The sequence below is a fragment of the Siphateles boraxobius genome, unplaced genomic scaffold (genome assembly GCF_051911475.1).
Source record: "Siphateles boraxobius isolate OS27281-9 unplaced genomic scaffold, OSU_SipBor_1 130, whole genome shotgun sequence".
In the NCBI taxonomy this organism is placed as follows: Eukaryota; Metazoa; Chordata; class Actinopteri; order Cypriniformes; family Leuciscidae; genus Siphateles; species Siphateles boraxobius.
Window position 1 is genome coordinate 27365908 of NW_027508734.1, and position 67328 is coordinate 27433235.

General features: G+C 40.2%; 2 protein-coding genes across 3 annotated transcripts; both read right to left on the reverse strand.

Annotated features, from left to right (window-relative positions):
- Positions 1-814: 814 nt before the first annotated feature.
- On the reverse strand, positions 815-31918 carry cyld (cylindromatosis (turban tumor syndrome)). 2 transcript variants are annotated; one of them, XM_077228959.1, is made up of 17 exons: positions 31565-31898; positions 18812-19448; positions 18206-18511; positions 16401-16506; positions 14659-14751; positions 12173-12289; positions 8444-8835; positions 7767-7932; positions 6157-6298; positions 5174-5296; positions 4916-5007; positions 3755-3821; positions 3511-3643; positions 2288-2396; positions 2017-2135; positions 1296-1512; positions 815-1139 (listed from the first exon to the last, which is right to left on the reverse strand). In XM_077228959.1, the coding sequence occupies exons 2-17, from the start codon at positions 19301-19303 to the stop codon at positions 955-957; spliced, it is 2859 nt and encodes a 952-aa protein (XP_077085074.1). In that variant the 5' UTR covers positions 19304-19448; positions 31565-31898; the 3' UTR covers positions 815-954. The 2 variants fall into 2 exon arrangements, with proteins under 2 accessions (XP_077085074.1, XP_077085075.1); XM_077228960.1 differs by lacking the exon at positions 12173-12289 and having other exon boundaries at positions 31565-31918.
- A 148-nt stretch (positions 31919-32066) lies between these two features.
- nod2 (nucleotide-binding oligomerization domain containing 2) lies at positions 32067-39694 on the reverse strand. Its single transcript, XM_077228943.1, has 12 exons — positions 39632-39694; positions 38654-38693; positions 37816-38341; positions 37035-37161; positions 34950-36714; positions 34547-34630; positions 34355-34438; positions 34176-34259; positions 33999-34082; positions 33714-33797; positions 33544-33627; positions 32067-32891 (listed from the first exon to the last, which is right to left on the reverse strand). The coding sequence occupies exons 3-12, from the start codon at positions 38290-38292 to the stop codon at positions 32819-32821; spliced, it is 2946 nt and encodes a 981-aa protein (XP_077085058.1). The 5' UTR covers positions 38293-38341; positions 38654-38693; positions 39632-39694; the 3' UTR covers positions 32067-32818.
- Positions 39695-67328: the final 27634 nt, after the last annotated feature.

Sequence of the window (67328 nt, forward strand, 5' to 3'; positions counted from 1 at the left end):
TCATGTTATCATAATACTTGCAAAAATTGACAAGTAAGTTACTGATACTTTTTACCACCTCGAGAGCATGGCCTGGGGAGCTGCTATTATTTTTTGATATTTAAAAAAACAAACATAATATCTATATTTATATAAAAAAATAATTATAATAAAATGAAATAACTCCTAATTCAACAAGAAAAAGCTCAATTATATTATTCTTCATATCAACAAAAATTGTGTGCTTAATCACCTCATTCGTCGGACCAGTGCATGGCAGTCGAGGGCTTTATGTATGTGAACACACCTGACAAAGACTTCACAGCAAAATATAAAGGCAAAAAACAGGGACTACACACAGTCCGTCTGAACTATGATTAATGCTGGATGCTGCAGTGCATTAAAATGGGTCGTTGATGAGTGGAAGCATTCAGACGGAAGGGAAACATCTCGTTTTGGTCCTTCATCCCAGGCTTCATTTACAGTGGTAGAGTATGTCGCCGTTTGGAGGGGTCAGTTCTGGCGGAAGGTGGAGAATGTTAAGCCATCAGGTGAGTGAGTGTCTGCATTTTGCTGGAAATTCTCTCCATGTAGCAAAAACGCCACTCCGAACTCTCAAGAGTTGAGCTCAGTCAAAGACGGCACAAATCAGAGAAAACAACAACACTTCAACAAACACACAAACACATATACTCCCACACAGTGCAAATAGGCTTTTTCCTTCATTGTCTTGATCTCGCCTTCGCTCATATGGCCGTATTTACCCTGCGGTATGTACAGAGATGCAGAAGAGAGGATGAGGCAACTGGACATGGGATAATCAATCTTGAGTGCGTCTTCTTGGGCACTTTTCTTCTTTTTTTTTTCTTCCTCATTCTCTCTTCACCACAGCCCCTTTGTTCCCTCGTTCCATAATCTCTCTCCTTCTCGGCCATTTTCTTTCCTACCTTTCCGTCCGTCTTTATTTCTCCCTCTCTATTTATAGAGGCTCATGGTAGGACTCTGGTACATGCACATATAGGCGTCACAGAGAAGTCTGCGTGCATAGCCCTGGATGTTCTTGGGGTCCAGCGCGTGGAGTTCCTCTGGGGTCATCTTCAGGTAGGCCCCTACTTCTGGGCACGGAGACACCTGTGGGATGTTAAACCCGTTCTGACCACCTGCCACCACAAACAGAGAAAATTAGTTAGAAAAAAAGCAGAAGAAAAAACAGTTAGCCACAGTAAATTCAATAAAAGGTAAGAATGGTGCGTCATTCAAAGTTCAAATGAAATCAAAAAACAATAACACAAAAAAGGTTTATAAGTCCTCTGTACCGTCGCGGTCAGCCATACTATCGAAGAAGAGCCAGGCCGAGTCTGCGGATCCGTATTTGACAAAGGCGACATAGTGGCTTGTCTCAATGCAGAGCACGGCAAACAGCTCCATCTGCTGGTGAGGGTAAGATCCCTGCCTCCACACTGACTCCTGCAGCTCTTTAGGGACAGATAACTTAACATACCGATGAGACTTACGCCGTGGGTGCAGATGTACCTAAAAGTCCAGGAAGTGAACACATATTCAGTGTCAAATATTTGGGAAAATCAGATACACACAAATATGCACACTAATCTATGTTCAATCACTGTAAGGAACTGTTATTGTCGTCTGAACTGTGTGTGTGTGTGTGTGTAAAACTTGAGAATCCCTACTTTCCGAGGACTTTTTGCTGGTCCTCACAAGGAAAACTGATTAATAAACATAATAAAATGTGTGTGTGTGTGTGTAAGGGGACAGAATATAAAGTGTGTACAGTATAAAAACCATTACGTCTATGGAGGTCTTCACAGGTATAGCTAAATTAATGCATTTGAACAATGATTTATTTGGAAAAGCCTCCATCTAGTGGATATCAAAGGTATTGCAGACACGATGAGAGCCAGAAGAGCACCTTTTTGCTTAAATGTGCATGTGTGTGCATGTGTGTGTGTGTGTGTGTGTGTGTGTGTGTGTGTGTGTGTGTGTGTGTGTGTGTGTGTGTGTGTGTGTGTGTCCTACCTGTGTATTGCACTTTTCACAGAACTGCTTTATCTTTCCTGGTGTGATGTCACAATCTTCGTAGCACTCTCTGCACTCGTAAAGAGCCAAACAACCACAGATTCGACATTCTCTAGGGGCTGACAGAAACATTTGTTATACCATTTTCCTTTAAATACTGAAAACGCATTACTATAAAATGAGTTCTTTATCTCAAACACAGATTCATTACTTTGGTATGTGGAATTTTATTCAAATAACTGCAATCCATTCAGTTATGGAACTGACTCACTGTCATCTAATAGATCTGTGATGTCAAGCTCCAAAGAAGGGAAGATCTTATTAAACATCTTAAAGTCCTTCCCAAAGCGAGGCATCTGAATTATAAGGCAAGAAGGGGCCTGGACAGAAACAAACAGAGAATAACATGACAGTCCCCTTCATTTGTCCTAAGCAACAATATTTAGATGTGTAAATTCTCCTCTGAATGCATCTTTCTCTTTTGATTTTGTGATTGTTTTATGTACTTATTTGGAGAACTTCAACATCTAATTTATAAAATAATAATAATAATAATAATAATAATAATAGTAGTAGTAGTAGTCATATAATGTGCAGTATTAATGTAAAAGTTCAGAAATAGTACCTCAAATTGATTTAACAATTACTCTTACACTTTAAAAAGTACACTTTAAAATATACTCAAATAGAAAACTTTCAAAATATTGTTTTTACTGTATTTTTGATCCAATAAATGCATCCTTTGTGAGCATAAGAAAGTTCTTTCAAAAACATTTTATACATTTTACTGACCTCAAATCTTTTAAGTGAGTTTATATATTAAAAAATGTAAATGATTTTTATTAAGATATTATAAAGAACAATAAAATATGGAAGTAAAAGTGTCCTCTCCACTAACTACAGTCAAACCAAAATTTATTCAGACCCCTTCAACAGTTCTCAGATTATCACATTTTATTCGCTATAGTTTCGAAAATGGTAATAAAATCTGACAAGAACTCAGAGTTATCAAATCAGTTGATATTTCACTGGTTTTGGCCATCCTTCTGTTAGACTGTCTCACAAATGAATTAGATTGAATAGCTGTCAACTGTCATGTGTTAAATTTGAGTACACAATTAGAAAATACCAATTTAGTTCCACCAATTCCCAAGCAATGCTTAATTTTGTTCAGTCTGTGGTATCAAAAGGTCGCATTAGCAATTAAAGAAAAAAACTTGCAAAACATGGTCAGGTCAAAGTGTCTGAATAATGTTTGGTCCCAAATGTCTTTAAATTTTACTGGTAGTCCACTGTAGGAAGAAATGTTGGGTATACTATGTCACAGTTTACTTTATTTTGCTATCCTCACTTACAGTACATACTGTAAATGAACTATAGTATCCTGCACCCACTAGTAAAAAAATATCAGAAATGATATCTGGTGTCTGAATAATTTTTGATTTGACTGTATATGGTTATCAATGATACAGAGCATCCCTTGTGTACATATACCTCTGCAAATTTGAGATCACTGTTGATGAAGGACCACTCCAGAAGTTGCTGGCTGGTTGGCACCATAACTTTATCTTTCTTGTCCATAAAGATTTGATAGAAGTAACAGTCCTGAACCTTCTGCCCTGCAGACCTGCAAAAGATAAGATAAAAGATAAAAAACACAAATTTTAAATAGTAGCTTTGTTGAGTTCCCAAATATGCTGATTCTAGCATGGAGATGAAGGGTGTGTGAGAGGCGCACCGAAGTTTGAGAAGAGGGTCGACTCTCAGGATGTGATGAAACAGGATGTTGAGGAACTCCTCGGGATCTGAACAGGGATAATAACTTATTTCAATTCACACCATACAAATCAAAATGCAAAATAACTTGAAACAATTCTTCTATTAATTTGTTTATTAATTAATTTGTAGTTAATACACAGACCTTAATAAAAGAAATGTATTTTTTTTTCTAGGTGTTTAATATATATCCCATTGGGGTCCCACATAATTTAAACATACAGTAAAATGAATATTTACCATTTAATACATATTTGGTGGTATAGATCATGTGTGTTTTGATGAACTAGGTTTTGAAAACCCCAAAAAAAGTAGTATCCTTATAATTAATTACTTTATCTGTAACAGTTTTTTTTTTTTTTTTGCTCTGGTTGTACAAAGAATGTAATGTTCTGTGTGTCATAACAGGGCTGTGTGTGATAGCTTTATAAAAGCACAAAGTGGACACATGTGTTTCAGTGTGGCAGCACAATGTTCCCAAAAACAGCAGGATGTACTCAAAATAAAAGTAAATGGGAAAAATACATTCCCAAACCACTTGGTATAATAATAACAGTTTTTGAGGGGCTACTATAGTATGTTTAACGTCTAAAGGTGATGATACACAGGGCAACTTTTTGAGCAATGTTGCTGGGCAATGTTGCCGTCAACGGGCAACCAAATGAGACACAGGGTCCACGACCGATCTAAATTATCCAGATAGAATGTATTGCCCATTTTCAATGGGAAAGTGCCCAAGCAACTATCACTCTGCAAGATTGCCCGGCAAGATTGCTCAAAATGTTGCCCTGTGTATCATCACCTTAAGAACAAGATCTCACATAACAATATTATGACAGGTCTGATATAGTTTTGCAGTCGTATTGTGTAACTGACTAAATTTGTTCTTCATATTTCATAGTATAGAGTACTGTTTTCCAAACAATACAATGTAGAATCAACATTTCCTGTAAAAAATCATGTGGATAAAACTAATAATGAATTCTCTATTTGTGCTGTTCCTCAATATTGCAGATGCTCAAAATGAAATTTTTATAGTGAAAATCATTTTCTGTTTGCACCTGCAGAGGGCAGTATCGATACATTTCTAATACAGTGACATGAAACATGAGACTTTTCTCACCCTTCTCTTCTGAAGTGAATCCTGATGCCGCCTCCACTTTCTCCAATATCCTCCTAAGTTTCATGATTTTAGTGGCGCATACGTAGCCATGTCTAAAAAATACAGATGAACATAGATTAATAAAAGATTATAACCAGGCCCATCAAAGAGAATAAGGTAAAAGAGAATTTGGATGAATATTTAGATGCACAATATTATATTGGCTAAGAGAGATAAAGCAGCCAAATAATGTGTGGTAATAAACTGTGTTTCACTCACATTCGTAGTGGATTGACTATCTCTGTGCGCAGTAACTCTTGAGTCTCTTTGTAATATTCTACATCAGTCTTGGATCTTGGCCTTAAGAGTACTGTATCCAACACAGAACTAAAAGAGAATAAACTGACATACAGAGATAGACAGAAAAATACATATTTACAAATGTAACATTAAATATTAGTTTATAATCTGTTAAGCATCTTCTATGCATTGCATGTCAAATGTAATATGTAATGTGTAAGGTATATACTTTTAAGTCTCTGTGTAGATATCATGGAGATACAAAGATATTAAACACTTGTGTGTAAGTCAGTGTGTGTGTGTGTGTGTGTGTGTGTGTGTGTGTGTGTGTGTGTGTGTGTGTGTGTGTGTGTGTGTGTGTGTGTGTGTGTGTGTGTGTGTGTGTGTGTGTAGTGTAATGATTTGACCTACATTATGAGGACCATCCTTATATTGTAGTGTGTATTCAGGTTTCAGGCCACAGCCCCAACATTATAAGGACATGTCGATGTCCTCGTAATTCAAAAAGCTAAATAAACATTCTAAATAATTATTTATTAAAAACGTAAAAATGCAGAAAGTTTTTTAGGGTAGGTCTAGGGTTAGGGGCTAGGAAATGTCATTAGCTCAGTATAAAAACCATTACACCGTAAATGTTATGAATGCACTCATTGGACTACGTGTGTGTGTGTGTGTGTGTGTGTGTGTGTGTGTGTGTGTGTGTGTGTGTGTGTGTGTGTGTGTGTGTGTGTGTGTGTGTGTGTGTGTGTAAAACTTGAGAATCCCTACTTTCCGAGGACTTTTTGCTGGTCCTCACAAGGAAAACTGATTAATAAACATAATAAAATGTGTGTGTGTGTGTGTGTGTGTGTGTAAGGGGACAGAATATAAAGTGTGTACAGTATAAAAACCATTACGTCTATGGAGGTCTTCACAGGTATAGCTAAATTAATGTGTGTGTGTGTGTGTGTGTGTGTGTTCACCAGAACAGCGTAGAGTCCAGATAGCAGGAGTTATAATGTCCTTGAATTCCTTTCTTCTTCCCCACCATAACCTCCAAACCGTCATTCTCCGTCCGAGGAGGAGTGTTCTCATTAACCACTTCACTCAGATAACCCCCAAAAGCTGCAGCAAAACATACTGATGAGTCAAATCAATCAAGTACTTTAAAAAAATGGTTTGACATCAATACATGTTAAGCTCTACTGACAGCATTTGTGGCATAAAGTTAATTACTACATATACCACAAATGTCAACTTCAACTTTCAGTTAACAAATTTAACAAAACAAAATATAAAAACATGCTATTTTCAGAGAATAGTAGTCACAAAACAGTTTTATTGTACATGTTAACATAAAAAAGTGACAGAATCACTACTCTTATCTGTGCAAAGTTTTATTCAAATTGTTTTTGTCATGGAGAAGTAAGCTTATGCATGATTCACAAAAGATACCAGAAAAGGATGTGGTATACACCTATCAGTGAACCACTTTAATCTTCAATGCAAACTTCACCCACACACAACCGGTAAGTAAAAATATTCGCACAAAAGAACTGTACGCATAACAAAAATAAACATTCCTTTAATAAAAATACTGCTTTTAAACCCTCTGGAATGCTGGTTCATTCACTGTTAAGTCAAAAGTATTTGTTACTTGTCTGCATTCGGCTCCAGCCCGCAAAGTCTTCGTAATGTAATTCTCATCATCAGCAAATAGTTTTAGCGCTCAAACACAAAGGTCCACTCGGTAGTGTGCAAGTGCCAAATACGTCTAACCATGCTCAGGGTCAATAGAGTATACTTTTAAGGGCTTGTGCTCTCAATAATGTGCTAGATGTGCAATATCTGCTCTAGATCAGGCCCTTCTTATCGGAGCACGCGACAACTCCTTGTCCAAGCTCTTGTTCGATCCAGACGGCGGGACTAATGTAATGCTCTCTTAGCAGGCCTTCCAGCATGCACTGTCAAATCTCTGCACCTGATCCAGAATGCTGCAGCAAGAGTGATCTTTAACAAGCCGAAGAGAGTGTACTGTACGTCACACCTCTCCTCATCAATTTGCACAGGTTACCTATAGCCGCTAACATCAAATTCAAGGCACTGTCATTTGCCTATAAAACGACCACTGGCTCTGCACCCCTGTACCTAATCTCAGCACTTCAGACGTATGTGCCCCCCGGAAGCTTGCGTTCTGTAAGTAAACGGTGTCTTGTGGTGCCATCCCAAAGAGGCACAAAATCACTTTCACTGATCTTTACCTGGAGTGTTCCCTGCTGGTGGAATGACCTCAATGGCTAAAGATGTGTCCGTCATCTAAGGAAGACCATCATCTATTTCGTCAATACTTGACCAATAACTACTAACACTTACTATACTATTCTGTACATCTATTTTTTATTTGTTAAAAAAAAAAAAACTGTGCTAGACTAACTGGGATTAGTCACAGCACTTACATATAGTTGCCCTATTGTTGGATATTCCTTTGGATAAAAGCGTCTGCTAAATGATTCATGTAAAAGTAAACAATACTGTAGGCTTATCATAACCGTGTGCACTGACACATCTATGACACTTGAAGTGTGTTTATTACCTATGGAGTTGCATCGTTCTATGGGGTTGGGTGAATGATGTAAGGATGGGAATCGTGAGTCTGGCCTGCAACACTTCAGTTTGACAAACAGAGCTTTCTTTGGTGGACACGTGAAATAACGAATCCCTTTAAATGTGCCATCAGTGCAGCCCACACACTCCTCCTCCTAAACACACACATTAGAAACAAACAGTTTATAATATAGCAAATGTAAATACACTAATATACACTACCTTTCAACAATTTGGGATTGGTAAGAATTTTTTATCTTTTGGGAAATAAATCTTTTGGGAAATATGCTCAGCAAGAATGCATTCATTTGATCAAAAATACAATTAAAACGATAATATTGTGAAACATTATTACAATTTAAAATAACTGTTTTATATTTTAATATATTTAAAATTATAATTTATTGTTATTGATTCCTGTGAGCCATATCTCCAGTTTTCAGTGTCACATGATCACTCAGAAATCATTCTAACATGCTGAATTGCTGCTGAACAAAAATGTCTTATTATTATCAATGTTGAACAGAGATTTAATGCATCCTTGCAACGTATTAATCTCTTCAGAAAAAAAAAAATCAAATTGACCCAAAACGTTTGAATGCTAGTGTTTTTATATTCACTTCATAATAATGTTACAGTACACCAAACATGCATGAATCTACTGACCAGCTCTAGACCAGCTAGTGGCTCTTGTAGTCCTGGAGGTAGACCAACCCAACGGATGACCCCACACAGCGGTGGGTTCTCTTTGACCTCCACCATTGACCCGACCTCTAACCCTGGCTGGCTTTGTGGTGGTGATGGAGGCCTCTGGACAGGCGTGGTAGCAGGTGGCAGGACCTCCTGCTGCTCTCCCATCACTGAGCCAGCAGACAGGGAGAGGGGGCCGTGGCTCATGCTCCCATTGGGGCCAACTTTGCGGCTCAAGCTGAAGGGCAGGGAGTGGAACTTGTTATCAATGGACACCGAAGGGGTTGTGGGTGGAGCTCGAGAGGGGGACGAGCTTGGGTTGAAGTCTGGGGGCATGTCCGTCAGGGATTTGGCCGGGTCCTCACCGACTATCAAGAAACAAAGCCAAAGAAATGAGAGTCTGTACCAAGAGGTCATAATAACCAGAAAATGCATCAGTGTGAAGGACCAGGAACTGATCAATCAATATAAACCATCAGATGACATCACAGCTAATGTTATGAAATTACAATAAATGGTTCAAATGGCTTAAATGAAACAGTTATCTGTCATTACGGAGATTTACATTTATACACTGCCGTTCAAAAGTTTAAATGGGTCATATTCTAAATCAACTAATCAAGGCTTCGTAAAAGGGCATAATACGTTTTCATGCTTGATTGTTCAAAAAAAACATTATTTTTCACATATTTTAAATTATTACAGCCTCTCTCCCCAGTCTGGCTCGAACACGCTGATTTCGATAAAACCCCTCCTTTCGAAATATGAAATGTGCGGTGATTGGTTAGCTGGCCCAGTGTGTTGTGATTGGCAGCACTTAGCGTGTGTTAGCGTCTCTCCATAACTGCGATTTCTTCTCTATTGTAAATATGAATGTAATTTTAAAGTTTAAAATTTAAACCAATCCGAGACTGATTCAGATCCTGGCAATGTTAACGAACAAGAGGATCGTGCAGAACGGATTTCATGCACAGACTTTACAAGCACGGATTTCACAGGTGTCAGAGTGGTATTTTTTATTATCATTTTTTATTATAAATTATAGATAGGATGTTATTCACCATTTAATTGTGATATTTGTCGGAAAACTAATACAAACAGTAATCGATCACAAAACCATGGTTAATTTTCCTAAGGAAAGACGGTGAACCGTCTTACAAAAGCAAGAGCTTAAAAAAAGAAACAAGCTGTTCTCCATTAAATGTGCAGCGCCCTGATAAACGCTGGGACTATAATTTTTAGGAACAGTGTTTAAAGTAAATTAAGCACTCTAAGTTCGTCAGCCTTAAGCTGGTGCGATTTTTGCTGTTGTGCGAGCTCACAGGCGATTTTTTTTCACTCATTTTTTTCTGTCTACAGGCTGTCCCCTATTGCCAAATCATACACAACCACGCCATATAGGCTACATTGATTAATTTTGTTAGGCTATAGCTCACTGGCTGCAACCATACAGCGTGTGCACACACACACACACACACACACACACACACACACTCTTTATCTCTCCCTAGTTGTTTCTGTTGAAAGGAATGGCTGCTGTACTCTGCTTTTCAACAAATCATTTGCAATCAAATCCTTTTTTTTTTCTTTTTTCTATCTGAAGCTATAGCAGCAACATTGAAAGCTCCAGTCTCTGTGTTTAGCGCGAAAGTTCATTCGATTGCCGCCGGCTCACCGTGCAGCACAGACGTGTGGTGTACCAGCTGCTTTGATGCGATTATCAGGTTAACTGACTCGTAACGTGTGCAATATCTCAAGACCTCCCAAAGGTCCGAACTTGCACAGTGTACGACCGCCTTTAGGAACGTTGTGGAAAAAACTGTGTCTCTTTGACATAGCGACAACACTGTCTTCTCTAATGCAGCTCAACCAGGACCTTTTTTTGCATATTCCGTGGGCGCTGATTATTTAAATGAATAACGTTGTGACTTCACAAGATCCGGAAAAATCATGTTGTAGTCCAAACAAGTCGTTGGTTGTAGTTCTTGAAAAGGGATTCTGTAAAATAAAATATCTCTTTGGAGTGGACTTTGAGCTTTGTAAACTTGCTCAAACAGCAACATTACACAGTAACTAAAAGCATAATAGGACCCCTTTAAGGTTGGAAAGATTAATAAATAAGTTTGGTAATATTTTTGTAAGAAGTCTGTTATGCTCACTTAAATGCTTTTATTTGATAAAATACAGTAAATAGTAACAGTAATAGTAACTAGTAATATTGATAAATATTAATAATAATATAATTCAATTGTTTACTAATTTAATTTTTTTTTTAAATCTGTGATGGCAAAGCTGAATTTTCAGCATCATAACTCAAGTCTTCAGTTACATGATCCCCCAGAAATCATTCTAATATGATGATTTGGTGCTCAATAGATATTTCTTATTATTATTAATGTTGAAAGCATGATTAAAAAAATCTGTATTCTTTGATGAATAGAATGTAAAAATAAGCTGTTCATTTTTACTTTCAATTCATCAAACACTGGAAAAATGTATTATGTTTTCAACGGTTTTCAACATTTATAACAAGAAATGTTTCTTTGAAATAGAAAACATTTGTCACATTATAAACGCCATTACTGTCTTTTGATCATTTAAAGTATACTTTAAAATTATGAATAAAAGGATGAAGAATAAAAGGGTGAATTTCATTTAATAAAAATCTTACTGACCCAAACTATTGAACAGTAATATAGTGTATACTAAACCACATTTTAGCCAAAATATGATGTCCTCTCACAGCTGATCAGTGCTGGTTATTTTCTCCTCACTGAAGCACATACCAACACATAAAATATGAAGATATTGGTCAACATTGTTATGCGTTGCAGGAAGAAGTCACTATAGGAATCAAGCATAAGAATTGTGGTGAACAGACAGCCTGGTGAAGGAGAACAAAAGCAGCACAGGCCACAAACACAACATAAAACCCATAACCAATAACAAGCCACCCCTGCAACACCCTCCAATAGTGCATGTTATTATAGTGTGATATGAAATATGAAATAGTTACACAGATGAAAGCAATGTTATAAGGAATACAATGTCCCAATATGGTCAACGCCAAATACACATACACACATACAAATCACAAACATTTACACAATGGCTTGATTGTACCAGCAATACCAAATATAAAAGGCTTTGACAAACCATACAAACATAAAACTAGTCACAAATAATAATGTGCTGCAACTAACAAATTAATGCAGTTTACAAAAAAAATTATATATAAATAAATTAAAATACTAATAATAAATACTAATAATATTTTTTTAAAAAATACTTAATTTAAATTTAACTTTTTTTAATTAATTAATTTTGTATTGCCTTATAGCTAAATTTAGTTGAAAACTGAATATGAATGCAAGCACAAATGTCTGTAGTACAGAACATTCAGAAAAACTGAGATGTTAATTTGCTGATCAATGATGTCATGCTATGAGGTCGCATGCCACTCACGTCACAGTGAACCAGACTCCCAATAAAAGATCTCAGCAGCAAGTTGCTTTTAAAATTATAACTGATGTATTCAAAGGCATTGATTAACATGTGATGACTTATTCATGACAAGATTATTAAAGGAACCTAAAGTGAAGAGAGCTCTAATTTTAGGGGAGATATCTGAAGGACGGCACCTTGCTGTTAAGATGTTTATCATTAGAGCTCAGCAGTCTTCCATTTGTACTGATTATTGATTACCTTCATCTATGTACCATGTGCTTTTGGCTTTGGACTGGGCAGGGTGATCGACCGAGCTGCCATTTAGTGTATAATAAAACTCAGACTTGCTCCTGCTGCCAGGCTGCAGGCCTAACCCTGAATAAGAGTCACGATAGGAAGATAGACAGTAAATAGTGTGTGTGTGTGTGTGTGTGTGTGTGTGTGTGTGTGTGTGTGTGTGTGTGTGTGTGTGTGTGTGTGTGTGTGTGTGTGTGTGTGTGTGTGTGTGTGAGTGTGAGTGAGTGAATGTGAGTGAGTGAGTGAGTGAGTGAGTGAGTGAGTGAGTGAGTGAGAGAGAGAGAAAGAGAGAGAGAGAGAGAGAGAGACTCCAAAGCGAGTCATACAGTGTTCAGCAAAGCTTATGTCATATCCAGTTCATGTTAAGATAATAGAATATGGTTCTAGAGAGGGATAAAAAAACTCAAAAACACCATTTCCTTAAAGAGGTCATGACATGGATTTTTTAAAATTAATTTTTTTAAAATTATTTTTTAAAATTTAATGTTTCTTTAGGTTTACTTATAATGTTTACAATGTTTAATTTTTGCTCACAAAACAAACAAATATATATGCAGAGAAATTATTTTCAACCTTCATTCTGACCCGCTGTCTGAAATTATCCCGTTTTATAGAGGCGACTCCTTTAAGGCTTGTCAGTAAACGGCCACTATTATGATTTTTGGGGACCGATGCCGATACCGATATTAGGGAGTAAAAAAAGCCTGATATCGATATATCGGCCGATATTATTTATGAGTATATTATAATACAGTAGCAGTATTATTTATATGTATATTATAGAACAGAACCAGTCAAAACTTTGGACACACTTTCCCATTCGTGTGTACAAACTTTTGACTGCTACTGTATATAGAATACAGTATACACAAACAGAATATATAAAAACATTTTTTGCAATGACCACTCAAATGTGGTGATCAAACACTTGTGTGACAAAGATATGTAATGGAGGCAGGGTGAATGATAGAATGAGAATGATACATCTGAGCTGTAACCAAACTAGTTTGCATTGCATGTTCTATTCTATATTATATTATAAATACTGTTGCAGAATCTTCACTAATGACTTTGTCTTTTTATTAAGTCACGTTATATTAAAAATAACTTACATCAATACATATATAAAAAATGTCATTTTTCAATCATCTCCTATTATTAGTCTTAATTCCTCTAGTCTCTACCAGTGGAGGAAGTACTCAGATCTTTTACTAAAGTAAAAGTAATAATACCAGTACTTTACAGTACTTTTAATTAAATACTATTTTAAATAAGTCAGAAAAATGTACTAAACGTGGAACTACTCAGTATGCAAAATGGCCCTATATGAAATGTTATGATTATATAAATGATTGAAATTTTATTGCTTGATGTTGTAACGTAGCGTTATATGCTTTAACACTGTGTCTACACCAGATGTGGCTGTTGTTGCTCGCTTCGCAACAGCTGTTTACCCTGGACGTGGCAAAGCGCCCGTTACAAAGCATTTGTCCTTCGCGTCAGTAAGTCATAAACAGAATGAGGCGTAAGTTTACTGTCGGAGGTTTGTCGCTCACGTCACGCCGCATCAAGTGTAGACAACATCACTGATTATAATGGTTTCAACTGTCTTTTGACGCATTGCGTGTCTTAACGGTAAGTTGCTAACTAGTTACCAGTGTGAGTCTGTTGAATGGTGATTTAACGCTACGTTGTCACGTGTTGAGACGCAACGCTATAAAGTAAATAAACAATGTTCCCGTCTACTATCACAACGAGCTTATCATACTCTTTTGCTACCTTAGCTAGCTAGCCATGTTTCATACCTTGTAAGTTGAGTGGAAGCTAATGTGTGCGCATCTTACACCTTATCTGTAGAAAAGACCTACTTTTACTGAAGTGAAAGGGTTGTCTGGTGTCACTACAGTAATCTGGGGTTGCCAGTAACAATGGAGCCGCTCCGCTGGACAAACTATGTAGTTAAACAATTTACAAGCATTTTATCCACGTTCTAAGTTCTGTAAAAAAAAAGTTCATATCGGCGGGACATCTGCATCATATACGCCGATAATGATATATCTGCGACAGGCTCATATTGCCCGGTAAAATCGGCAGACCAAAGTGAAAATTATCTCATTCTTACATTTCTACTGTTGGCGACAGACTCAAGTGCGTGGAGTTTGTCAGAAACTGAATGCGCATCTGCATACTGTATCCAGTGTAGACAGCGTCAGTGATTATAATGGGTTCTATTTGCTTTTGATGTGAGAAAAAGAGAAAATCACTCACAGCTCTTGACTGAATAACTGTTTACTTATATTTAATAATTACTTAAGATCTTTTTATTTACTTTGGCTATGCTAGTATTAGTCTTTGATGTGTTCTCAAATTGAAAAAATTCATTAGCATCTAAAAATGTTATGTTGTAAAAGCATACAGACTACATTCAGATATAACAGGACAATTACCTTTGCTCTTTGGTTTGCTCTGGCTGCCAGGTTTGTCGCTACCGCCCCTGCAGGCAAAGACTTTGGTCAGCCTCTGATCCTGCATGGAGTATTCTGTAAGCAAATAAAGACACACAAACTGCTCACAATATTCTATCAACATTTAATCATGTCATTCAAAATCCATAAGATTATCTTCCTTACATGGGACAAAGGAGATATTTTTCTCACTTAAATATATATATTTTTTAAAGTTATTGGATTTATCCAATAACATTAATAATGTAATAATCTGAACTTTCGGTTTGATTCCAAAAATGTCCACATACAGCGCAACTTGATATTGTTGATATTGCGTTGATATTGTTGATAAATTATTATGCCATATCTGATATTATGATCATATTTTTTGATGCACACTGATGCCAAGCACATTTTACCAATTCCAAACCACCAATAACTACTATTCATTTTGTATTTAATCATTTATAAGTGATATATAACTGTTAAGGACAGCTGGAAGTGAAAAACGCGTTAAATTCGGGTGTTAAGCAGGTTTTCTTTTACATTTAAAATGTGCCAAAAGAGATTTAACTCCCCCGAAAAGTCAAAAAAAAATATTTCACATCACTTCAGCCTGTGATTCTTATTAAGTGTGGGTCATATTTCAGGATTCTTTACCATAGCAATGTCTCTGAGATCCTGACACATTGTACTTCTGGAGACTCCAGATAGGTTGCCGTTGGCAACTGGAGACTAAAGGGTTCCTGATAGTTTCACATCTAATTCTTCACCTTAATTCCTTTTTTTTTTTCTTTTTTTTCAGTTAAGGTGTATTTTCTTTGTGGTCTGTTATGACCCTGCTGAACCAATGAGCTTTTTGCGGTCCATTGGTTACACCTTAATTTAGTAATTTCTACTATTGCATTGGGATTGCATTCTTCTCATGAGCATTTCATTTTTTTTTTTTACTTTTTACCGCAAGATAAATCTCTTTTTTGGCCCATTTTTACTGAAAAGGAAAACCTGCTTAATAATTATGCACACCTGAATATAAGGTGAACATTTATAGTAGTTATTAAGATTAATGTGGTTTTGAATTGGTAAAATGTGCATGAAAAAAATATGATCAGAATATCAACTTGCATAATAATTATATTACAGTATAACAGTAATACATCATACAGTATCACACATAGAGCAGCAGGCTATACCCTGGTAACTGCGTTAAATATCCCTTTAGTTTCACAGATTGAATAAGGAAGAGTGGTAGCTTTAACACATTAACAACCAAGACATCTTGCCCACACACATACACATGCACACAAACAAACAAATCATTAAATAGAGAGAACAAAGAGGGCTCCACAGACTCCACTCACAAAAACAAGACCTTTAGACAAAAGAGCTTCTGTTTCCTGCGAGTTAACATGACTCACACACACACACACACACACACACTTTCTGACAACAAATATTTAGCCTACACCCTGACTTGAAGTCTAAAACACACAATGAAATATCTATATCTATAAACAATAACTCAATAGAAAAGCAATTTAATAAACTATAGGCTACATTTTTAAATAAATGTAATGAATGTTTTTTTTCCGTTTTAAATTAATTTGATATTTCATAAAAACGTTCTTGTCCTATGATTTTTAAATTCTTTTGTACAATTAAAACCAGGTTTCTGGCAGTAAGTAACCACGCTAAAAGCCAGAATAAAATCCAATACAGAAGTATGAAGTGAGAACCCTTACCTGGCATCACATCACAGATCGGGACGAGACGGGTGTGTTCAAGACTAGCAAAATTACACAGCTGTTTACCGTCGATAATCCCATCCCAGTCTCCAATGGGATTGTCCTGAGGGCGAGAGGTACAGCACCCTATTACTGCACCTGACCTAGATCATCTCATAAGCATTCACATCTACAACACTGTAATTTCGGCCTCAAAGTAAACACATTCCAAACAAAAGTTGGCCAGTCTCTATCTTCAACTGCGTTCCTTTTCTGACCCAGACAGGACCCATTTCACTAACTGAGAGCTGTAATTCTCCAATGACTGCACTACACAACCTACACTATCATCAGAATGACTGATGTATCTGGACTCTAAACCCACACCCTTCACATGCCAATCTTCACTGTTTTCTTTTTTAATTTATATTTCTAATGTATAGCCCTTTCCTTGATACTATTTTATGTATCTACTCAACCAAATAAAGACAAACTTTTCATCGAATCTTATTCAAATACAGCACTTAACTTACAAAATAGACACAAACATATCAAATCTAATCTATGCAATCTATTATTAAAGACCAATAGCAAACTAAAAGTAATAAAACTCCTCAAAATCTAAATGCTATTCACATTATTTAGATCTCAGTGATAGCAAGTCCAGCTGAGCTCTGCTGAAAGAGCAGTAAGAGCTTAACAGAAGAGAGAGAAACAAAGGGTGAAAAGAGGAGAACAGTGGAATGGCGTGTGTTGGTTGTGTCTTGTGTGAGCATTTGGCATTACGCCATCATGGTGGTCACACAGAGCAAACTGAGCTGTCTCTACATTTCTCCTTCAATCCATTCAATCCGTTTTTTATGTTATAAAGTCTCTAATACTCTGCATTTTGTTTATCAAAATTATAATAACACAGTTATATGGTGAAATATTATTAGATTTTTAAATAACTTTTTCATTGTAAATTATTTTAAAATGTTGATTTATTCTTGTTATGAAAAAGCTGAGATCTCAGCCGTCTTTACTTCAGTCTTCAGTATCACATGATCCTTCAGAATCATTCTAATTAGCTGATTTTGTGCTCAGGAAACATTTGTTTTCCAAGATTCTTTAAAAAAAACAGCATTATTTTGAAATAGAAATCTTTTGTAACATTAAAAATGTGTTTACAGTCGCTTTTCATCAATTTAATGTGTCCTTGCTGAATAAAAGTATTATTGCTTCCGGAATTTCTTTTATTACGAACACTAAACTTTTGCGTACGGTACAGTATGGCATACGGTGGCGTATTTTATCATGTATTTTATATTTTTATAGGCTGACATTACAGTTTGTTTGTTTGTTTGTTTGTTTTTTGGGGGGGCGGTCTGCATCAGTTGACAGTGGATATTTATTTGTTCATAATAATTTCTCAAATTTTTAGGTTAATCTTTAAAACACACAAATACATTAATAAAACTGTTAAATGTAATCTTTATCAAAATGAATATCCATTTTCTGTACATCATAATGTGATGCCTGTAGCATGTAACATTTAAAATTACTGAGTTTAGCTTTCAGGGATTGATTGATTGATTTATTTATTTATTTAGACAAAATATAATATAATTTATCGGTTATCAGACAAAATGTATTGCATAAGCCAGAATTTGTTTTCCTTGTATTTTCATAATAATAACAATAATAATAATAAACTTCACATAAAAAGCACCTTCTAAAATATCTGATCTACCTGAAAAAATTCATATCTTAATGCAAACGCTTATATTAAACTTTGCTGCTAAGAACAGTTATTCACCATCTGAACAGTCTAATTAATTTACCATATCAACACCAACGTAGTATCCAAGACTCTCGTTGCCAGGCAGTAAGTCACAGAAGATAACAGTGCCCCGTTCCGGGCCGTCCCGTGTCTGCACCAACACTCGAGAGTTGATCTCCAGTGGTGGTACTTCGCCTTCCACTTCCGGGTCATTATCCTCTAGCGTCACACGATCCACCTCCAGCTCCTCATCTTCCCAGAGCTCAAGTTTATCCAGTGCAACGAAGACACCGCATTCATCTTCACAACGAAACAGCTGCTGACCCTGATAAGAGCCCTCAGTGAAACCTTGACCCCGGCCCTCCTCCTGAAAGACAGAAAGGTTTTCAGAGGATAAAAAGACATTGCATACACCAATCCAGTCATAAGAACTCACATAAATAACGTCACAAATGTGCCATATGAACAAAGGTTATTGTAGATGTGTGATGTTTCAGTCTGGCCTTCACCCACACAACAGCCTACAGGCTATAGTTATGTTCCTTCAAATCTTCCAGCTGAGCCCTGGAGACAAATGCAGCTTTGTCCTGTAATGAACACACACTCGAGGGCTGGGTGAACCCAAAACCAGACAAACAACGCAAACAAGACAAACAGCATTGCTCACCAGTAATTCAACACCAAACCAGATACCGCTCAGTGCCCGGTCAGGCAGCAGAGCTCCTTTAAAGCGGACCACGCCTGGAAGGGGCTCGTCCCCGGACCTCAGCTGCACTCGGACTTTTGATCCACAGTTGATGTCATGGGCCCTGTCCAGGCGTGCTCTGTTGCACAGCAGACTGTAACGCTCTTCACAGTTGGTGATGGGGAACAGCAGCTCAGCCAGCTTCTCCTCCAGCTCCATCACATCCCGTTCATCCACGCTCACCACCACATTGGTCTGGTCCAGGATGCGTAGGCTGCGCTTACCCTTGCTAGGAGGGATCGTGCGACCCAGGCTGTTACGTTCCTGGCAGGCCTGACCAAGGCTGCCGCGTGGGATGCGCTGAGTCTTTTGACCCGGCTTTTCCACGGTGCACTCCTTCACCACAATGTAGAAACGCCAGTCGTCCCGGAAACTACCAGCAGGCTTCTCCTGGCTCCATAGCGCAGAGCTCATGGCTGCATAGCAGGAGTGGGTTGAAGATGACAGGAACACACGTCGAAGGTCAGAGGGTCGTGAGGGGTCAGTGGGACCAGGAAGAGGGAGCTTTCATGACCTTTTCAATGGGAAAGGGATAGATGGATTGAACGGACATAAAGAGCTGTAAAAAGAGAGAAAGTATAGAGGTTTAAGAATGAGGTTGGTCTTGTTTTTGTTTTTTTTGCCTGTTTCAGTTTTGAGTAAGTTTTAGGATGCTCCCGACGGAATATTTTCTAGTCGACTAGTAAAGCTGCACGATACAAACACACACACAATCTTTTTCCTAAATGACAAAATGACAGTTGTATTGCTATGTCTAACATTTGACAAGTACGATCACAGTGAAACAGTGTTGCCGTTGCTGCTGACTCAGAGAGAGCAGTTGTCATGTACAGGTATGAAACAGCTTCAGAAACAGTCTTTTCAACCACACAGTATAATTATTTCTCTGTTACAAATAGTTCAAATTATCACAAAAGTCCTGGAATAAAAGTTTATACTAGTTCAGATACAAACAATGATGTCTACAGTAGTGATCAAAATAGAGTAAATCACCTTTTGAAAGTAACTTGATGCTTCAAATAAAGATTGTATCGTTTCCATCGTTACACCCGTAGTTGGTGACAAGTGACTGTTAATAAAATATATTTGTCACTGAATCATTAATTCAAGAGATTCCTTCAAAAACACTGATTCATCCAGTAATGAATGAAACAAGTGAAGTCTTTCTGAGTGAGTCAATGAATCATTAATTTAAAAAAAAATTAACTCAATACGTTTTTTAAATAGACTGCAGCAAATAACATTTCGTCAGAACCTCTAGAAAATTATGTTATTTTGTTCAGTTGTCTATTCAGAATTGTGGGAGTTGTGATCTCTATTTATCCTGAATTATGCAGCTCTGTCGACTAGTAGTAGTTCATCTAAACAGCAAAGAAGAAAGAATAGTATATCCCTCTGGGGTCCTATGTGTTTTTGGGGTCCTGGAGCATTCTGACATGCTCTAACATTTGTGCTTTTTTCAGTTATTTATAAACATGTTAATGGCAAAGGTGTAAATTCACTCTATATAGCACAAACAGGGCTACCATAATATGTTAGCAAGATGTATGTACATGTTTGTATTTTTGAGAGAATATTGTTTATGCATGGTTATTGAAAAAACTAAAACTTAAAGTCTCTGAAATAAGGCCACAAAACACATACTAAATATGTGTCCACAAGACCTTTGACTAATGGATGTTCTCGCCTAGGATTTTTGCTTCAAAATGATCTGAAAATCATCCTTCCAAATCATTCACATAAAACAATACATTGATTTAAATTTAGTAAAACACTTTTTGTTTGGAAAGGCAATATGCGAAATGGGCGTGACTCATGTATAATGGTCTGATTCACACCTGTGAAGACAAAAGACCTGCTTAATGAGCCTGCATAATGAGCTTTTCACAGGTGTGTCACTGAGCCACAAGAAAGAATACAAGGACACAAGAAAAGAAATGTGTATATATACTACAAAATTGGTTCACAGTTGGAAACATCTATAAAAAAATTGTATTTTTCCACTTGTATTTTTGCTTGCAAATTGTATAATATCCAAGGTGAACATTTCTAGTAATTGTGTAGTTAATTCTCATACTGTATTTTCAGAAAGTTTTGGATATGTATCCTCTCCCCAAATTTGTCACTAATAAAACACAATACAAATAATTTGAAGAGAAGGCTTCTATTGACCTTTTAAGATTTTGTTTACATCTACCTTCTAAATATATTATTTGCTATTTTATTAAAAAGGTTACAATTACAGCAACAATTAAAATAACAATATTTCAAGTGTAATATTTCTTTGTAAAAACTAAAGTATACATTTTATCATACATATTTCAAAGTTAAGGATTCATTAGTTTGAATAAAGCCTACATTGGAACAAACACTATAATAGCATCCTAGTTGATGACTTTATTTTTGACAAAACAAACATAGCCTAATATATTTAACATTTGAGCAGAAATTGGTGAACAAAAGCTTATTCAATGTGGCAGTAGTCTATAGTTTAGGCTACAGTAAACAGTTAATAATCTATCCAAAAACTAGTCAACGAAATGTTGTCTTTCATATTTCTTCTGTAACATAGGCATATCGTTTGTTGTTTTTATGATAGCCTATATTAGGGCATATAAATATTAATATGCAGTTTAATACGTTGCTAATACAAAGACATTTTAACGTTATTTCAACATATTTCAGTCGATTTTCACTCATCTCAGTATAGCAATAGGGTTTGGTAAAAACTGTTCAGTTCATTCATTCACACACAGACGCGATTCATATTTAAACAGTCTTTTTGCGGTTTACATACACTATGATATCGCAATTAGAACACTAATAAAAAAACTTACTTCTCAGATGGATATTTCATATTTCTTTGTAAAAACTAAAGTATACATTTTATCATAGCCTACATATTTCAAAGTTAAGGATTCATTAGTTTGAATAAAGCCTACATTGGAACAAACACTATAATAGCATCCTACTTGATGACTCTATTTTTGACAAAACAAACATAGCCTAATATATAACATTTGAGCAGAAATTGGTGAACAAAAGCTTATTCGATGTGGCAGTAGCATATTTTACATTAAACAGTTAATAATCTATCCAAAACTAGTCACCAAAATGTTGTCTTTCATATTTCGTCTGTAACATAGGCATATCGTTTGTTGTTTTTATGAGCCTATATTAGGGCATACATATTAATTTGCAGTTTAATACGTTGCTAATACAAAGACATTTTAACGTTATTTCAACATATTTCAGTCGATTTTCACTCATCTCAGTATAGTAATAGGGTTTGGTAAAAACTGTTCAGTTCATTCATTCACACACAGACGCGATTCATATTTAAACAGTCTTTTTGCGGTTTACATACACTATGATATCGCGATTAGAACAATAATAATAAAGAACTTACTTATCAGATGGATCCGTTGCTCCTCGAAATGAAAAAAAACAGCACATGTTCTGAGGTAAATGTCCCAGGATTACTCCTCACACAGCCTCGCAAGAAGAAATAGTAGGCTACATTAATATGATGATTACATTTGTTGTGTTTATGTTGCGTTTATGAGGGGCGTTGACACTTTGCATGTGTTGCTTCAGATCATTTGCGTTTGAATAGCGCGCGCTCTCCGTGGGCGTGTCACATTAGCAGAATAATGAGCTGAGAGAACGATAATGAGATCGGCTGACACCTCTCTCTTTTTTTATAGATTACATAAACAGAGAATATATTCATTTAGTTTTGAATTAGATATTTTAAAAGTACAAACTTAAATGATAATAAAGATATATTGCTCGTGCTTGTGTGAATAGTATTCGCTGAGCTTTGTTTAAGTTTAGAGACGTGCACCAGAAAAAAATTTAACGGAGACAGAGAGTCAGAAAGCACACCCTGTTTATTTTCTTCATTTTACAAAAGCACACGGTTTTGATGTTAATGTGAGTGTACACAAAAAAGAAGACCCTCTATAGTTTATAATCATGTATTGATTTTATTTATATGACCAAAAATGACGGAGTATTTTAAGTCTATGTTGCTGCTATGTGGAAAAAAAACAGCAAAACGCGCCGGCGCGTTTCTCGACCCCAGAGAGATATATAACATTGCTAACCTGTTGTACATTACAGATAAATACTAAACCATAATAATTAGCCTTTAAAATATATAAATTAAGGGCTTAAGCGCACATAAATCTTGCCACAAAAGTAATGAGTATGAGTGTTTTGGGAAAAAACAGAAAGGAGACTGTCTAAACATTTTAATAATACATTAATGAACTAGTGTTTCCTGAATCAGTGTCAACTGCAATTTAAAGTTGACGATGCTGACTCGTCATCTCCACAGTATAGTGGATAAAGAACTGAAAATCTTCAGTTTTTGCACGATTGAGCTAAAGAAGTCAATTTATGATACCATTGTTATACGATTGTATTCCTGATTTCAAATATGTTTTTGAGATACAATGTTCAAATACAAATAGTATAACAAATAGTTATGTCGATTTTGTCTTTCTCAAACTTGGGATAAATAGGAACGTAATTGCATGCTGGAAATAGCTGTCTGGCGATGTTACAATTATGGCCACCGTGTAAACTCTCTTGCCTTAAAGCGGCTTTGTGTTGCCACCTAAAATTACCAGCTCTGACCAATCCTTCCTGCTACCCTCTAAGGAACTTGCAGTGGCCCACTAGCATTTGCCATATTATTAACATAATTAGCATGGCTGGGGACATTCGTCTACTGCCATATTCGTCTACTGCAGATATGACTAAACAAGGTTCAAATTCAGTCGTTTAACATGAGGTTAAAGAATATGTGAATTGCTTAATATCAAATGTTGTCGACATCTTTTAGGAAAATGATGCTAAACAATGTCATCGGTTTCACTTATTAATGTTCCCATGTTTTAAATAAGAAAATAAAAGCAGATAATACACAGATGACTTATGAAAACTATTTTCAATTTAATTTATGCAAATGAAATGAATTTTGTAAAATGTAATACACATTTAGCATACCCATTCAGAGTACTTTGACCATGGTTCTGTTTTTAACTAAGCTAAAAAGCTCAAAGCTAAATCAGTCTCTCATACACTACATCATAGGCTACAACCAGCTACAGATACTGATGATTGTTCAGTAACTTACAATCATGCACTAAGTCATGTATTGCATTAAATTGTATTCACATGCAGCTGAACATCCCCATAAAACCGCTAATCAGTATCACTGATTATAATGGATTCAATGTGCTTTTGTTGCGATGTATCGCGCCTTTCGCATCCAGTGTAGACAGAGTGTAACCTGCCAGTTTACACCAATGAGACTAGAATCAACAGTGTATCATTTCCATATCAATGGGTGCTTCTCCTTTCTAATTTTCATCTAATTGCATCTCAGCTCCATCCCCCCATAGGATGCGAGGAATCGAAGGAAATTCTGAGTTGTACATTTGAATATTCTTGATCACTCAGTCACTTCACACCGTCATCAGCTGCGCTCAGAGGATCTGCTGTTATGTTGTTGAAGTTTAGTTATTTAAATAATAATAATAAAGCATAAATTAAAATAATTTTGACAAACGTGAAGGAGGAGGAGAATTTACATGTGCTTCAGGTTTTTTCACTTCCACATAATACAGCTGTGCATCCTCGCTCATAGCTCCTCTGGAAGCTTCCTCAATCCTCGCTCCTCGATTCCTCACGGTGCAATTAGAGAATTGAGATGTCCTTTAAGATGGCTAACTTTGATCAGTTTCCGGGTCACAGGCTGGAGGAGGGAGGAGGGAGGAAATGACAAAGCATCAATTTGAGTATTGAGAATCACACAATGACTTTTTACTTCAGTGTTTCTGTAGTGCAGCTGCCGGACTACCAGTGAAAACAATTTCTGCGTTTAGCATTCCGACACAATATAACACAATATGGTTTTTTTCTTGTTCTTGTTTTCTATTGGAAAAATTAATATAAATGCTAGCTTCTTGTTTCCTGATTGGCTACAGTTTGATAATCTACATAATTAAAGTTTCCATGGCAAATTTCTAAAGCGTTTATTTAACACTCATAAGTACAGTTGCAAAAGATTGTGATCTCGATTCAAACACCCAAGCGATCTCATTCCTAGATGACAACGATTCGCTTGTGTCTGTTAAACCTTTAACAAAATCACACTGGAACATTCAAATCTGCGTTGGCGCTGCCGCTGAGCCAGAGAGAGCAGTTATCATGTACAGTAGCCTATGAAACAGCTTCAGAAACCACACAGTTTCGTTATTTCTGTGATACTGGCCTGGGAGACATTTCAGATGTCTACGGTAGCGATCAAAATAGAGCAAATCACTTTTTGAAAGTAACTTGGCACTTCATATAAATACTGCAGATTCCTGCAAAACCGGAGGCTGCAGTTTCAGGGCATTTCTATGACCCTAGTTGTTTGTGACAGCGCCACCTAGCCAATGCTACTTCAAAAAGAGGATCTTTCCACCTTTCTATTTTTAACTTAGGAGCGGGCCGGGCGCAGCCATTTTATACTTGAAAGTGCGATGCTTTCGGTGCCAGCAGTCTCTAGTTATTATTTAGCTGGGCAAAAACAGTTCATTGTATTGCTGGAGGTATTTGTTTTCAAATTATTTTAAATTATTTTTTTAATGTACAGATTACATCGTTATGCCACCAGGTGGCGACAAGTGACTGTAAAAAATGTATTTGTAATTGAATCATTCACTCAAGAGATTCATTCAAAAACGCTAATTCATCCAGTAATGCCTGCTACAGACTGTAAAATTTCAACAATCCTATAAGATCATACAAATCGCACTATACGAAATGCATCCAATAAACTTGGGTACGACATGAATGTAGAATGTATGATGATGACACCAATTGAAGCATGAGGTAAGTCATTTTAAGTTTTAGCGCCATGCCCTGTTGATCATTACACCATTTCATGTTGCATTTTTATTGGCTAGTCAGTAGACGTTCAGTAGTACCAGTAAACACACTGAGATGATCATGCTAAATTTCCGATACTGTCAGAAAATGATCGCAGGATTTCTTTGGTCGCGAGAGAGTGACAACAGCCGTCTTTGAACCTCTCTAACTGTACAACGCAGGACAACTGTTTAGGAGCCACAACCACAGAAATTGCCACAAATGGTCATCTTTCGTCTGGGACACACATATAATGAAACAAGCGAAGACTTTATGAGTGAGTCATTGAATCATTCATTCAAACTGTTTTCTAAAATAATTCATTCCGATTAATTAAAGATTTTAAATAGGCTAGACTGCAGCAATTAACATTTTGTCAGTAAATTACAGGACTTTTTTTTCCTGTTACTCCAGTCTTCTTTAGTGTCACAAGATAATGCAGTGCTCATGCTAATATGCAGGCGCTCAAGAAATATTTCTGATTATTATTATTAGCTGAAAATGATTGTGCTACTTATAAAAATGTGGAATGTGAGGTGTTTTTTAATCAGAATTGTTTAATGAACTGAAAGATTGAAATAGAAATATGAAATGATAAATAGAAATGTGATTTACTTTAAATTATTTAAAACGGAATTTATTAACATTATAAATTTCTTTATTAACAAAAAAATTTACTGCACATTTTGCACATTTAAAAAGCAAGACAGAGAGCAAAAGACACACCCCACTTACAAACATCCATAAAAAAAGTAAGATTTAAAAAGGAATGGACACATGACACTGACAATAAGGAATAAGGCAGCACTAAACTGGGGATTCAATCTATTTTTCCAAAACAGTATATCTTCTAATGGAGGGATAAATATGATTATTTTTCACTAGAATTCAATTAAAATTCAATTAAAAACATTCCTAGATAATGGGTAGGGCGCTCTGGCCCAAACAACGCTGAGAACCACGGATCTAGGCCTCCACGGGTTTAGTCTAGTTAACTTTTTAGGAAGAAATTGTGCTGAAAAATGGCACAACATATTTAGAATCATATTTTAAATTAGTGTATCTCAACTGGTGGGTCGCAGCCCAAAAATAGGTCACACGTCTGTTTTGACAGGGTTTCGGAGAACAGGGGCAAATGGCACAATGCGAAATGTAAATAAAATGCATCAACTTGTGCATAGTTATAGTCTTAGTAGAAAGTAATACGTCTATTACCTTTTCGAAGGAAGGAGAAAAATCTTTCCCATATTTTTGTTCCTGACAAAAAAAATGCAGTGCATCCAAACAAAAGGTATTTTGGTGAAAATGAATCTGTCATTTATAGAAGCTTGCCAAAATGGACCGGCCCTTAATGCCCTTAACCTCAAAAACCATGACCAAAACATGTCAGGGTAAAGAAAATTGGTCAATGACCCAGACTATGGGCTCACTTAGAACGAGAATAAACATGGGTCCAAAACATCCGACAGTTGACAGTTTCATGTGATTAATTATCGGCTGTCAAGAGCACAAAACTATCAAAATTCATTTGTATAAAAAATATAGATCACACTTCTGTTTGTGTATTATTATTTTTTTGATTTTCAATCAAATTATATTGTAATAACTTTTTTGGTCCTGTGTGTGCAGTACAATTGATTTTGTTTTTGTTTAACCCTTTCAAGCAAGAATTATGACAAACTGAGTCAGGATTTTCCCTGAGTTTTTAAAGCTCTTATGGGGCATGAAAAACAAGATTTTACTTATTTTGCAAATACATTTTCAAAGAGATTTTCAGATGTCGATGCAATTTTGGTTGTAACTGAAGAGATACTTTATTAAACAATACAGTAGTAACACAGCAATATTGTGTGAATTAAACAAACCAATGAATAAAATTATATCAAATCATGTGAAAACTATGAAATATATACAAAAAATATAAACGCGAAATATTGCAAACGCAATTGAGTTTGTTCCCTTTCGTCCAGCAGACAGAGTTGTTCTGTTTTGAACAAGTTGAAATTCTCATGTCTTTGATCTCAGAACATGAGGACGTGATTCAATCTTAGATCTCTACAACCGGTGAAGGTACAACTCTTTGGAAAGTGGAACCCAACTTAGATTATGTAGGCTAGATAACGATGACGCTCCATCCAGTCTATTTACTGGTTTGTCGATTTACTATTATTAGCTAATAATTCTGATGATGTTCAAGATGGACACATTTCTAGCTCTCCTCTATGTGAAAACCTCAGACTGAAATCTACATTGATCTATTGATGTTTTCCTTTGTGTTTTTTAGGGCTGCAACTAACGATTATTTTGATAATCGATTAATCGGACGATTATTTTTTCGATTAATCGATTAATCGGATAGAAATTAAATTAGATATTTTTTTTTATTATAACTAAATAAAACCGTAAATCAGGGTATTTATGTGTAAAAGTGTACTTTAAAAAGTGCAAAAGCCACACATTGAGTTTTACTAATATCAATATTTGCATTGTTTTTAATGATAATTGCTGATGGCAAGTTGACAAACATGATTATTGTTAAAAAAATGATATCCAACATATTATGTTTTAACACAATTTTTGTTAAAACAAATTTACACAGACATGTTGTTCAGATGTGAATATCTGAACTAAAAACAAACTAAAAACATCTAAAATATATAATTCATTTAATTTTTATTTAAAATTAATTATATATAAGGAATATAAGGATAAAGAATATAATATATATTATATATAATATATAAAAGAATAATATAAGGATAAATTGATTAAATAAATATAGAAAGACTGAAAACAATTGTGTGAACGTAGAGCCGCAGTAGATCGCGTTTGAAAAACAATTAAAACTTAGTAGACAAATGCTATAAAAAGAGAACGGAATGGAGGTAACGTTACCCAGCAAGCTAACAGGCTTGAGTAAAGGACAGGAGAAATTATGCATTAGTGCACAAGCATTCACTGAAAACCACTGAGTACAGTGACTAAAAAACAATATTTTACTGCTGCTGTTATTAACTGCCTTTGTATTTAATGCTTCACTTTGTAAACACCGTTTTAATTTAACCTATTTCTGCGGTAGCGCTATTTTAATCCATCACTTACGTTGCGAGCGAACTGATTGCACAACCTGATGCTCGAGACAAAATACAGACATCCCGGAAGTCCCGGGAGTCTCCCGCATATTGATTGCGGCTCCCTGATGCCCGCGAATTAGTTCAAACTCCCGAAATCTAGAGCGCGCAAGCAAGAGCGCGCATGCGAGACAGAAGAGACTGCTCCAAACCGTGTAGCGCGCGCGCTCGGCAGAGCGCCTGAGGGAGAGAGACCTTGCGTGTGTGTGCGTACCAGTAAACGCTCCCCGTGACGTAAGCAGACCAACTAATCGATAATGACATTCGTTGACAACGATTTTCATAATCGATTATAATCGATTTTATCGATTAGTTGTTGCAGCCCTAGTGTTTTTCAATCTAATCTGAAATGAACAGTGTCAGGGGTACTGGTAACGGATTACAAGTAACATGCATAATGTAATCAGATTACTTTTTGGTGTAATTAGTAAAGTAACGCACAACAAGTAACATGCACGACGTAATCAGATTAATTTTCTGATGTAACGAGTGCATTACAAGTAATGCTCATTATGTAATCACATTACTTTTTTGTTGTAAATGTAAATAAAATTATAATAACACAAATACATTTATTTACACTAACAAAGTTACTGCAGATGAAGTATTTTCAAGAACATCAGTCACAGTAATAGCATGAATTGTAGTTCAAATATAGTTAATGATGCATGATGTCCAATTTACTGGACAGATGAATAATCAGAATTTCCTCCCAATCTAAAATGAATAACTGCAAAATGTAACAATGATATGACTCCTTAGATGTTGTTGCTTGATGCTACAACAATTTCTTTGCAAGAGTCTCCTAGGACAGAAGTAATGGATGGACATTCCGGAGCAACTTGGCATTTCTGACTTGCCTTTGGTGATCTTGGTTTGGAGAAAAAAATGTGACATACAGTACAACGGCTTGCCATTTGGTCGCAGTGTATAGGATGATGCATATGGGTCCACTGTAGAGGCTGATGTGCAACTATGCCATCAATACCCATGCATATGCAATAAAATGCTTTTTGAATAGCTCTCCTCTATGTGTGAAAGAGTTAACAACCATTTTGCTTACTTATACTTGTGTATGAAAAATTCTGCTACTCTGTTGGGTTACCAATTGGTGTTCAATTTAAAATGTGGGTCATTAAAGGGATAGTACTTGTTCATCCAAATTCTGTCATCATTTACTCACCATCATTCTTCTGTGGAAGTTGGAACAGAACATATTTTGATAAAGTCTGTCTTTTGTTCATACAATGAAAGATATGGAAAAAAGACAATTTTTCGAATATCCTCTTTTGTGATCTACAGAAGAAAGGGTGTGTAATATGAGGGTGAGTAAATGATGACAGAATCATAATTTATGGGTGAAATTTTCCTTTAAGCAACATCACATGACAACCACTGACTTGGCTAACTGGCATACCTCATCAATGACCACGAAATTAGAATAACCAGCCGAACACACTTGCATCAACAGAGTCTGTGTGACTGGTTGGTTTTTCCCCCAGCAGCAGGGGAATTCACACAGCGAATTAAATCTCACTCTGAGCTTCCTGTATGCACAATAATAGTGCACACTTACCACTACTGCATAATGACTAATAGCAAGAATAAAAGACGAGACAGGGAATGCTCTACTGCATGACATTTTACTGATATTGCACGTGTCATCTACTTCTGTCTGAAATGTAAGATGTGGCAGCGAAGAAAGATCCTGCAGTTTAGGTGGTTCGGCAGTGATTTGGCCCATCCTAAAAATGACAGTACGGTTTTCATTAACGTCTACAGCCTAGCCTGTCCACACAGAGATCAGTGTTCTGGTAAATATTAGTGATCTCTAGGCAAACACGTCAAAAGGTGCCAATTCTTAGGGGTCGTCAAGCTAGCTTAATTCCATGTGAATGGATCAAGGAGGGCTAATAATGCCAAAGCATAGTGTTAGCATTCCCATTCATCTCAATGCCACTTGTTTGGCTTTTGTTGTTGTTCTTGTTGTTTATATCTGTGAAGTACATGACATGTAAAACAGGGCAAACCTAAGAAAAAAAGTTGAGAACCAGATCTCTAAACAATAATCATGATCACTTGGAGGGACTCTCAAGCTTTGAGTGACAATATTCATGCTGACTGTCTGTCCCTCCACAGCCATTGATATTCAACAGACAGTGATCTGTGAAGTTGATGCTTTGTCAACATAGGAGGCATGCAGAGCCAGGAACACCCACCTGTAATGCCAATGTATTAGCAATATGTACAGGCTTTTGTAAGTCTTATCACTGTATCAATGATGTACTGTAATGCACCCAATGTAAATATCACATCACCGTTATGCACTTTCTCTAGACTGTGACTGCCGGATGAAAACGATGCAGTAGAGATGGGCAGGCCCTACACTAAATGACAATGACCAGGTACAGAAGGCAAACTATCAGCTTCTCTGTTAACGGTTATTCCCACTCATAGAGCTCGGTTTGGAGATAATGTCAGCGCTGGATAACCCTTTGTTGTCATGTATAATCAGCGGGTCTGGTTACAGTTACGGATCTAAAGCTAGTCATGTGTCAGAGTCAGTCTGTAGCGGTAAACAGGTGACATCAGCATGAGCGGATCAGACTCCTCTTACCTGACGTTTAAATATCCCGGTATTCATCCGTCCGCCTTCAATGGCATTTGAGATTATTCCAGTGAAACTCTCGTGGCGCTGTTAGTAATGATGATGGTGTTTATTTGACATTGTCGCATGGGCTCAGCTGAAGCCAGCGCTGACTCCAATCCGTAATACTAGCTACCGGTTAATGGAGGGACAGTCGCCTCCTCCGTGCACTTTAAACCCGCTGGTAATAATCCCGGGTGAAACGATGAGGGAAACTCGAATAAAATCCGGTAATATTGGTAAAGCCGAGGCCGTTGTTTCATTTGAAATCAGTGCGAGTATTATTTACAGTGTGGTTGTGTATGTGACGGTTAAACCAAACATGCTGCGTTATTGGAGAGAAACTTGATCTCCTATTGGACAGTGAGTGACAGCTAAAATCTGATTGGTCATTTCGGTTGTACTTTACTTAGCCCCGCCTTTTGGGGTTTTCCAGTAGTTTGGCTGAAGAGTTTTTAAGGAACTGGCTGGGTGACAGGTTGTACACTGCAGTTTATTTCCTTTCTGTTCTTCCAAGCATATAAATCAAATGCTTACTTTTACAGCATGTTTCACATAAATCCTAGATCAAGCTCTTGTAAACTTTTATCAGTGAACAACTGTTTCATGAATTTTGTGTGAGAAAGAATAAACAAATAAATCTATGGTTTTCATGAAATACAAGTCATAGAAGATGTAATTAAAGGGATTTAAAACATCATAACAAACCCTGACAATCTGTGTTGCAAGTAACAGACATATAGACCATGAATATACAATACAAAAATGTAACTCCCATATAAAAAAAGACTATGTACAATAAATGCAAACTAAGGATGTGTTCAATGGATAAAGTCAGACAAATGTTGTGTATGCTCCTGATGTTCTGTGTAGAAGTTCAGTTTGTTTACTGGTTTGGCCGTTTACATCTTATTATTAAGGTTTTCCTCTACAAATAGTGACAGTCTCCATGGAGCAAGCTGGGGCACATTCACGTCACAAAACAATGGTAACAGAGGATCCAGTCATTCTCTGGCCACATCTGACACTCTGATTGGACCCTGGATATTTAGCTTTTAAGCTATATAGGCCTACCTCTACTCCAGTCCAGATCAGCCATTTACAAGACAGGCACTTTGACTAGCTATGGCTTCCTGCTTGTGTGCAAGTTTTGTATTTTTTCAAGAAAATGATGACCATTGGATTTGGGAGTTTGGTGGCAGGCTTTACAGAGCCTTCTTGCCCTCAGAAGGTCAATCTGGTTTCTTGCTTGCTCAGCTCCTCTTCTTCCTCTGGGCTCAGATTATTTCGTCTCAGCCTTTAAGAGTACAAAGCAAAGAGCCTTTGTATTAAGGACATACATTTTATTCACAGTACAAACATTCACCGGACATGGGTATTAATGTAATAAAGTATAGTACAATTGATATTCTGTTTGCACTAAGATTAATCAAGTCTCAAAGTAGTTGCATGATAACTGCTAATCATTACATAGTGGGGCACGTTGTCACATTAAATGAGGAAAGTTTTCACCATGGAACCTGCCAGTAAACACAGGCCTTTGAGGAAAATTTAAACAGTTGAACAACTATGAACAATTCATTACACAGCAAAAATCTAACAATTGTTTTGGCAAAAACAAAACAAAATTTGCAATTAATAAATAGTATGCAAATTTATAACTTTAAAAAAAACATGCCCCACATTTGTCCTGAGTACACAGTTTAACCCTTCTGTTAACACTTCTGTTGATTCTTGACTGCATGTATGCTATGGTTTTATTGGTTTCACTTCTTGACAGTTATGAGAAATTTTAAATTAGCCAGACAGAATTCATATAAAAAAATATTCTAAAGGGTATTTAGGTATTTACAAACAACATACAAAACCACTGCTAAAGAAAACACATGAACATTTATTGAGTAAAACTAGCACACACAGTCAGCTAAAATACTGGAAAATTACCTTACCAGACTTCCTTAACACTATAGTTCACTTTCAGTGCCTCTATCAGACACTCAACTCCATCCCTGCCGATGCAGTTTTTGCTCAGCCTGAGTGAGAGAAATAGAGAGAAAGCATGTAATTCTGACATTAAAAAAAATAATTAAACAAAGTGGTTTAAATAAGTCACACTCACCACAGTTCCCCCAAAGTTTTGCTCTGACTGACGAGTTTAGCCAGAGCGCATGCACCTGCACTGCCCACACCATTATCCACCAGACTGAAACAAACCAATGCAAACATTATTATTACACACAAAAAGAAACACATGCTGCATAGAGTAGCTCAGTGCTCTGTAAATTTAGTTTGATCTGACTGGGCAACCTTTCCATTTCCACTGTTTAGCATTAGCCAGCTGCAAGGTTGTTGTTTTTTTTATAGTCATAGAATGCAGAATTAATACTGGATTTTAAAGGATTACCTTAACCATATTAGCGATGTGCTATTCTTCAGCGCAGTTGCCAATGCCTCAGCTCCCCTGTCCCCAATTTTATTACCCCATAATCTGAAAATAAGAAGTCAGAATGGAAATATAATTTAATAAAGGCACAGTATTGGAACATTAAAGCACAGTATTCTTTCTCATCATTGACCTCACCCCAAATACTGCAAAGACTGGTTGTAGCTTAGGCCTTCTGCAAGCTGCTCTGCTCCAAGGCATGTGATGTTATTATTTCCAAGCCTACAAAGCAATTATATATTTTGAATGATTAGAATGATCAGCATCCCATAGGCCAGAACTAGAACAAAATAACCTTAGATAAAGTAAGCGCTGACCTCAAAGATAGGAAATTCTGCTTTGCTTTTAGCAGCCAAGCAAAGTGTTGGGTGCAAACATCTGTGAGCTTGTTGTTGAAAAGCCTGAGGAAATTATGAGGTAGTAATAAAACTTGGTTGTATGAGTAAAACAATGAAATATACAATATCATTATTCACAAAATTCAGAATTTAGGTTTTTGCTATTCTCACCCTATTTTTTGGAAGCTTTCGCACGTCATTCCTTTTTCCAGAAGTTTCCGGATTCCTTCATCTGATATGTTATTGTTCCTTAAACTGCAAAATTCAGAAGTTTTAGAAAATCATGTATTTATCCTCACATCTTCCAAAATTGCATTACCCTGTTTCTCCTGCAGAACAAAAAGGAAAATATTGTGGGGTTCAAACAACACTTGGCCTCATTTTTTTTAATTTTTATATATCTTATTTTGTGTTCCACAATGCATACAGGTTTGGAAAGGGGAAAACATGTTAAATGATGGAACAAGTAGATTTTTGAATTTTCATTTTTGGGTGAACTATCCCTTTAAATTAAGAAAAAAAGAAAGCTTAAACAACAATTCAAACACAACCATCAATTAATCTCTCATCTTACTAAAGGGAGTGACAAATATGTAGACACGGTAGAAGCTGCTCCACGCCCACATCTCCTACTGAATTGTTGTCCAACTGAAGCCCAACAGGATTCCGCAGGTACTTCAGCACGTATGCCAGCGCAGTACATTCCACCGGCCCAATGTTACAATAGGTGAGCTTCAGGTGTTCAACGTCCAACTTAGCCATGGCATCTTGAGCAATACTGTTGTCTTGCATTTCATATATGCACTTGATTAGCCAAACAAAACTTGGCATGGCATGCATGCTCTTCTTTTCCCCTTCTACAGGACGAGGAATGGACTTGAAATGCCTCTGCATCCCTTTAGACAATGACTTCACTACCTGCTTGAACTTGCGTTCACGCAAGGCAGTAGGACAGCAGTCCAGGAGGAGATTATGGTGCCGCTGAGAAAAAAGTCCTGACACAAACTGAGCTGTAATCTGGAGGTTTGGTGTCTCTGCCACATGGGTCTTAACCTCCTCAACTGAAGGATCAATACAGTGTCCAAGACACCTTTGAGACAGGCACAACAACTGCCTGTACTGAGGCTGAAAGAGTCTGGAGATAGTAGAGCGATTGTTGTTACGATTCAGAACAACATACAGAGCAGCGAAGAAGCATTGTAAGGTGATGTGCAGAAACTCATAGTGTTTGTAATCTGTCACAGATAGGTCATTGCAGTAAATGAGGAAACCCATGCTAACATCCTGTTCTGTGAGCCCATTTCTTTGGAGCTCATATCCTGAGAACACATAACAAGAGACTTCCAGGCCTTCCAATGCCAACTGTCCAAGTTTTAACACTGTGTCCAAATGTTCCTCCAACCAGGCCTTTCCCAGGACTCCTTGGGGCTGAGATGACTTTCGCTGGAAGAAATGCTGTAAAACCAGGAGGTAAACATCAGTGATGGTCTGAGAAATACCATCTTGACCACCCAGAAGCTCCTGGTGGCACTTGGTCACAATCCAGCAGAAGACTGGAATGTGGCAAAGACCTAGTAACACTGTGTTACTCTGGAGGGACTCTATGACACGTCTAGCCATAGCAGAGTCGCAATGATGTTTCTTTATAAAGCAGTTGATACCTCTAGGAGAAAAGCCCTTTAGGTGCACTTCTTTGCGGAGATAGCGCTTCAGCGATGGGCCCACAGCATGTGGCCTGCTGGTGACCACCTTCAAAACACCCTTCATTAGCGTACCCTGCAAGAGATTGAAAAGCAATACTGGTATAGGCACTTGCTTTGTGGGGCAGCAGTGACGTTCTTCATCTGTGAAACCCTGTTTAAACTCATCAAGCCCATCAAAAGTAAAGAGGACCATATGAGGGTGGTCTAGGATGTACTGGAACACCTCATCCTGACTTCGATCAGGCCAGCAGCAGTGCAGGAAGAGGAGCTCTTTCAGAGACAGCTCTCTGTGCTCTGCATTCAGTTTGCGGCAACTGAAAGGGAACAGCAGAAAAGTGTTTGTGAGAAAAGCTTCTCTTGCCCAGAGCAAGTGCAGTCGCTGAAGCAGTGTGCTTTTTCCACTTCCTGCCTCCCCAGACAGAAGAATGGTGTCAGCATCTTCATTTAGAGTCCCTATGGGACCCACCACATCCTCCAGCCCTAATGTAGTAGTTTCACCAGAACCATCCATCACTTCAAGAAGTCCATCCGTGTAAATATCATCCAAGGAGAAACGTCCTGTCCCACCGTAGGTGCTAAGAAAGAGGGACTGTGCCGCAACAGAGCTTCGCAGCTTCTTCTGGTACAGCAGACAATCTGGAGAAACAATGTAAAGTAGAAGACAAAGTGTATTGACAATTACATTTATGTTTTTGATAAGCTAACTTATTAGTAATAAAGAAAAAAAATAAATGTAAAAATTATTGTATTGTCTTGTATTCATTACTGTTTTATTTATATTTCTAAATGTATTTATATTTATTTTAAATTTACATGAATCTATTTAATAGTCAACATTTATTCAAATAAATAAAAGTGACCTCATAATTATGCCCATTTCTTGCATCTTATACAACATCAAAGACAAAGACGTGAAAAAAGACATCCTGTCCATACAACTGAGAAATGTCTTGTACCAGCAGAGAGGTGACTTTCTTTATCTTCAGGGTTTGTTCTAGTTGGCTCTGTTTGCTCTAGATACTGTAGTAAGGTCTTTGCAGCAGTTTCCCCTATAAACTTTACTTGGTCTAACAGCCTCCGAACCTGTAACAATCCAACAAGATCGCTAGATATACATTCATTAAGCAAGTAAAGGACATTTACTGTGAACAGGCTTGGAAGAAAAAAATATGTCATATGTCAAACTAATTTAACTAAAACTAATACTATAGGAAAATAACTCAATTTCTAATGTATGAGAGATATATCACAATGTGACAATTTTCATTTGGCAATTGTCTAAAAATTGTTTGGCAATTTAACAGTCACTGACAATGAATTTAGTCATGGGGCAAGTTATATGATAGTTCATGAGTTCACACTTACATGTAATTAAGTGGATTATGTATTACATTTAATTAATGTACATTACATTTTATTAATGTAATTATGCATTGTTATGCACCCCCTTGTTGTCCGAGGGGAGGGCTCCGAGCTCGGAATTTGGCCCGAACCCAGAGTACTCCCCCCGGTTGTTGTAAGAGTGGTTAGGACTAGAAGTGAGGAGAAGGGGTGGTGGAGGGATGTTGTTAAACTGTAAGGTAAGTCTTACTGTATATATACCTCTTATTTTGGCAATTGTTTGATTAACTGAATCCGCTCCATAATTTAGTCATGGGGCACATTCAATTTTAAGGATTTCTTAATACAATGAAAGTAAACTAATTTATGGGTAAAAGCGGTATTCAATCAAGTTACCTGTTGTGATGGTGTGTATACAGGTAGTTGCACCCAATCACAATCTTTGATGGTGAAGCAGCCAGTTGTGAGTAAAACATTCAAAGCTCCGTCAATATTATCTCTGAGCTTTGTCACTAACACTGGCCTGTCTGCCAATAACGTTAAAGTTGCAGTGTCTGGTCTGTTCTTGCCCACCACAGCGCATTCTTTCCCAAAACACAGCACAGCCTTCTGCTCCTCTGGTAAGATCTGGTTAATTGCAGCCAAAAAATGGCAGCATGCATTTTCTCCTTTATCATACATCAAATCTAAAAGTTGCCTGACATTAGAACATAAGGGTTTCTCCGCCACTCGTATGTTTAGGTAATCCTCCCAGACAAGAATCTCCCAAGCCAGGAGTAAGTCCAGAACACAGTCCAGAGTTTCAGCACTGCCTCCACCACATAGGACTGCCAGAAGCTCTGCTCGCTGTTTTAGGATCAACTGAGTGCTCATAGTGGAACTCAGCCTTGTCTCAAAGTCAACAGTCACAATCAGAACCCAACTAAAGGGATGAGACATAGAAGACCAACATCACAAAGAGATATAGAATATTGGCACAAGTTCCTGTTAACGGCAAGAGTAAATTTGAGCACTCGTTTCCTCATTTTTACCAAAAGCAGATAAAATATACAGTAACCTAGTAGTATATTATTATTTTTACATTTATGATAGTATATTATTATTTTTAATGATGTCTAGATTAGTGAATGATGGTTGTGAATTTTGTTTAAATAGGAATAGTACAACGCAAATGGCTTTGAATAAATATACTTCGCAATGCATTAACAACGGCAAAAAAAAAAAAAAACCTTACCAGACAAGGTCCAAAATAATTCCTGAACATTATGCTCCCCCTACAAATGCAAATTAAGCGTTTCATACATAATCATACACATATGCGTAGCCTATAGCCTAATTTAAGAACAAATGCATCTCTGTCTCATTTGAAACTTTCGAAATTAATAGCCTATCCCAAACGAAACACGCCTACAAAAGTCTGTCTACTAAATATTCCATAGCCTGTGATTCTTCATTGACAATCTATATAGATAAGCTGGAATCTGAAAACACCGAACACAGGCTTATCTGTCAATATAGCCTACTCTGGTCACTTTATGGAAATGATCGTCCGAACTGAAAGTGAAAGAGGAGGCGCTGCTCTCCGCTGAATCTACAGGAAGTTATCCTTAAGTCGGTGACTGATAAAGCCGTCTGTGGTTGTTGCAGATAAGACAGAGGGGTGTTGTGACACTTTGTTTACACGACAATAAACCATTGTGGTTTTGTGTTAAAAACTTTAAGTTTTAAATGTAGTTTTAAATATATGCTGCTTAGCCGACTGCGTAAATTGAGTGTCAGGTACAAAGAGTGTTGTTCTTTTTTATTGGGGATGGAACAATATTGTGTTTGTACTGTGCTCTTCTTCTTACATTTTCTTCCCATAAAAGTGTAGGGCTATCAGACTTTTTTTCTCCTGTAAATCCTCCTTTTACTCAATATAAAGATTAGGCTACAAATTCTAAAAATACTAGGGTGATGCTCAAGTGGTCCAACGCTCCCCGGGTCTGCCCTGGTCATATGGCAAGCCGTTTTAACATTTAATAATTTAAACCTACTAGTCTCTATGTAATGGAGTTAAAAATGCACTTTATTAATCCTTATTTTCAAATTAGCATCTGTGATTTTTTTTTATCATTTAATGATTTTATTGAATATCTGTGAATTTTATCTCATTGAGTTATTTTTATTTATTAATTTTTTTAGCGAATGTTTCCGGTGGAAATGACCCTACCTGCACACTATCCCCTCTGTACCTCCTTCCGTAGCGCTCTGTCTCCCTCAGTCTCGTTTTGCACTGCTGAGGGTAATTTGTGTGGAAATGTGCTGCTGGATTAATGTACTTTTTTCTTTGGAAATTGAATCATTTAAGCTATAACGTTAAACGCACATTGTCTGATGTTAATACAATAATGCTACGTAGCAGTCTTGTGTTAGTTTGACCGCTAAAATAAGTTTTAGCAGTGTTTCATATTCACTTTCTAGCCGCCATTTTACCACGGCAGGCGGGCCGTGTCATGTGAACAATAGCTCGTCGGAGATTTCAGCGTTCCTTTTGTGTAGAGTAAATGCTGTATTTTTGTATGTTTAGGAAGCAGAGGTGCAGTAAGAGGAAGCCAGAAGGCAATTAATGTGCATTGTGTTCTACAGGTATGCGTTTTCCTTTTGTTTATTAATGTAATTTTCGTTGTCTCTGTTACCACACAAACTTTTTATTCAGCCCACATGGTGTTGCTGTTATGCTATTTTATTTAAGGGAACATATTTACTGTGTTTATGAATTTGTTGCATTTAATGCTTATTTTTTTCTGGACAGTGTTAATGGCTTTCTATGAGCAATGTGCACTCTGAGCAAAATACCTCATGCAATGTTGAAGTAATGTATTTGTAATGTATTTTAAGGGCAATTCTTAGACTATGGGCACTTTCATGTCCTTTGATCATATTTTATAATAAAAAAAAACATTTAATTTATAATAATTCACACTTATATAGTTAACTTTACAATGAAAGTACTTAAGGAACTTTACCGATAGTCTACGATGATTTTTTCACCTTTTTAAACATCATTATAGATGCAAATATTGCTGTTTTGTGCTTGTCCCACACCCAGACATCTGATCTTCCCCATGAATGAAAAAGAAGTGTAAAAAAATTATTTATCTATTTTTTTATATATTACTGTATACAGTATCAGTAAAATAATCAAAACATAATTGTGGTATTTAAGGTCAGACAACTATTAATGTGATTTTATATACAAAAGTTGTCCCACTGTATTGCCGTCATTTCCACCACAACGCTGTAATGTCGCTTTTAAAAAGTTTTTTTGAAAGATTGTTTGGGTAGTTTCTATGGAGATGAACAATGACATCACAGCACATGTCTGACATTGTTACGATCCCAGATTCTGCTACCTCCCTTGTTAGCCAACCAAGACCGCTTTCACCCGAGTTCTAATTTTCTCCGTTGCACTACATTCCCCAGAAGCCCTCTAATCACACTCAGCTGCAACTCCTAATGACTCTCATCACCTCGCCCAGCTGCAGTCTATCACCCAGACTATTTAACCGCACCTCGAACGGCTCTCAGTGCAAAGTTTTGTTTTTCGTTTGTGAACATTTCTGAGCATTATCAACCCTGGATAGCCTGACTGATTACTGACCTATTTTTGCCCCTGTTTTCTGCCAGCCTCGACCCTCTGCCTGGAGTTCCGACCTTGCCTGTTATCTGCCTGCCCCGATCCACTGCCTGGTATCTGACTACGATTTAGCCCTGCCTGTTCACTGTGTTTGCTCTGGTTTACCTCTGTTTATTTCTGATTGTTTTCTAATAAACCTTCGCTGCAAATGGATCTATCTCAGACTGGTGACTCACAACAGAAAACTTCGCCACAACCAGATCCAGCAGCGATGTCAACCTTGTCAGCTGCCTACTCAGCCCAAGCGGATCAGATTGCAGCTCACCATCACCAGCTGAGTCATCTCACCTCACTGATGGATGAATTAGTCAAGGCTGTGCGCGGACTCCAAGCCTCATCAGCTGAACAACCGTCCCCACAAGCCGTTGCTGCCGTTGTCAGCCCTGCACCAGCCCCGCCCACTGCTACTGCACGTCTCGCACTCCCGGAGAAGTTCGACGGGGATCCCGATAAGTGCAGGGGCTTTATTCTTCAGTGCTCATTGTTTATCGAACAACAACCGGCCCTGTACTCGACAGACACGGGGAAGATTGCATTCATGTGTTCTTTGCTGACGGGAAAGGCCTTGGAGTGGATAACTGCAGTTTGGAGACCCGATGGTTCAGCTTTTCCTTCTTTCTCTGTGTTTCTTCAACGCTTCAGGGAGGTCTTTGAGCATTCCAGGGAGGGAAAGAGTGCTGGTGAGCGCTTGCTGGAGCTCACGCAGGGAAAATCTACTGCTGCTGAGTATGCTCTCGCGCTACGTACCCTGGCCGCACAGACCGCCTGGAGTGATGACACACTCAAGACTATTTTCCGCCGAGGTCTGAACCACGATCTTCAATCTGAGTTAGCCTGCCGTGACGAGGGCAGGGACCTCGACGAGTTTATCAACCTAACCATCCAGATTGACAATCTCATGAGAGCTCGCCGTGCTGGTCATCGCGCCGTCCCCGCTGCTCGAACCGTTCAGACCACCCGGGCCTCGACTCCCGCTCGCCCCGACGAACCGGAACCCATGCAGGTTAATGCCTACCATTTGTCTACAGAGGAAAGAGAGCATCGGTTCCGGCTCCATCTGTGCCTGTACTGCGGCGAGGCTGGCCATCTGCGCAACTCCTGCCCATCTAGACCCCGTCCGACCGCCTCACGCCCGGTGAGTTCAGGCCTAGAGACCTCAAACCTCACCATGTCTGTGTTCGTGCCTGTGGTCATAACGACAGACGGCAAGAGGATACCTGCCAGAGCTCTGGTGGACTCTGGCGCCGCTGGCAACTTTCTTTCAACTGACTTTGCCCGTTTGCACCACATTCCTCTAACCCAGTGCTCTTCTCCCCTTGCAGTCGAAGCCATCGACGGAAGGCCATTAGGCACCGGACGTATCACACACCACACCCAGGAACTCCAGCTCCAGACAGGCGCCCTTCACACCGAAGCTATTCAATTCTACATTTTCCACGGTCCACGCACTCCAGTAATCCTCGGCCTGCCCTGGCTCCGCAAGCATAATCCCCAGATTCACTGGAGAACAAACCAGATCACCCGCTGGGATGCGTCCTGTCTCTCCAAGTGCCTTACTCCTGTTACTCCGTCCACCATCCAGGTCATCGCCGTGCCCGCGGAGGGGGCAAAACTGAGCGGTCTTCCCTTTGAATACCATGATCTGGCGGAGGCCTTTAGCAAAGCTGGCGCCTCTCTGCTCCCTCCTCATCGCGACGGCGATTGTGCCATCGATCTGTTACCCGGTTCGGTACCACCCAAGGGCCGTATCTTCCCTCTCTCCCAACCAGAGTCCGAAGCAATGAAGAAGTATATTGAGGAGGAGCTTGCTAAAGGTTTCATTCGCCCTTCCACCTCTCCGGCATCTGCTGGCTTCTTCTTTGTTCAGAAGAAGGACGGAGGCCTCCGACCCTGTATCGATTACCGGGCCCTGAATGATATCACTGTGAAGTTCCGCTATCCGCTCCCTCTGGTACCTGCCGCCCTGGAACTCCTTCGTACCGCAAAGTACTTCACCAAGCTTGACCTGCGCTGCGCCTACAACCTTATCCGCATCAGGGAGGGGGACGAGTGGAAGACGGCCTTCTCCACCAACACGGGGCACTACGAATATCTGGTTATGCCGTTTGGCCTGGCGAACAGTCCTTCCGTTTTCCAATCTTTCATCAATAACATCTTCAGAGACATGCTCCACCGTACTGTCATAGTGTACATCGACGACATCCTGATTTACTCCGACACCCTCTCGGACCATGTTCAGCACGTTCGGGCCGTGCTCCAAAGACTCCTCCAACACCACCTATACGCCAAGCTGGAGAAGTGTGAGTTCCACCAAACCTCCATTTCGTTCTTGGGGTATATCATCAGCCCAGATGGGGTTGCTATGGATGAGAGTAAGGTCAAAGCGGTCCGTGACTGGCCCCGCCCCATGACCCTGAAGGAGCTGCAGCGCTTCCTTGGGTTTGCTAACTTTTATCGACGGTTCACAAGGAATTTCAGTGCTGTGGCTAACCCTCTCACCTCCCTGGTCAAGAAGGGAACCCATGGTCTCCCGTGGAACGACTCGGCCACCCAGGCCTTCAACTTACTCAAGCAACGTTTCACCACTGCGCCTATCCTGCACCATCCTGACCCCGGGCTACCATTCGTAGTGGAGGTGGACGCCTCTAACACCGCCCTGGGGGCCATCCTCTCCCAACGTCAAGGTTCGCCCCCCAAGGTGTACCCCTGCGCTTTCTACTCCCGTAAACTGAATACCGCTGAGAAGAATTATGATGTGGGTGACCGGGAGCTCCTTGCTATGAAGGCCGCTTTCGAGGAGTGGAGGCACTGGCTCGAGGGCGCCCTCCATCCCTTCGTAGTACTCACCGACCATAAGAACCTGGAGTATCTGCGTACTGCGAAGATGCTAAACCCCAGGCAGGCCCGTTGGGCACTCTTCTTTACCCGGTTTCAGTTCACCGTCACTTACCGCCCAGGCTCCAAAAATGCAAAGGCCGACGCCCTGTCACGTCAAGACGATCATGAACTCACGCCTCAAGACCCCACGACTGTGTTGGCGCCCCACCTCGTTGTCTCCCCCATTCAGTGGGACATCAACACAGAGAATGAACAGGTCAACTCCCACACAGATGTCCCACATGGCTGTCCACCTGATCGTGTCTTTGTCCCCGAGACTCTTCGGAACCAAGTCTTGGAACTTGTTCACGCCCATCCAAGTTCAGGACATCCAGGAATCACGGCCACCATCCAGCTTCTCCAAAACCGATACTGGTGGCCCTCCCTAGCCGCTGAGGCCACAGCCCACGTCCAACACTGCCGGGTCTGCAACACCCAGAAGTCTTCGCGCCAACTACCTGCCGGCCTCCTCCACCCACTTCCTGTTCCGCAACGTCCATGGTCACACATAGCCATCGACTTCATTACTGATCTTCCAGTTTCTGAGGGGCACACCACCATCCTCACCGTCATTGACCGTTTCTCCAAGGCCTGTCGTCTAATTCCACTCGCTAAGCTTCCCACAGCTCTGCAGACCGCCGAACACCTCTGCAACCAGGTATTCCGGTTTTATGGCTTACCTGAAGATATTGTTTCCGACCGAGGACCCCAGTTCACCTCACAGGTTTGGTCTGCCTTCTTCAGGACCCTTCAGGTTAATGTCAGCCTCACTTCAGGATATCACCCGCAATCCAACGGTCAGGCTGAACGCCTGAATCAGGAAGTGATCCGTTTTCTTTGCTCCTACTGCCACCAGCGCCAGGAAGATTGGAGTCGTTACCTGTTCTGGGCCGAGTATGCCCAGAACTCCATTCGAAAGCACTCCACCGGTCTGACTCCCTTTCAGTGCGTCCTAGGCTTCCAGCCACCTCTCTTCCCATGGTCAGGCGAACCCACTGATGTCCCCGCTGTGAACGACTGGCTTCAGCGCATCGAGGAGACCTGGAACCAGGCCCACACCCACCTTCAACGAGCGGTCCACCGTCAGAGAGTTCAGGCTAACCGCCGTCGTCGGCCAGGGCCGGAGTATCAACCGGGCCAATGGGTCTGGCTGTCAACCCGAGACTTACGTCTTCGGCTCCCCAGCAAGAAGCTCAGCCCTAGATTCGTAGGCCCATTCAGAATCACTCAGCAGATCACTCCTGTCTCCTACCGTCTAGATCTGCCTAGACAGTACCGCATCGCCTCAACCTTCCATGTCTCACTTCTCAAGCCTGCCGATGGTCCTAACGAGGGCGAGGAGGGAAGTTCCCATGACCAGACTCCTCAGCCCATTCTAGTGGAAGGCGAGGAGGTCTATCAGGTTCAAGAACTCGTGGACTCCAGACGTCGGGGCAGGTCCTTGCAGTACCTCGTGCATTGGGAGGGGTATGGTCCTGAGGAACGCTCATGGGTTGAGGCTTCGGACATCCTGGATCCCAATCTGATCACGGACTTCCACCTGGCCCATCCCACCAAACCGGCCCCTCGACCTCGGGGAAGACCTCGACGCCATCGGGCTCCTCGCGCCGGGAGTCGCTCGCAGGGAGGGGGCTCTGTTACGATCCCAGATTCTGCTACCTCCCTTGTTAGCCAACCAAGACCGCTTTCACCCGAGTTCTAATTTTCTCCGTTGCACTACATTCCCCAGAAGCCCTCTAATCACACTCAGCTGCAACTCCTAATGACTCTCATCACCTCGCCCAGCTGCAGTCTATCACCCAGACTATTTAACCGCACCTCGAACGGCTCTCAGTGCGAAGTTTTGTTTTTCGTTTGTGAAAATTTCTGAGCATTATCAACCCCGGATAGCCTGACTGATTACTGACCTATTTTTGCCCCTGTCTTCTGCCTGTTTTCTGCCAGCCTCGACCCTCTGCCTGGAGTTCCGACCTTGCCTGTTATCTGCCTGCCCCGATCCACTGCCTGGTATCTGACTACGATTTAGCCCTGCCTGTTCACTGTGTTTGCTCTGGTTTACCTCTGTTTATTTCTGATTGTTTTCTAATAAACCTTCGCTGCAAATGGATCTATCTCAGACTGGTGACTCACAACAGACATGGAGGAGACTTTTAATTTCTTCACCAACTTGGAGAAGAAAACTCAAGGTAAATATAGCTTGAAATGAAAATATTTTTTATTGTATGTCATTTCCAAACATGCCGTAACATCAATTGAGTTTGTAAAAAAAATGATTTTTTAACATAAATAGATGTATTTTGCATGCATGCAATGCTTGCTACCATTTCATAGCTAATCTGTAATACTAGCTTGGATTTTTTTTACAAAATACTGCAGGATTGTCATTTCCACCACCATCATTTCCAACACATACCTTCTTGGGTGGAAATGACAAAGGCGAGGTGGAAATGACACTTACAATGAATTCATAGATTGTGTGGCTACATATGTATATTTTATTTATTGAAATGTACAATGCTAATGTATTTATTCAAATATATATTTGTTGAAATGCCTTTTCATCTATTTTTAAGATGCCGCGGAAGTCAACTGCAGAAAGGTCTCAGACCTACACCAAAACAGAACCAAACAAACTAATGAGATTAATGATTTGTTCAATGGAATTGTTTGTTTCAGAAAGTTTCAAATAAATGTCTTCTGTTTTTCTACATGGACGTCCATTCATTGTCATTTCCACAACACCCAGTCATTTTCACCCCCTCATAACTTTTTAAAAAATATTTACAAAATTCTAATCACTCATTAAAAACTTCTGCATAGTTTTTGGGATAGTGGTCCACTTAATGTAATAACACAAGTAGTTATTTTTCTTGAATGTATCTAACCATTCCAATATTACATTTCAGGTTGTGGTGGATGTGAGCTTTGTGTTTGGGCCTCATGACAATTCATTTACTTAATCCACAAATCTATGGTAATTGCAATATAGGTAAACTGGTAATACTATGTGTGAAAGTGGTCTTACACTGTTAAGAAATGATCTATATCATAATATTTTAAAATAATGATCAAATATTTACATGTGATGGAAATGACATTTGTTCAGTGCGGATCGGAAAATATGTAAAAAAAAAACACAGATTTGTGTTTTTGGTTGGTAGTGCGTTCTCTTATGGATCATTAAACTAGACTAGTTATATTTAACTGTTAGACTGTGACAATTTTGATTTGAACACTTTTTTTCCCCCTCAAGTTCACAAGGCCAAAAGTGCCTGTAGTTTAAGAACCACCCTTAAATACATGAAGTGCTCAGTCTCGTTTTGCACTGCTGAGGGAAGCAGAGGTGCAGTAAGAGGAAGCCAGAAGGTAATTAATATGCATTGTGTTCTACAGGAGCCAATAAATGGTAAGAAGAAGTCATCTCATGAGTCGTCCTTCACATAACCTAACCGCACCCGTTACATCTATTTTCATGCTACTACAAATATTTGAGCCCGTTCTCATCCTTTGGCGGCATATGTGACGCCATATGACAAAACGGCGAAATACTACGCACATGGCACCCTTTAGCGTGAATATAACACGCGAACCCAAGGCGTCATAAAGTTGACTGGCATCCTTTAGCGTGAATATGAGACGCAGACCCTACCTCACACCTAAGCCTACCCATCACAGTGCGTGTTATATTGACGATAAAGGTTGCCATGTGCGTAGTATTTCGCCGTTTTGTCATATGGCGTCACATATGACGCCAAAGGATGAGAATGCGTTAAATATTTTCATGCTACTATTTTATAGATACTAGTATCTATTCCAACTAGTACTTATTCATTAGCTACTAGTGCTTATTCTTTAGGTAGTGCCTTTTCTTTAGATATTGATTCTTTAGAAATTTGTTACTAACAAAATAATAGTTACTAGTCACTTTCGAAAATATTACTAGTATCTAATGAATAAGTACTAGTATCTATTTAATACTTACTCTAATGAATAAGTAGGCTACTAGTGTACTATCTAATGAATAAGTAATAGTATATCTAATAATAAGTACTAGTAACTAATGAAGAATAAGTACTAGTAACTAATGAATAAGTAGCCTACTAGTAACAATTTAATAGGCACTAGAATCTAATGAATAAGTACTAGTAACTAATGAATAAGCACTAGTATCTAATAAATAAGGACTTGTATTTAATGAATAAGTACTAGTATCTTTAAAAAGGTACCTAAAGAATAAGCAGTAGTATCTAAAGAAAAGGCACTAGTACCTAAATAAAAAGCACTAGTAGCTAATGAATAATTAATATTACTGAATGGAATAGATAGTAGTATCTAAAAAATAAGTAGGCTACTAGTAGCATGAAAATGATGACTAGTAGGTTTAAATGATTAAATGTTAAAACAGCTTGCCATAAGCACACTGCAGAGTTTCGGGAGTGACAACAACAAAAATGATCGGAATGATGGCTCGATGACTGACCAAATTGAATTGCGACTATAAACAAGAAACATGTTTTGCCACATCTTTTAGTCATAAAAGGGCATGCAGAACCACATTTCAAACTCAAGAGGGAACCCTAGCATCATGAAAATTTTAGCCTAGCCTATTACTTTATCTCACCAAGCAAAATTTGTCTTTTTTTTCCTTTTCCTTTTTTTTTAGAGTAAATTATAAATATTTAAAGTTCATAAATAAGAGTTTTATGTTCATAGTCTTGTGTTCAACCTGTTTTTTTTTCTTGTTTGTTTTTGTAAATACTATCTGTGCATATGTTTCTATAATTTATCAATAATGTTTAAGAAACATTTTCAGTCAGTTACAACAAATGGTTAAGCCTAAATACTGTTTGATTTGCATAACTAGTCGGCTCAACAGCTTCTGGCCTTAAGTATAGAGAGAATTATTATGTTCCTAGACTCAGTACACAATACTGATCAGTTATTGCCTTTATGCACTATTTATGTAGTCTGCATAAGTGCATTTAGAGTGTTAGCAATAGCCTAAATGTTATTTTCTGATGATGAGACACAGGAATCAACTGGGCATTGGAAGCTGCTGTGCGGGTTTGGTGTTCATCCCTTGTGGGTGGGCTGTCTGGCTTTGATGAGACCAGAGCTGATCAGCGTGATGTCTCCATCCCTCTGTCATCCACAGTGTAAAAGACAGAGCCTATTTAAAAACTTTGTTTTTCTCATTAGAAATACAGTTACATGCATTCCTTTGCATTTCAATTCATTTGAATTCTACCTCCATAAATTCAAATATGAACTGCAGTTTTGCATTCGGTTTTCTTACTTCAATTTGAACTGAAACTAAAATTCAAAAGGCATTCTCAATTCTTTTCTGATGCACAACCCTGGTAGGTAGAATTTGAGATTTTGAACAACAGTAATTGGCATTTTCTTCCACCAAATTAACTGACTGACTTACTCTCCTTAATATCTCTCAATTAACTTGTCTATCATGCTGGTGTATTTCTGGCATTGCACTGGACACAGAAGAACAGTCATGCAGTGGCCAGCTGACATGTGCTGACAGTGACAACACAATTAGCCAGTGTCTCAGCAGAGAAACAGAGCAGCATGACAGAAGCTGAAAACAGATTGCCTTCAATTCTTATACTCTGCTTTTTTATCTTGGAAGTTGCACTGTTACATGCTCAAAATTCTTGTCAGAAAAAAATATATATTCAGGATTTTAGTCATGAAAACATGATTTGTCATGATTGCTTTATCTCATATTTCCTAATGTGTGCGGATGAGTTCGTCATCTTTCTTATCAGTGTAGAATATAAAGCTGAGATGGGTTTAACAATGACAGATGTAATGATGACAACCAGTGAGGTGTGGTTTGTCATGTTGATTTTCCCCAAAGACTGGGGAACAGAGAGGAGAGTGCTGACAGAAATGCTAATATCCTAATCAGAGAAGAATTGAGCTCCCTTTGCATAAATGTTCTTGTCATTTCAGATTTTGTAAGACTGGCTTGCTCACAAATTGTAAATATTGGAGGACAAAAAGAGATGCAGGATTTTTACAGTCCCGTCAGCATGATGGGGTGACCTTATAATATACATTTGTGGGAGATACGAGTGGACGTATACAAGTGAAGAAGCACACAATCAGTGTTTCGTATAGAATACATATAGCTACTATAGGGATCTTCATTTATTACATAAAAAACTCATTGTCATATGGACAATCAGTCAGTAATTATTGGCACAAAACATCCTTCATTCCGATACCGACATTGATAGTTTGCAGTTCAGTGAGTGAGTCAGATGTTGACTGTGATGGCCAGTATTTAAGCCGCACAAGTTTTATCTATTCATATTTGCATTTGATCTATAAATAAAAGGACATTACTATGGTTTGGTTTAAGATCTTTATTTGTCATTGTACTCAGTCAGTGCTCAGGCTTAGTTATTTGGCTTAAGGTTAAAACATTAAAACCAGCTAAAATTCCTCTTTGGCTAAAATGTGATTTATAACAACATAGCTCAAATTGTTAGTTCATTTTGTAATTAAGAAGACTTGAAATGTTTAGTACTTGATGTGTTGTGGTATGGACAAGCCTTGTGACAAAGAGATTCAAACAGGAAGTTGATCTGTTTTATGGGAATTCTAAAGGAAATGAAACTGTACCAACTTTGATGTATTAGAGGGGACATAGGAAAATGTGATGTCTTGATCAATGTGATGTTTGTTTAATAGGATTCTATTGCATTAACTAAAATGTATCCATGGCTCTCCATTCCAGGGTTTGTGTTGTTATTGGTGTGAAAATTTGTAGTATTTAATTAATAACTTCTTGACCATTCTGAATTCTAGCTTGATTTTCAGTAAGGGTCTTATTTGACCACAGGCAGGCATGTGTACTTGTCACAGAGTGGTTATGGCTGATTGGAAGGGCAGCACACCAGGGAACTTTGGGTAAGGGGGGTTCATACCACACTTACCCGAGAACATGAAATGAATATCCACTTTTCACAACTCTAAAATAGCCTATCTATATAGATAAACACTAGATATTTAAGGCTGTATCCTCGTCTGCCCTCAAAGTGTTAGACTGTGTTCTCTTGGTTGAAATATTTAGGCTACATTATTAAAGAAGTGGTTTGTTGAATTTGATCTATTTCATCACATGAAAATGTTAACAATGGCCATAAATTCATATTTCTGTCCGGCACACCTTCATGACACTTTATAATGTATGGTTTTACTAAATAATCAATTAAAATACATTGTCTCTCTCTAACAAGTTTGTTTTTCTGTTTGATCAGCCTTCAGTTGCATTCAGCCTAACAACACTTCATCACACATCCATTGCAGGATATTTCCAGTTTGCACTCTTTTTCTGAAATAGCATATCAAAGAAACAGGTGATTTGGCACTGTTTGAGAGTGATGTAAAACTCTGTCAGCACAGCGGTGGACAATGGCTTCAAAAAGACCGAAGAAGCAAGCTGGTAAGCGATGTCCTAATTGAGTCGAGTCTTGGTGAAATTGGAAGCCAATTAGTGCTGAGCTTAGAGAGACATGCTCTGTCAAAAAGAAAGAGATCAAATGTCTTTCAGAGAGAGAGAGAATGGAACAGAAGAAGTGCCAGAGCTTGTTGCTGCGCATCTGCGACCACAGTCGCAGGCACAGGCACGCGCCTTTATCTGTGTTTGTGCGGTTGCTTTTGTATTAAGTTTTAATTGATAAGAAGATTAAAGCTCACTTTTCTAGAGTTTTCAGTGGACGGCTAAAAAGAGAGAGCGAGGGAGTGAGCGATAGTAGTTAGAGGAGGAGTGTGGGGCGTTGTGTGCGTCGTTGAAGGTTAGCTCTGGCTCCCGCTGCGTGAGCACTGCCTGAGATGGGCTACTTGTTGGACATTCATTATCAAACCCTGTTTGGTCCTTTCATCTGCTGCTCTGCAGAGCCCTCCTCGCAAACTACAGAGGCACCTTGCAGCTTGACATCTTTCCATTCACTCTGTACCTTAAACAGCATGCTGCCACATCAAAGCAGACACAAGCCCTTTGATGTTGCAAAAATAAAGAGCCCCAATGATCTACTCAAAACCAATGGAACTTTTGGTGTCTCTCTCTTTCGTACGATCTCCCTCTCTTTTTCTCATTTTGTTGGCCTCTGATAGACTTCATCAAGGTTTGAGGAAGATAACCAGGGCTAACTGTGATAACAACGGCCCGTTTGCACCTTTGAAAAAATTTGAACAGTGTGTATGCATGGAGTTTAACATATCAAGGGCTATAAGTAACGTCAGATGCAGATAAGCAAAATAATTGGAATGTAATTCAATTAAACTCACACTGTGTAAATGCCATGCACCCACCCTGAGTGTTCTTAGTGGAAAACATCTACAGCATCCTGCCAAGGGATCGTGTCAGGAAATTTGGCAGGAAATAAATGCCTTGCTCATCCATCTTATTTTTCAACACGAAAGTAAGCTATTTTCTGTGAATGTGCAAGACATCCGATTCATTAGCCGCTATAGGTAAAAATAACAAAATGCTGTAAATGGTAAAACTTTTTGCACTGCACAAACTAGTGTGTTTATGATTGCATTATAATCATCATAACAGACTGTTTTTGTACAGCTAAAATAACTAGATGTAGCTGACACCGGAAACCTTGAGAATGAGAAGAACCTCATTGGTTCCCTATCAGTCGGTCACTCTCTACGTACGTCATGAACGACGAATAGGAATCTCGCTAGAGAGGCCAATCTACTTCGAGGGAAACTAAACAAGCCAATGCACGATGGCGTGCAATCATTTGCATCAGCTGTTCAGCCTTGCAGTGTGGGTATATAGTGAGCAGAATGTGCGATTGATTCAGCTTTTTGCTTCGGAGCCAAACACTTCAATGCTTTCTACGAAAAGTGAAACCACAAGCTTTCCTGGACCTCTCCATCCTGGTCCGGGCGTGACAGCACAGCAGCGCTAATTGTCTTTTTCTCTCTCTTTTTCTCTCCTTTCTATTTCCTTTGTTTTTTTGAGCAAACAAAAAGGTGGTTCTAACAGCTGGTAAGGTGCACCGGTGAGAGTGCTCAAAAGCTGTTTTTACAGCTGGTAAGACCCTACCAGTGAGAGAGAGAGACAGCGCACAGACAGGTGCACATTCCTGTCTGTGTTCGCGGTGGCCGTTCCCCTGCATATTTCAGCACCAGTGAGAGCAATCCCTAAAGGAACTTATACAGATAGATCGCGTCTTTTTAAAGATGACATTCTATATGTGTGTTTCTGGATGCGGTCGTTACCTGGGGTCACGGGATGGTCACGATCGCTGCCTCGTGTGTCTAGGCCTCGAACACGCTGAGGCAGCTTTTGTGTATGAGTCATGCTTTGTGGGAAGATGACCATTGCGGAACTGTGGTCGAGACTCTCGTTCCTGCAAAGGGGCGGGGTCCCCGTGCCTCTGGCTTGATCCAACCCTCCCCAGAAGGTTGCTTTAGGCAGTGACATGGGAGACCTGAGGATTACAGTGAGCGCGCTTCCTACAGTGAACCAACCCCCTAGGAACCCTCATCCCTCTCACGCTCCACAGCCAGTTGAGCCACCAACGGAATGTGCTGGACCATCCTCGAGGTGTGTACCAGTCGTTTCCTTTGGTGCTCCCCGCGTCAATCAGATGTCGATCACTGTATCGGAGGGTGGGTCAGACCTCTCCATGGACGACGACTCGGCGCCACTGCTTCCTTCGGGTGTGCCAGCGGTACCCGAGTCGGACCCGGAGATGATTGCCATGCTTTCCCGGGCCGCCAACAGGATCGGGCTCGTGTGGAACCCTCCGCAGCGTAACCCTCGAGGCTGGATAATTGGTATCTCGGGGTGGCGCGTGCTGGTTCTCAGCAACCCACCCCAGTGCCATTCTTCCCGGAAGTGCACGAGGAGCTCACAGGGACGTGGATGGCACCTTTTACTGCCAGAAGCCGTCCCGGTGGCTCCTCCTCCCTCACCACCCTTGATGGCAGGGCAACTAAGGGATACACGCGTATCCCGACAGTGAAGCGACCCGTTGCTGTGCAGCTGTGCCCTAACTCCACTTGGCGCGGAGAACCGTGTCTTCCTTCCCGGGTCTGTAGGTACTCGTCGGACCTATCCGACAAGGCTTACAAGGCCTGTGGGGAAGCTGCCTCTGCCATGCACGCCATGCCGATGCTGCAGGTCCATCAGGTCAAGGCAATGAGGACTTGCACGAGGGTGGTCACGATCCACAGGTTGTCCAAGAACTTCGTACCGCAATGGACCTCACACTTCGTGCGACGAAGGTCACAGCGCAAAGAAGGTCACAGCGCAAAGAAGGTCACAGCGCGGTCAGTGGGTTGTGCGATGTTCACCTTGGTGGTCCAGGAACCATCTCTGGCTGCGTCTGGCCAACATGAGGGAGACCGACAAGCTCCGGTTCCTTATCTCCCCGGTGTCCCAGACCGGCCTCTTCGGCGACACGAACGAAAACTTCGCCCAGCAGTTCTCGGCTGTACAAAAGCAGATAGAGTCGCAGGCAGGCCACCCCACCCGTCCAGGCACCTGCCTAGAAGGGCGGCAAAGCCAGGGGTAAGCGGCCCTAGAACGAGTGACCCAGAGATGGATGTGACTGCTCTCCAGGAGATGGTGACCGCACCGCTCCCTCCCCCGGAAGAGAGCCGGGAGGAAAATATTTGATTCCCTTTTATTTGTGTTTCGCCGCTGGCCTCAAAACCAGTGGTACCCAAATTTTCATGGGATAAGAGGGACGAGAGGGATGAGAGAACAGGGCGTTCGCATTCACAACCATCTCAAAGACTTGCTCATACTAGCACACTCTCGAGATGAGTTATGCGAACACAGGGACTTCGTGCTCAGGTACCTCAGCCAGTTGGGTCTTCAGGTCAACTAGGGTAAAGAGCAAACTCTCCCCTGTGCAGAGGATCTCTTATCTCGGTATGGAGTTGGATTCGGTCGCACAGACAGCATGCCTCACAGAGGAACGTGCTCAGTCAGTGCTGAACTGCTTGAACACATTCAAAGGCAGGATGGCGGTCCCACTGAAGTTCTTTCAGAGGCTCATGGGGTAATGCCAGCGGTAGCAGCGGTAACCCCGCTTAGGTTGCTTCATATGAGACCGCTTCAGCACTGGCTTCATGGCAGAGTCCCGAGATGGGTGTGCATTGCCCCAACTGCCTTGGCACATCAACTGGCATCGAGTTGCTAGCAGTACGTCTCGCTCTGTGCCGCTTGAAAAGGACGCTACAGGGCAGGGATGTGCTGGTCCATACAGACAACACTTCGACCATTGCGTACCGACAAGGTGTTCTACGCTCCAGTCACATGTTGCAACTCGCCCGCCATCTCCTCCTCTGTAGTCAGAAGCATTTGAGGTCGCTTCGAGCCATATATGTCCCCTGTGTGCTCAACCGTGTGGCCAACGAGCTATCACGAGCTGTGCTCCCGGGAGAATGGCGACTCAACCCCCAGGCGGTTCAGCTGATCTGGAGAGAGTTCAGGGAGGCTCAGGTAGACCTGTTTGCCTCCTCAGAGATCTCCCAGTATCAGCTGTTTTACTCCCTCACTGAGGGAACACTCGGCAAGGACGCACTGGCACAGCTGGCCCTTGGGCCTCCGCAAATATGCATTTTCCCAGTGAGCCTACACAGACCCTGTGCAAAGTCAGGGAGGATGAGGAGCAGGTCCTTCTGCTGGCTTCCCAATTGGCCCACCCGGACTTGGTTCCCAGAACTCATGCTCCTCGTGACAGTCCCTCCCTGGCCCATTCCTCTGAGGAAGGATTTTCTGACTCAGAGACGGGGCATCCTATGGCACCTGCGTCTGGACCTCTGGAAACTCCATCTCTGGAGGAGGCAGGCCCAGCCCTGGCTTTGCTCTGTCCCATCCGCGCTCTGCATTTGTACGTGAACAGAACTCAAAGTCTCAGGACCTCAGACCAGCTCTTTGTCTGTTACGGAGGCCAGCAGAACGGAAAGGCTGTCTCCAAGCAGAGGATGGCCCCCTGGATAGTGGATGTCATCGCCTTGGCTTACCAACCACAAGGTGTGCCCTGCCCGCTCAGGTTGCATGCTCACTCCACGAGAGGCGTTGCATCCTCCTGGGCGCTGGCACATGGATCCGTGCTAACAGATATCTGTACTGCCCTTCAAAGGCAAAAGACCTTAACTCGCTAGAGTGTGGAACTGAGAAGAATGACTTTAAAGATGTTTAGTTGTCCCGCCAAATTAATTATAGGTAGAACACTGGAAATCTGGCAATTAGATGTTTTAGTAATGAAAATTATCTACATAAAAAATTATTGAGCTCAAACTTGACTTTTGATCACTATTTTAAAGTTACTGTACTCTACCTTTGTGTTGTCAGCAAAAAGCAATAAGTCATGCCAAGGCAAAAGGCAGTAACTTCCACATTATCAATATTTGGTTGCTGATCACCCTTAACAAAATCATTATAGTAACACCTGTAAAAAATCTAGTGATCATGGCATTTATTTTGTATGATTTACAATTGCTAATAGACATCTACTTATTACTATCCTGTGCTTTGGTTGCATTCTGGTGGCATTATTAATTAGGGATGTGCTTCTCCATAATTGAGGCCGATACGATACGCATCTTGATGCATAGCCAACGATACGATACATTAAAGATACATATAAGCAGCTACCGATGCGATGCAAAACGATTCACTATTACGATGCGGTACTATCCTGTGCTTTGGTTGCATTCTGGTGGCATTATTAATTAGGGATGTGCTTCTCCATAATTGAGGCCGATACGATACGCATCTCGATGCATAGCCAACGATACGATACATTAAAGATACATATAAGCAGCTACCGATGCGATGCAAAACGATTCACTATTACGATGCGGTGTGATCTGATTTCGTTTCGATTCAACACGATGCTATTCAATGTAAATGTAAAATGTAATGTAAATTTAAGGATGCTCAGGGATAAACAATGAATAAATGTTCCATAACTTGCCAGCAGGCTAATGCGATTTCAGCAGGTAGGCGTGAGCAGAAAGCAGGTGCTGTTTTAACATAAACAATAATAAATAAATAAAATACTTTTCACAAACAGGTCTTTCATAACTGTATGAAAAAATACTGTACGAAATGTAATATATAGTGTGTATATATATATATATATATATATGAAAACATTTACATTTATTACATACTGTGCTCCAAACCGTGTAGCGCGCATGGCATATAGGGAGAGAGCGAGAGACCTTGCGTGTGTGTGCGTGTGTGCCTCATGTGCGCATGTAAGACAGAGAGCATCCTGATTGGCCCGTTTCGGCAAGTCAACCATTCAACCAACAATTTATAATTATTTGGTGGAAGATAGAGCTCTACCATGTTGATCTGTTCTTGGTAAGTGACTCTCAGGACACGCCTCGATCTCCGTAGTGTTGTGAAACGTCATATTCAAGTAGCAGCAGCAGCAGTGGGGTTGAGAGAACGCGCTTGAGCAACAGTTCAGAAAGGAGAAATGAATCTAACAGTTACATAATAAAATATTGGTAACTTTCTAAATAGTAAAAGTAGCCTATAGCGCAGTAGTCTTTTTGCAGATATGTTAAAACCGATGCATCAAGATACAAATGCCAACTTGTATCCGATGCACATGTATTTAAATCGATGCATCGCATCGTTAGCTTTTATGCCGATGCACCGATGCAAATAGGTGAATCTTACCATCCCTATTATTAATACATTAGACATGACAAAATACCTCCATAGCGATAAAGAGTATATTCAATTGGTACCAAGTGGCATAAGACTTGCTAAACGCGCATTCAAAATGATCACAATAAAACAGATCCTCGCGCACATTCGACCCGGGGACTGGAAGATAGTAGCGATTCATGTTCGAAGGTGTCACGCTCCTGGTACGTTCACGAAAAGTAGCCTGAAGTACGATCGCAGTCCTTTCCCCATTGAGACTCAGTGGGGAGCGCGTTCTGGACTACCTAGACGACTAATGCATTTAAAGCACAACCTTCTGTGTTCTGCGTCATTTCAGTATGCGGTGGTTTCAGCTGTCTGCCCTATTATTGTGCTTATGCACTTCGCTCGTGATTGTATAACCCGCTTGTAAAGACTGGTCTGATGTTGTATGCACCAGCACTTCTAGCTTCATTATGTTGTATGCACCAATATACCCTTGTTGCTTCATTATTCTCACTCCTTCTGATAAATTAGTCTTGCGTCGGCTCGACTATGTTCAGGGCGGTGCTAAAGGTGCCGGCGAAGTTTTGGTACTCTGCCATCTAGATGCATGATTGTTTCAACCAGGTCCAGTACCCGAACTGGTTGAGGCGGGCTTTAGTTCTTTGTTGTTACATTTTTCTGTCAACTCTGCATATATCCTTCGCGATCGATATCGCACTCAGAAGTTACAGGGACTGATGCCAGCTGTACAAAGTACATAGGCTACACTGTAATTTCAATTTTATTGGAGAGTAAAACAAAGGCAGAACACCATACAATCTGATAGGTAGCATTATTTGATAGAACGCCGGCACAGTAACTTCACATTGACGCACGGCTAAACAAAGGCAGAGTACCGTAACTCAAAATGAGCGTTCCAAAACAAAGTCAAAGAGCAGTAGCTGGTGTTACGGTGTTCTGCCTTGGTTTCTCATGGGCTTTTGGAAGTTACTGTTTAGACAACCCATTATTTTCTTGAAAAAACAACGGAATTGACTCAAGATACTTATCCACATGATAAAGGAGGTTGTGAATGTGGCAAAAATATCAATATCTCATTTTCGACCAAAAATGAAGTTACTTTTTTTTGCCTTTGCCCGGCAGAGTAGAGCTGTGGGCTGGGCGACACTTAACGCGTTCGCTAGATTTTATAGCCTATGTGTAGAGCCAGTCTCCTCCCGTGTTCTCACCCTAAACGGGTAGAAGCACTGAGAGGTCCGGCTCTGTTGGCTTGCTGCACCCTACTGTGCAACCCTATTGCTCCAGAGTGAAAAACCTGTTGAGTCCTCCAACACCCTCGGCCCGTACATGGCGTAGCGTCTGGCGCCAGGCCTTTATCCGCTGAATCCTTGAGAACCAGGTCTCTTATGTGTGACCCTTCGGGGATCCCATATGTGTATATTTTCTCCACGGCTGCTCCTAACGGAAGCCCGGGTCATTCCCTTGGGCTAAGTCACCCACTATTTAATTTGTAGAACAACCTTCGGGCTAGTCCATATGTATTCCCCACATAACTCCTTTGAAGAAAGTGGCTTCTGCAGCGTTCTCCTTCCTAACAGAAAGGGGACGCTTTCCCAGTGTTATCCAATAATTATCACGTGACAGATACACTCTGTGTAAGCCCTCTCCTATCGTCCTTCCAGGCAAGAAGGAGTAGAGGCTTGTACAGGACACTAGATGGGGTGCAGCAGCTGTGGCGCTTTCCTATTCGTCGGTCACGACGTGCGCCGAGAGTGACCGACTGATAGGGAGACGTACGTCCCGTCGCCACATCTGCTGCTGCCAGCCGGGGTGGCCAGCTTTTCAGGCTTGGCTCCTCAGCAAAAAACTGAAGTGCAATCGCACCTGCTGCTCATTATATACCCGCTGTTTACTAACTATGGAGGGACAGAAATCTCTGATTTTCATTTTTTGGTCAACTAACCCTTTAAATAAAAGACTCCTCTATCCAGTGCTGCGTGAGCATGCTGTTAGCATGTTAATACCCCAAAGGGGAAATCTACTGAACCGCAGTAGATTTAAAGCAACACTATGTCGTTTTTCAACCTTCATCATTGTTGTCCCCGTGCCGATCGTTCTAATGGCCCGATGAGGTCCATACCAATTCTCTCGAAGGGGACCTGCACAAGAGGTAGAGGGCGCAATGGCTCTTTTGGGGCGGCCGGTGGGTTTACCAACTGACATTCCCGACACGACGAGCACCACCTGCGCATGTTCTCGTGAATGCCCGGCCAGAAGAATCGGGTCATTAAACGATTTAACGTAGCTGTCATCCCTAGATGCCCCGCCATCGGATAACAATGTGCCATCTAGAAAAGCATTTCCCGACGGCTCCGTGGTACTAACAATTGGGTTGTATCTTCCTTTGTCTGAGTGTCTTAGGTCACCCGATACAACCTGTCTTTAATAACGGCAAAATAAGGATAGGAGAGTGTGCGGTCAGGTTGGAGGATCTGCCCATCGATGGAACGGACCTGTTCAAACGCATGTTTGAGTGTCTCATCTTGGGACTGTTCCAGGGGAAAGTCATCGCGACTGGAGAGGTTTAACCTCGCCAAGCCGCTCGGTTCCTCTGAAACAGTTCCGCTGGGTCAAGGAACAGCCTCTCCGACCTGAGCGCTCGCCCCCCTTCCCCGCCTTTTCTTTTTCCCAGAGGCATCTGTTGTCAAACATCCCAATAATTGTTCAAAAGCTGGCCAATTCGTTCCGAAAATTAACGGATGCCGGAGGGGCGGGCTAACTGCGACCTCCACACAATGATTTTGTCCCCTGAATTTTATCCAATGCCCCGGATTGTATCAGGCTTTGATTGATGGAGGTCTGGTTACAACCTGAATCCACCAAGCCCTGATAGGTACCCCCCTTAATACTCACAGGTATCTGGTATAACCCGGCTTGATCGGGGGCGGCCTGCGGGACGTCCGGGATCCGGACCAATGTCCCAACCTGACTGGGCAGCGGTCCACGAAATGGCCCGGATCCCCGCAACGCCAACAGGCCGGCCCAGGCTTCCCCGCCGCCCTAGTGGCAGGAAGCGGGTCAAGGAATTGGCGTGGGGAGAGCGCAGGAACCGCGTCAAGCCCTTCAGGATGTCCCGGCCCCCCTCCCCTGACGGATCCTCGCAACCCGGCTGGGCCCTCGGCTCCAGCCTTCCAGCGGGGAGGTGCCCTCGGTGGTCCAATGAAGCGGGTCCTGGGGAAAGGAACGGCTTAGGGGAATGGGAAGAGAGAGAGACAGGGGGAGAGAGAGAGAGAGAGAAATGGATGGCAGGGGTTCGCCGACCCCGGAGCACGCCGCCAGTTGATCCTCCGCCAGTTGGATGGCCAGATCTAGCGACGCCGGCCGGTGGCACTGGACCCACTGGGCAGTCCTCTTCGGTAACCTAGACACGAACTGTTCCAGTACCACCTTGTCGATGATGGCCTCGGCGTCGCTTCCTCCGGCCAACAGCCATTTGCGGCACGAGTCCCGGAGTTGCTGCGCCTAGACAAAGGGTCGGCCTGCTTCCGCCAGTTCCAGCGAATGGAAGCGTTGACGATTTTGTTCTGGGTTGAGGCCGACCCTTTGGAGAATGGCTCGTTTCAAATCGGCGTATACCAGGAGGTTCTGGACGGGCAGTTGTTGAGCAGCCTTCTGGGCTTCCCCCGACAGTAGAGGGATTAGCCGAACCGGCCAGCTGGTTGATGGCCACTCACATGCCTCGGCCGTTTTCTCGAACAAGTCCAAGAAGGCTTCGGGATCATCGGAGACACCCATCTTCGTAAGAGACATGTGAGCGGCTGGGATGGAGCTGGGGAAAGCCGGCTCCGTCCGAACCTCCCGGTCCAGCAAGCTCCGGAACAGCTCGCGATCCGCCTGCTGGGCTTGCATCATGGCTTGAAACCGACCTTCCTGATCCGCCCGCAAGTCCAGCAAGTGGTGGTTTTCCTGATGTAGACCCGTGAGCGATGTGATGATGTCCGCAAATGGCGTTCCCGATGTTCCTGACGGAGTTTGCATCTTGGCGGCAGCGTTCTCCTTCCTTCCCGGTATCGGCACCAGTGTTGTATTTCCCCTTTTGTGTGTGTGTTAGAAGGAAGGAGACCGGGGTCAGCTGGCCTGAGCCTCGTGGGTAATTTATTAAATAAACTCAGATCACACTCGCGCCACATGCGCACATCGAACATAAATCTCATTCACAGCTCAAAACTCTCGACATCGTTCGTCTTTCTCAGGGCCGGCCGGAGGCATAAGCGAACTAAGCGGCTGCTTGGGGCCCCCTGGCCCAATCGAGTTGAATTTTTTTTTTAAATGACTTAAACAAGTGACATAATAAATGAATGAATGAATGAATAATTCAAGACAAGAAAATTCTGTTTCATGATCAATATACCTGCCAACAACTGCTGCTGTGTCTGCCAGCGTTTAAGTCATGCGCATAATATAGACACCTCGCGCGTGCATAGACAATTCGTGCGCAACTGCGCATAGTCACGGTATCGGTTTAAGTTGGAGAAAATAGCCGCAGGGGAACTTAACCTTCTAGGTGTAAGGGTAGCAGTTTGAATAAATAACAAACATAGCAGTTTGAACTCTTCTCCACTTTATTATAATTCACATCAGATCACTAACTCCAAAAAACCGCGACACTCCAGTACTAAGTGTGCACGACCCATTCCTATCTACAGCAAGCCCCGAGGGGAAAAATAGATTGCATACACACAACGTGTGCCAGTACATCATTACCGGTATTATAGTAACAGACTTTGTTGGATTCAGTCATGTACAATCCAACAAAGTCTGTTACAATAATAATAATAAAAAAGATTTTGAAGACAGTTACACTGTATTAAGACAGTTGAGAAATAAAACAATTTTTATAGTTTTCAACAATTAATTGTCATTGTTGAACCCTTGCTCTTATTATGTTTCTGATTTCTCACTTTTGTCATTATTATTATTTGTCATATGTTTTGAGACAGTTTGTTTTAAGAAGTTTCAAAGAGTTAGTAAAAGAGTAAAGTAAAAGTTAAAACTTTTTTAAGTAGACATCTATTTTTTATTAAGTATTAATTTTGTATTAATACATAACCTCATTGTATTCATTTTTAATGTATCATTATTGCGTGACATTTTTGTCAATAATCGTCAAGCACAGGTGACTCCGCGTAGTGGGAGGGGCCCCCAAATCAAATTCTGCTTAGGGCCCCCAAAAGGCTCGGACCGACTCTGGTCTTTCTTCTCCAGAGTCCTCTTCCCACGCTCCCACGAGACCTCAGCCCTCTCTCCTCGATTGCTGGTTCTAGTCTGTCTTTTATACGGTCTCCCCACGCCAACTACTGCAATGAGACACATTTGTCAGTCATTTTGCACTTGACCTACTTGCCGCCGCTCGTCTCTCCACACTCTCTCTCGTCGCAGACCTCGCTGAACCACGCCTCCCCCGCCACAATTATATATTTCCAAGACCCTTGAGATGGTACATCGACTTACAATAGGTTGAATGACACGTCTGCCGTAGCCTGACAGTGTCTGTGTCGCTTTTACTGGCACTATGTAACTTCGGATTTCGGGTAGGAACCCGAGCACAAAAAAAACTATAAAAAATTCGACTGCTTTACGGCATACGTCACTTCCCCCACCACCCCAACTTCCTCAAATTCTGACGTGAGAGCCCAACTAGCGTTTGATACCCGTCTGTATGTCGTTGTCATACAAATTAAAAGACCGGACGAGGATCACTATTGGAGGGAGAGCAAGACAGTTTGAAGACGGTGAGAGTGTGCGCGCGCGCGCGACCGGCTCTCTCTCTCTCTATCCTCGTTCTTTCAGTAACATACACCCTGTCACAAGCGGAGCAGTCAGTCATCTATAAAGTGTTTATACATTTTTTAATAAATCAGGGAGTCAGGGAGCTGACTACCGCGCGACATGTAAAAGGCTGAATAACATGCCTGGCCATGTTACGGAATCTATCTGGTCCTCCATTTATCTTCATGAATCAAGTAATGCTAGTAGAGTAGCGAATTATCAATCTGGTAGCTACACTAACATGCTAGTTTACGGTATTTGCAGGCTGATAATCATGTTTGTTAATTTATTTTTCCGGTGAAAGTGTCTTGCCTCAGGCTATAATGCAAATCGATTTTCAAATTTGCAGATTCATCTATGGTAGCTTGATATTATAATATTGACGATATATGAATATTACCCACCACACAAACATTGAATTGAATTAGCATATCCGTTACGTAAAACAGTAGGCTACTATAATGACGCTGGCTTGTAAACGTGAGCTACGCGATCTTTTGACGTTTGAAAAAAATAAAACCCATGAAATTATATTCACCTGACATGCTGAAATATATGCCAATGTACCTGGGATGAAGACATTTCACACGCAACGCTGGCAGTCTGCCCGCGAGAACTCAAGACAGTATCGGCTTGTCAACAAATACACACGTGTATCGCCTGGTGTAACCATTACAGATTTTACCACAGTAGTAGAAGACAATACTGTTTCCCAACTGTAGGGGGACCCTGAGAGCAAAAACCGCAAAAACGACATAGTGTTGCTTTAAAGTTACAATATGCATTTTTTTTTCGCCGCTAGGGGTCGCTAACCTCTTACAATAACAAAGGTGCAGGTTTATGATGCAGTGATAAGCTGAATGATGGGACTTGCTGTCAAGCTGATGGATCTAATGATGTTTATGGATGAGTGAAAACATTCATGTTTTTTAACATTACAGTGGTATGAAGCAGGTCGCGATTGCTAATAAGAGACAGATATCACATGCAAGTCTTGCGGATATAAAGGAATAAGGACATTTAATTCTACTGAACTACTCGCAAGTGCTGGATTACTAGCCTACTCACACAGGTCAGTTTATTAGACGAATTAAACTTGTGAGGTAACGCAGCTAGGGATGGGAACCGAGAACCGGTTCTTCTTCAGAAGCGGTGCCCAGTGAATCAATTCCTTGGGACCGTTAACATGCCTGCTTAACAATTCTGCTTATCGGTTCCGCTTGTAGCAAATGCGTCATGAAGTCACACACGTGCTGCGTTGTTTTGGTTCAGAACACATCAAACATGGCATCGAGGCAGAAGCGCTCTAAAGTTTGGTTATATTTGGTTTGGTTATATTTCATGCGAAAAGACGACAATACGGTCACATGCAACACTTGTAAAATTTCCATTTCGTCAAAGGCGGGAACTACTTCCAATATGCAGAAACATTTGGCCACAAAGCATGCAATTCATTTGCAGGACTGTTGCGTGTTTGATACACTACTAGCGACACAAGTGAGTCAAGCAGCAACGGAGCTAACGGGACGCCATCTGTTATTAAGGTAACTTTAAACTCTCCAGGCAGGACAGGCCCTGTCTAGTTAATGTGAGCGCCATTTCATTGTGTAAACTTTTACTATACGGATAATCTCCATTATCATTGTCCATCAAATTTAGATGATGATGATGATGATGGCCAGAGTCTGGCTGGCTCGGAGGCTGGCTCTCACACTGGCTCAATGGCTGCAGAAAATCTCGCATTCTTCCTGAGAGGGCAAACATTTTCTGCACAAAAAATGTAAATTTGCCTAAGTTGATAGTTGTGGTCTTTACAGAAGACTTCTTTGTTTGTTTTTTTTTTGTCAGTTGAATTTTGTTTCAGGTTGAATCCAAATGAGCACTGTTAATATTCCAAAAGGCACAAGCTCTTCCTTGACTGTTTTCAGTCTGTGTTTTTTGTTTTTATTGCACATAAATGGCAGTTTTATTTATTTTTTTGTCTGGACCAATGAATTTGAAAATGAACAATTTCTTAATCCTAAGGCACTCTTCTTGATAATCTTTCAAGGCACACACTAGCGTGCCATGGCATACTGGTTGAGAAACACTGTCCTAGGCTATGGGTCCCTGGACTTTACTTTGAGAAGCAGCTCACCTACTTTTAGGTTTGTTCTGAGGTTGCTACACATAATTTGTGTATACTCTGTGCTGTGTCTTCTGATCAGATATTAAAGCGAGTTAATACATACAAACAAATTTGTACTTATTCCCTCACCCACTGAGAATCGATAAGAGAATCGATAAGGAATCGATAAGAGAATCAATAGATCGGATCGATTAGCAATATCAATAATGGAATCGTTAAATCGTTGAATCGTTAAATTCTTATCAATTCCCATCACTAAACGCAGCGCTGTTTTACTTGGTCTAACGTTACACTATCACACTAAATAGCATTTAAATGTGTGTTGAAAGTATGTTATTCTATGTGTTATGTCGTTTGCTATATGAAACTAGCAGTAAGCTAGATCAACATTAGAATAACGTACTGATCATATTCTAACATTTCATCATGTTGAGCTATATAACATTGATTTGTTTTATGTACACCTGTCTAATAAAGTATGTGAAAGAGCGGTGTCGCTGTCAAGTCGTGACTCGTGAAGCTCTGTCAAGTCCAAGTTAGTAGCGGACGTGAAGCTCTCAGCATCTCAAAAACGCCAAGCCAATATTGATCCTCATTCTAGTTCTCCTTTTTTGTCCCAAAGTCTGCTTGCCATGGTCTATAATGTTTCAACGAAACAAGAACAGCGTGACGCTAAACGTTATGCACTACGCAGTTGTCCATGTCTGTCGCCATGGTTACGTCATGGCTATGGCAGTAGGAGCGGAAACCGAGGATAGAGCGGATATTGTGTCATTGACAGGCGACATTTTTTTTCCGGGAGGGCCAATTATTTAAAATTGGCATTTCTCTGAAATAAAAAATCTTTGGAGACTTTTGGGATATTATAAGTACACAACTGCAGGAAATATATCACACTGTGCAAGTGATCTTTGGATATTTTATTACAAAATTCTTACATATTGTACCTTTAAAAAAAATTAATCATTGGTTTACAGTATTGTGGAGAATCTAGGTTATTCAAAAAAGTTCATGACAAGTATTCCAAATGCCCAGCAGAAAATGACTGAATGCCACATTTTGTATTTCTTACTTTTACTTTTCTTGAATCCTATCTTTACACACTTGCAGTTTTATATATTATATACTCCTCCTTCTTGTTTCTTTTGCCTATTTCTTTGAGATCTTTTCAGTTTCATCTTTATTTCTTATTAATTTATTTGACATTTTCTCTATTTAAAACAACCATTGGAAGACAGAAACAAACCTTTGGAAGTAAAAAAAGTTCATTTCTGTTAGGGCAAAGACAGACAATTTTTGGGTAACACTATTTTAATGGTCCCCTTTTTAGACATTCTACTAAGTTACTTTACAACTACATATCAAGTTATTCTAACCCAAATGCTGACCTTACGGTCTACTACAGTCCACCAATAGACTAATAAGAGTTAGTTGACATGTTGCAAAGTAGTTTGTAGAATTTCTAAAGTGGACCATCCAATTAAAGTGTAACTTTTTATTGAATTTTCCTGTTGTCTGGGATGTCAAACAAAACACTCACATAATTTTGCACATAATGTCATAAGAATATACCAGTTTAGGTGGACCCATAAATCGGTTGATGGGTCAGTCGTAATAAGACTGAAGAGGTGTAAGTCAATGCTTTCTTTCTGAGACCTCAAAACTGCATTGTATTGTCGGTTTCAAAACATATCCCACATAAATCTTAACATATCTCACAT

Excerpts from the sequence above, each read along its gene's own strand:
- nod2 (XM_077228943.1), bottom strand. The coding sequence starts at position 38,292 with ATGAGCACTCAGTTGATCCTAAAACAGCGAGCAGAGCTTCTGGCAGTC. Across the intron at positions 34,439-34,546 it reads GAAAGCTTCCAAAAAATAGG|GCTTTTCAACAACAAGCTCA; the intron begins GTGAGAATAGCA and ends TAATTTCCTCAG. Across the intron at positions 33,628-33,713 it reads AAAACTTTGGGGGAACTGTG|GCTGAGCAAAAACTGCATCG; the intron begins GTGAGTGTGACT and ends TCTCTCACTCAG.
- cyld (XM_077228959.1), bottom strand. The coding sequence starts at position 19,303 with ATGAGCTCTGCGCTATGGAGCCAGGAGAAGCCTGCTGGTAGTTTCCGG. Across the intron at positions 8,836-12,172 it reads CACATGGTACATAGATGAAG|TCGGTGAGGACCCGGCCAAA; the intron begins GTAATCAATAAT and ends GTTTCTTGATAG. Across the intron at positions 6,299-7,766 it reads AGAACGATGCAACTCCATAG|CTTTTGGGGGTTATCTGAGT; the intron begins GTAATAAACACA and ends GTTTTGCTGCAG.